The 72089-nt window shown below is 42.1% G+C and overlaps 2 protein-coding genes across 3 annotated transcripts; one reads left to right on the forward strand and one right to left on the reverse strand.

Annotated features, from left to right (window-relative positions):
- Positions 1–16384: 16384 nt before the first annotated feature.
- Positions 16385–26364, reverse strand: LOC306866389 (CD9 antigen-like). Of its 2 annotated transcripts, XM_079411575.1 has the most exons (9): positions 26274–26364; positions 25452–25529; positions 24324–24426; positions 24148–24245; positions 23853–23927; positions 23668–23769; positions 18555–18644; positions 18378–18461; positions 16385–16855 (listed from the first exon to the last, which is right to left on the reverse strand). In XM_079411575.1, exons 2-9 carry the CDS (start codon positions 25509–25511, stop codon positions 16778–16780), a joined length of 690 nt encoding a protein of 229 aa, XP_079267701.1. In that variant the 5' UTR covers positions 25512–25529; positions 26274–26364; the 3' UTR covers positions 16385–16777. The 2 variants fall into 2 exon arrangements, with proteins under 2 accessions (XP_079267701.1, XP_079267702.1); XM_079411576.1 differs by lacking the exons at positions 25452–25529; positions 26274–26364 and adding an exon at positions 25282–25394.
- A 10-nt stretch (positions 26365–26374) lies between these two features.
- On the forward strand, positions 26375–29411 carry LOC306866402 (uncharacterized protein). The gene is made up of 3 exons (XM_079411598.1): positions 26375–26477; positions 26911–27000; positions 28321–29411. Exon 3 carries the CDS (start codon positions 28422–28424, stop codon positions 29250–29252), a length of 831 nt encoding a protein of 276 aa, XP_079267724.1. The 5' UTR covers positions 26375–26477; positions 26911–27000; positions 28321–28421; the 3' UTR covers positions 29253–29411.
- The last annotated feature ends 42678 nt before the right edge of the window (positions 29412–72089 follow it).

Genomic DNA, 72089 nt, shown 5'->3' on the forward strand with positions numbered 1-72089 from the left:
GTCCAATTAATTGATTTTATATAAAAAAGTATTGTTTCCAGAAATACTGTACATTTACATTTTTCACCTAAATAAATTCTGGTAAATAATATTTCTGGTAAATACTCCTTTAAAAAGTGTTTTTTGATTATAATCTTATTATTATTAGACTAGAACACATTGTCACGAATCCTGGCCATGAACTTCCATTCGTTCACCACCAGAGGTCACCCGCTGACCACATGGACTTTCACACTACACAGCACACTGGACTGCATTTCCCATCATCCATTGCACTGACTACACACACACAGCTGATTACACTAATCACACTCACAGCTGAGAACTATCACCCAATCACACACACATTATAAGCCTTGGACTTCCTCTCTGTCACTGCCGAGTATTGTTTAGCATTTATCACAGTCTCTGCTGATAGCTACTTTACCAAGCCTTTCCCAGTTTGTCTTAGTCTAGCCTTGCCTGTTTACTTGTGTTTTGATACCTGCCCATGTTTCCTGGATTTACCCCTTCGGACTTTGTTTGCTCTTCTATTGGATTATTGCTCTCGTACCTGGATTACCCCTCTGTCTAGCCCCTTTGGATACTGTACGCCGATCGTCGACCCACGCCTGCCCTAGGGATACCCTTGTGTCTTGCCTGTGCCAATCCTGTCTGCTGTTGTCTGACCCAGCCTGTGAACTGACCATGTTTACCAATAAAAGCTTGCAAATGGATCCCCATGACTCATGCCTCGTAACACACATGGATATGTTGTCATTCTCACACTATAATACTGAACTTTGATTTCAGTGATTTGGACTCTGAGATAGACGCTTGCTTCTTGCACTCTATGTTGCACTTTACTTTTGCTTTAAAAAAGGATTTCATAGAAATTTGGATTTCATTTGGTTTAAAATATTTTAAAGTAAAATTGTTGGGTTTTTTTGGTGGGAAATTAATCGTTTAGATTAATTGAAAAATTTGTCGATAGATTAATCGAAATAAAAATAGTCGTTAGTGGCAGCCCTACTGTAAACAGAAACTCGCAGAGTACCACTCCTTTAAATAAATCTCTGAACCCAGCATCTTGAGCAACAGCTGGAGAAACGCCCCTTGCTTGGATGGCCAGTCCATCACAAGGCTTTACCAAGTTGTTTTTTATTACATTTCCCTTCTTTCGATATAGCATGAGGTGAAAATGTTCTATTTTCTAATGTTCTAATGTTTTATTTCAGCGTAATCACAGTTTAACTCTGTGTGGCTCAATGTACCCCTCACTGGGGGTAAGTTGAGCCAAGAGACCACTTTTTTTTTTTGGAAAGCCATATTTTGAAGAGACGGACGCCAGCTCGCGTAAGTGTTGGAATACTTGGTCGCAGTTCTATTGTTTAAATTATTTACTTGCTGCTTAGAAGGAATAGTTTGTTTCCTACCTATTTCTACTCTGCATTTTCGTTGAGGTTTTTATGTTTAATTACACTTACTGGTAATTAGAATAATTTGCACCTCAGCTGAGAACGAGCCTGTGTGATTCGTGCGAAGTGTTGATCAGAAGCAGGCCACAGCTGTTTTCACACTAGTTTCCTAGACTGTATTTATCTGATGTCCGAGCGCTGTCGTGCTCAGCCTCCTCGTGTGAAGACCAACGAGTGTAAAGACGACAACTTTTTCCTGCGCGACTTTAACCGAGCAACAACACCGAACACACACTAAAGTATCATTTCTATCTTCCCTCACACTTTCCTATCCTCTATCCTTCCACATCTATCATGTGTTTCCAAACCATTCCGGTTCGCTCTCAACCTCGCTCTAAAAACACACGCAGAAGGTCACGTAACCCTGCTAACCTGCGCATCTCTACATCCTCCACTGCACCTCTGTCTTTCTCTGTAGGTCTTTGGAATCGCCAGTCAGCTGTCAACAAAGCCGACTTCATTTCTGCTTTTTCCTTAAAATCCACACTCAGCATCCAAGATTCAAGATTTTTATGTGTCACATACACAATTATACAGAGTATAACCAGCAGTGAAATGTAGGTCAGGTCCGCTCCAAGGACAGTGCAATTATAAAGTATACAAATATTAAGAGAAGAAAAGTAGAAAAAAATAAAATAAAATAAAGATAAAAAATATAAATATAAATATAAATGTGCAGGTCAGTATGTTGTTGACTTAGATAATAATAAGAGGAATTATATTGGATTCCGGAACGCTGGATCCCTGGCAACCTTCAAGCAACAACTGAAAACTCATCTCTTTCGGCAGTACTTGACTTCATCCTAAACTCAAAAAACAAAACAAAAAAACCTTAATCTTTCCCTCTATCTTTCTCTCCCTCCCTTACTAGCTTGTACTTATTTGAACAATGCCTGAGACTTGGTGTTATGACCACTGCCTCTGTCTGATTGCCTCTTCAAGATTAATCACTTCTTGTATTCCCCAATTGTAAGTCGCTTTGGATAAAAGCATCTGCCAAATGACTAAATGTAAATGTAAATCTAATCTAAATGTTCAAACTTCAGGCTTTTACAACTGCTTTAAGCTTTCAGGCTTGACTTTCTCGAGCCAACCTAAAGTTTGTCTTGACAAATGTTTTATCTAGTTTAAATTTGATCTCTGACAGCATCACTGTGCATCTGCTGGATCAGATGCTGCGGCTGTTTCTGTGTGAATTGTTGGTTTGATTGAGTCATGGGTTTGCTGATTTAGTCCTGCTTTATCTTCCATTCACACACACATCGTATATATTTAACAAGGTTTTACATTTTGAAAACTGCACTTTTTAGATGCTTATTCATGCAAATGATGATCTTCTCAGAGCATCACATGTGTCGTAACGCCTGTAGATCACAGATGATTAGCAGATCAACCCTAACCTCTGAGCAGCTCTAATGAAACACTCTGCACTGTGACGGCTTTTTGTGTAAATAAAAACGGTAAAGAATTAGTGCCGCTCTGCCGAGCCTCAGGCCTGTACTTAATGGCAGGATCAGAGGGGACTCTTTAGGGAGGTTCAGGTGTTGTTCAGGTCTTGGAGCTAGTGTAGTGGACTATACCATCACTGACATGGACCCCTCCTCCTTCAGTGCATTCACTGTCAGACAACAAACTCCACTGTCTGACCATAACCAAACTAACATTTATATTAAAACACATCACTCACTAACACAAAACATACCCAGAACCTGTCAAATGTATCAAATCCAGCCAGGATACAGATGGGCTTCAGACAGCACAGACACATTTATTCAAGCCCTCAATTCTGAACAAATGAAAAACCTAATCACTACATTTATTAACAAAAATTTTGAAACAACTAAAGTGTTACGTCCAAGGACGTATTTTGTTTTGTTTTTCTCCCTGGCTGTGTTGGAAATGCCATACTATCATACTACTCTTACTATTTCTGCAGCATGCAGTATGTATTTGCTCATAGTATGCACATTTGCTGTATGCATGAAATGCCCGGATGACCCTATATTTGCCAGAATCTGCTAAATATAACTCAAGTATACTGAAATCAGTACAGAAGCTGTGTTCTGAATGGCATACTATCATACAACTCCTACTGTACTGCAGTATGCAGTGTGAATACTGTGAATAGTATGTGAATTTTCCTGCTACATTTGCTGAAATTTGATGTATGCATCTGAAGACGCTGCGTGGGGTACTGTTTCCCAGAATGCAATGCGCTCCATGTGACCTTTCATCTTCAAACGCGTGAGTGAACTGGAGGCGGGGAATAATAATTATAAATGTTTACACATATACATGTAATCTACAAACTATCGCTGTGCATTTAAAAACAATATCATTTGTAGGACATAAATTGAACTTTAATCTCTACGGCACTTTTCCGATCAAGTCAAATGACGTCACCTTTATCTCTATAGCGCTTTATACATGGTTTCAAAGATATTACATAATAATATTAATATTGCAGTAATATAATATATAAATAAATTATATATATAACTATAATTAATATTTCAATTAAGCAAACAGAATTAAATTCCGATGCAAACAGCTCTAATAAGAAACGGAGTGTATTTACTCTAAAGACCAGTCTGTTGTCAGAGGCTATTTCCGTTAACTCCGGCCACCAGTGCCTGGCTGTGATAGACAGCTCTGCTGAAGACACGTGTTCTGTAGCATCAGCGGCGGAGAGAGAAACAGATACCAGCTGCTGTTCATACGAGTTCGGTTTCAGCTTCTCAAACTCCTGCGACTCCTTTCCCATCACATACCAGATCAGAAAGACATTTATTTCCAATAAAAAATTCAGTAAATATTTGAAAAGTGGAGATTAAACACCTCATTAATAATACAGTGTGCTTAGCTGTTAGTAGGTTTTTGTCCAATAAAGTGGCGTTCATCAAATAAAATGTATGATAATTTACACTAAAATGTTGTCTAATATGTTATTGCATACTGTTTTATAATGTACTACAGTATAAATATCTGCCACCTAACTACTGTTTACACACCTGTTGATAAAGAAAATGCTGCTATTTTATTGTAAACATAATTTATCATTATTTGCACTTAGTGTGATTAGATTATATCACTTTTTCCACTTAGTGTAACTGCCAAACATACTGTTCAGTTAAAGACAGCTCATTCAGTTCAGTCCATAGCCTATGTAAAGTTATTCAGTTATGAAATGAGTTCAATTGGCCAATATTGTTTACTAGTATGAAGCCTTAATAACAAGCCTTTGTAAAAATAATAGTTAGCACATGTGTTTGTAAGGTAACAACCTTCATGAAAAAATTAATGTTTGTGTTTGTCATGTGACAATTAAGCATACTACTCTGAAATATTTGTTGCTTACTGTATACTGTTTCACACACTATTCTTTAAACAATAGTAGGCAGTATACACTGTGTACTGGGCAGTAAGCAGTATGCAGTAAGCAAGTATGCCATTTCGAACACAGCCCCAGTTTTCTCTCTCTCTCTCTCTCTCTCTATAAGCAGGAGGTAATGGCTGCCACCTGATTCCAATGATTGGTGATCTGATGTGATTGCAGGAGAGGGGAAACTGGGAGGATTTAAGCTGCACCATTGCTCTACGCAGGGTGAGTGTGGAGGCTTCTATTCTCAACCCAACAAGCTTTATTAGTTGTTTTGTTTAATACTTTGTTGATTGATTTCTTTGTAGTGTTATTGTGTTAACACTCTTGTGGTGACTGAGGCCTACAACAAGAAATTTGGTTTGGAAGTTATTATCTGTTTGTATGTTCTTTTGTTATTGTTAGTTATTTATGAAGATTGTTAATTTATGGGGAATATGTTAGTAGAGAGGTGGGTGCCATTTTTCTTTATATCTTGATTTTGTCCTGTTTATGCTAGTTAGGGAGTTAGTGTATTGTTATTGTATTTTTGTTTCCTCTTCTTTGTTTTAGCTTAGTTAGTTTCTCCCTAATAGTTAGAGGTTTTATGTTTGTTATTTTGGCCTTGCCCCCTCTTGAAGCTTCAACATCCTCCCATAACTTGAAAATAAAAGAACTTGTTTCTTGATATTGAGTTGATTGCTTTGCATTTGTTAAAGCACCGGGGTTGGGAATTGAACCTTTTTATTCTGTTACTTGTTCCCCTAGCCCTAGATTAACGGGGAACGTAACATAAAGATGGTGTTAATTTGGCTACAAATGAAATTACATATATAAACAAGCAGCTTGTAAAACTGAGTTGAAAAAGAACAGAAAAACAATTCAGTAAAAATACATCAAAAGATGAAAAATGGTTTGACTCAGACTGCAAATCATTAAGAAAACTTAGAAAATGATCAAATATGAAACATAAAGAACCAAACAACGCTGACATAAGAGCTGAATACTGTTCAAGATTAAAACAATACAAAGACACAATCAGAGCAAAAAAGAAACACCATCTGACCAAAAGTTTACAAGAAATAGAACATTCAATAAATCATAATCAGTTCTGGGATATGAGGAATAATCTGAGCACAACAAAACCACAAGACCTACCAATACAAGACAGAAACATTTGGACAAAACATTTTGAAAATTTATATAAAGAAATCCCTCCAAAACAACTCCTTAACAATTCTGATCAGATCAAACAAAGTCTACAAACTTATGAAAACATAATTAAAAATAATCAAAACCCTCTCGACTTCCCAATTACACATGAAGAACTGATGAAGAAACTCAAAAGCCAAAGATGTCAGAAATCTTGTGGCCCTGACAGCATTCTGGGTGAAATGCTGAAACACAGCACACCTGAGCTTCAGACAGCTGTGCTCAAATTATTCAATCTTGTACTTAGTTCAGGCTGTTCTCCTGACATCTGGAGCCAGGGACTTATTACCCCTATTCACAAGAGTGGAGACAAACTGGACCCTAATCATTTCAGAGGCATTTGTGTGAGCAGTAATCTGGGGACGTTATTTAGCAGTATTTTAAACAATAGAATAGTAAACTTCCTTAACGAACACAGTGTCCTGAGTCCTAGCCAGATTGGCTTTCTTCCTAATTATAGAACTACTGACCACATTTACACCTTACACACCCTAATCAATAAACACAGAAAACAGACTAAACACGGAAAAATATTTGCATGCTTTGTCGATTTAAAAAAAGCATTTGATTCAATTTGGCACGACGGATTATATTACAAACTTTTACAAAGTGGTGTAGGGGGTAAAGTTTATGACATTATTAAATCAATGTATTCAAGCAACAAATGTGCGATACGAACTGGCAACAAACATCCAGAACTCTTCTCCCAGAAGAGAGGAGTACGGCAGGGCTGTAGCCTGAGTCCAACACTGTTCAACATCTACATTAATGAATTAGCGGTGCAGCTGGAACAGTCTACAGCCCCTGGACTCACTCTACAAGACAAACATATCCAGCTTTTGCTGTACGCAGATGATCTAGTGCTGCTGTCATCCACCCCACAGGGACTACAGCAACACCTAGACCTGCTGGAGAACTACTGCCAGAACTGGGCCCTGGCAGTAAACCTCAAAAAGACCAGCATTATGGTCTTTCAGAAAAAGCCCAGATGTCAGGAACACAGATACCAGTTCAGTCTAGAACACACGATGCAGTACACTTACCTCGGCCTGATCATCACTGCATCGGGGAGGTTCAGTACGGCAGTGAATGCTCTCAAAGATAAAGCTCCAAGAGCTCTATATGCAATCAAGAAACAATCCCAAAATATTGAAATACCGCTTCCAATTTGGTGTAAAATCTTTGATGGTGTAATTCAGCCCATAGCGCTGTATGGAAGTGAGGTTTGGGGTCCACTCAGTGATCAGAGCTACACTAGATGGAACAGGCATCCAACAGAAGCCCTACACACAGCATTCTGCAAAATGATCCTAAAATTACAAAGAAGAACACCCAATAATGCATGTAGGGCAGAATTAGGCCGTTTCCCATTGATTATAAATATACAAAAAAGATCCCTCAAATTCTGGATGCATCTAAAATCAAGTCCCAGAGAATCGCTACATTTTAAAGCACTACAAACCCAAGAACTGAACCCTGAAAAGAGTCCACTCAGTCAGCTGGTTCTGAGACTTACTAACCTGTATAAAAGACACCTGTTCACACACTCAATCAATCAGACTCCAACCTCTCCACTATGGGCAAGACCAAAGAGCTGTCTAAGGACACATGGGACAAAACTGTAGACCTGCATAAGGCTGGGATGGGCTACAGGACAATAGGCAAACAGCTTGGTGAGAAGGCAAGAACTGTTGGCGCAATTATTAAAAAATGGAAGAAATTCAAGATGACTGTCAATCCCAACCGTGAAGCATGGGGGTGGAAACATCATCTTTGGGGGTGCTTTTCTGCAAAGGGGACAGGATGACTGCACCGTATTGAGGGGAGGATGATGGGGCCATGTATCGTGAGATTTTGGGCAACAACCTCTTTCCCTCAGTAAGAGCATTGAAGATGGGTCGTGGCTGGGTCTTCCAGCATGACAATGACCCCAAACACACAGCAAGGGCAACTAAGCAGTGGCTCCGTAAGAAGCATTTCAAGGTCCTGGAGTGGCCTAGCCAGTCTCCAGACCTGAACCCAATAGAAAATCTATGGAGGGAGCTGAGACTCTGTGTTGCCCAGCGACAGCCCCAAAACCTGAAAGATCTGGAGAAGACCTGTATGGAGGAGTGGGCCAGAATCCCTGCTGCAGCGTGTGCAAACCTGCTCAAGAACTACAGGACACCTCTGACCTCTGTCATTGTAAACAGGTTTCTGTACCAAATACTAAGTTCGATTTTTCTATTGTATCAAATACTTATTTCATGCAATAAAATGGAAGTTAATTATTTAAAAATCATACAATGTGATTTTCTGGATTTTTTTTACATATTCTGTCTCTCACAGTTGAGGTTGAAAATGACAGATCTCTCCATTCTTTGTAAGTGGAAAAACTTGAACATTCGGCAGCGTATCAAATACTTATTTGCGCCACTGTATGTATGTTTCTATGTAAGTTAAATACTGTGGTATCAAACGTTCACACATTCGAATTTGTTAGTTTAATACTTCTAAAATGTTATAATATTCCATTCTATTAATGTGACGTTCATTTAATTATTATTGTTATTATATTATTATTATTTTTAAAATCTTTTTGTACCTGTATACTAATCTTTGGCAATATTGTATCATTTACAGTCATGCCAATAAAGCAATCTTGAATTGAATTGAGAGACACAGAGAGAGAGGTTTATTTAGAATCAGAATCAGCTTTATTCGCCAAGTGTGCGCAAACACACAAGGAATTTGTTGTGGTTTTTAAGAAGCTCTTGGTACATACATACATATCTGACATGAGAACAGAAACATTTAAATAAGACTTAAGAATAAGAATCTGGAACAGAAGGTTTATGTACAGATTTGTGCCTCATTTACTCTATAAACATAGCTATTTAGAAAAATATGCATATATATTTACAAAGTACTAGGAAGAGAGTCAATAATTAGAGATGGGGAATGAATTACAGACCACAGGTAATAATTCCTGTGTTAGTTGTTTAGGCTGGAGATGGCATGGGGGAAAACTGTCTTTATGCCTAGATGTTCTAGTGCACAGAGATCTGTAGCGTCTGCCTGAGGGGAGAAGCACAAACAGGTCGTGTCCAGGGTGAGAAGGGTCTGTGATGATGTTACCTGCCCGTTTCTCCACTCTGGAGTAGTACAAGTCCTGAAGCTGGGCAGGTGGACAGCAATGATCCTTTCTGCTGACCTAACAGTCCGCTGCAGTCTTCTTATATCTGATTAGTTGGCTGGCCCAAACCATGCAGTTATAGAAGAGCACAGGACCGACTCAATAACAGCAGAGTAAAACGGAAACTTTTTCAGTTGACGAAGAAAGTACAATCTCTGCTGAGCCATTTTCACGATGGAGTCGATGTGGGTATCCCACTTCAGGTCCTGGGAGATGGTGGCGCCCAGGAACCTGAATGACTCCACTGCAGTCACAGTGCTGTTCATGATGGTGAGTCAGTTTATTCTGAAGGGTGTCCGAGATGATGGTGTTGAAAGCGGAGCTGAGGTCCACAAACAGGATCCTTGCATAAGTCCCTGTTTTATTCATTTATTGCTTTGGCAATACAACTGCATAGTTTTTGTCATGCCAATAAAGCACACTTGAATTATATCATCTTGCCGGCTGACAGCGGGTAGCCGAGGAGAATGTATGGAGGAGGAGACTTGTAAGACACTGAGACATATCTTAGGAGGACACCGCTCCACACCAGCACCAGCGTCTGAGGACCAACACACACAGACGGTCAGAACACACACATGATTGAGAGTGAACCACACAGAGCTCCAGACGCACTCACCATGATTCCTGCCGTGCCCAGAAACCCTCCCAGCACCAGCGGAGCTTTCGCGTTGAAGACTTCCCATGATCATGCTCTGCACACACACACACACACACACATGGATGAGCGCCTGCACTCCTCACACAACACACAGCCAGAAATCAGAGCAAGACAAACAGGACGTGACTCACAGAATTGGAGATCAGCTTCAGGAAGCTGCCTTCTGGACAGGTGTCACGCACAAACACCTCAATCGTTTCACTGACCCCACAGCAGTCGAACTAAAACACAAACACACACACCTGTCAGACCATGTGTGTATGTGGTGTGAGTGTGTGTGTGTGTGTGTGTGCATGTTTATGTGGTTTATGAGGACACAAATGTGTATAATGACATGGGTATGACAGAGGTATTACAATATGAAGGTGGTTTATGAGGACACTGCCTATGTCCCCGTAATTCAAAAGGCTTAAAAAACATACTAAATGGTGTTTTTTTGAAAATCTAAAAATGCACAAAGTCTCCTGTGAGGGCTAAGTTTAGGTGTAGGGTTGGTGTAGGGCAATAGCACACACAGTTTGTTCAGTATAAAAACCATTACGCCTATGAGAGTCCCCATAAACCACAAAAACCAACGTGTGTGTGTGTGTGTGTGTGTGTGTGTGAGTGAGTGTGTGCATTTTGTTCACTACTCACTGCTGTGTGTGTGCACTTGGATGGGTTAAACGCAGAGCACCAATTTCGAGTATGGGTCACCATACTTGACAATACGTCACGACTTATTTGCACATCCGCGCGCAGCAGTCCATCGCGAGCGAGTTCTTTCACTGCAACAAAACACCAGCGAATAATAATAGAAGCAATAGAAGCTCGCGCAGTACTGAAGCTCTTATGCGCTGCTCCTCTCGCGCTCTCATTGGTGCGCGGCCCGAGTGACGTCATCGGAGGGGCGAACTCGTTTCTAAACCATTTCCGTCCACTTTCCTGGAAAACACGCAGATCCAAGAAGAGAGTCAGAGAAAACACACACGAAATTACCTCGAAAACAAGTCACTGCCCATTCCATCCATGCACATTAAACTGATATATATGGCTTTTAATTCGATGTCATATGGTCATATCACCACATGCTTTATTATAAAGGAAAAGCATTCGAAGCGGAGGAAAAATAGGGAAATGAATCTCTGTGATGATCGGGATTTAAGCTGCTTGTGGAAAAACTACAACAACAAAAAAAGCGAGAAACGCGTTCAAATGCGAATTAAAAGCAGACTCAGATTATGTTTGTGTAAACACCTTTTTGTGTTTTTGTGGGTAAATTAGAAGAAAGCAGAGGTGTTTTTGAGAAAGCAAGGTTAACCCCTTTAATCCCAAATTTTTCCCAGACATGAAAATATCCAAATGATGTGTCAGTAACCCTTTGAAATAATCTACAATTATTATTAGGGTTCAAGCACGTAGTGTAATTGTTAGGATTTTTATTATTATTATTTTTCCGCCGTAAAACTGATCGTGCAGACCAAACAGTAAGGCCTAGAAACTTGAAACTTGGCCAAATGATAGACCTCAATTTGGGGAGAACCTATCAAAGACTCACCCCAATCGGCCCATAGGTGGCGCTACAGCGATCACAGACGCGAAACTACTCATAACTCCTAAACCGCTTGTTGTAGACTCAAGTGTCTTATATCATTGTAATCCTTGGCTCAATCAAAACAAAATGGCCATCGGAATGAGATATCTTCATCAAAGTCAGTGCACATGTGTATGAGCTTATCTTTGGTCAAATAAAAAAATGCTCAGCTCTGCCACTTGGTGGCGCTGTAAGAGGGAAAAAACTAAAAACAGCTATAACTACGCGAAAATTGAAAATTGGTATGCAGTGTCTTTATCCAATGTGCCATAAGGCTCTATGAGGATATTGGCGTATCTCAAAAAAACATGGCTGCCATTAGCCAATGAAGTTTGAGCACCTATTAGACGAGGTTAATGGAGGTCGATCAGAACGAAACTCGGTGGGCATGTTCGACTCATGGCCCTAAATGTCTGTAAGAATATTGAAAGAAATCGGCCACTAGTTGGCGCTAACGAGGTTTTTGGCTCTGTAATCGCGTAGTGTTTAACATATACCCACAACATGCATATCATTTGATAGATCTCCTCATAATGAGCAACTTTACCCCAGGAATTATTGCTGTCAATCAAATCGTTCATTAAATATTCTCTATTATATTAAAAATCTACTTTTGCAAACTAGGTTTTTCGCTCAATCTCGATCGAACCACTGCAGCGCAATTCTCTGGACTCTTTAGATCAATAATTATCAAAAAAATAATAATTTTGTCATTTCGTTAGCTATAACGAGGTCCTTTGGCAAAGGGGTGTGGCCAAAAATACCCAAAAGCCTATAAAACCTAAACGAAAACTCAAAACTTTACGAAACTTGGTGAACTCTTAACAAGCATATAAAGTTTCATGGAGATCGGACAATAGGTGGCGCTATAACAGTTAAAAAGGCCTGAAAAACGCAATATTCCTGTATAAAATGACCTCAAATTGTAGATAATGTTCAATATATTCACACAAACACATGGTCTTCATATCATATGTTAGATCTCCTCATTCTGAGCAACTTTGCCTCTGGAAGTAATGCTGTGCATTATATCATTCATTTAATATTCACAAATATGTTAAAAATCTCGATCAAACCACTGCAGTAATATTCTCTGGACTCTCTAGATGAATACTTAACAAAAAAATAATAATTTTGTCCCTTGGTTATCTATAACGGAGTAATTTATAAAAGGGGTGTGGCCACATGTACTCAAAAGCCTATAAAACCTAAAGGAAAACTCAAAAGCTAACAAAACTTGGTGAAAACATGGATCAAATGACACTTAACAGTCATGCAAAGATTCATGGAGATTGGACTATAGCTGGTGCTATAGCAGTTAAAAAGGCCTCACAAAAACAAGATTTATTTGGTAAATGGCCTCAAATTGCTAGAAAATGCTCATATATTCACACAAACACTAGATCTTCATATCATAAAATAGATATTCTCATTTTGATCAGCTTTGGGGTTATTAAACACTAAAACAGTACTGTTCATGGGTTTTCTTATGGAGATGTTATAAAATCACTGTTATACCATTTAAAATCACATTTAATTAAAGTTTACCATTTTGTTTATACAGATATGTCAGCTTTTACAATTTTGCCATATTATGATCACAGAGAAACCTGAAATGACTATATAAACTTAAAAAGAGAAGACTTGCAAAAAGTATTGTCACCTGTCATTTATTTGAAATATCTATATCTGTAACAAAATGTGTGCATGTATGTCCGTGAATGAGTGTGTGTGTGTGTGTGTAAGCAAGCTTAATGATTATTAATATGATAGTTTAACCATTTCATTTCTATTTGTATGTGTGTGTGTGTGTGTGTGTGTGTGTGTGTGTGTGTGTGTGTGTGTGTGTGTGTGTGTGTGTGTGTGTGTGTGTGTGTGTGTGTGTGTGTTTCGGTGTGTTTCACTGTCAGCTATACATCCAGGTTGACCTAGACCCTAAAAGCATACCACCTTAGGCCTTAAAATGCTTGAACCCCGGTTATAGCTGCTTGCAGCTATATTTATTATTATTATTCTTATTATGGAAAAGTGTGTGAAAAATTGTGTTTTATGGTCGGACCGGTGGGATAATGTGTGTACTAAATTACCATATTTCTGCAGCCATCAGAATTGTTATATATCTCAGCCCAGCTATTTTAAACTCTTTATCACATTCTAGGGTTACTATTATGCATAAAAATCCCTTATATAACACTGATAGGAAAACTGAGATAAAAGACAAAAAATACAACCATCAGCGGTTTCAAAATGGTTACTTTTTGTAAAATATATCATCAAATTGTTATATTAGTGCTACCAGTATTACAACATCAATATTAGTTTGATGCTTATTATATAATAAGTCATATATTTTTTTTGTATAGAAATACGTTATAGAAAATGCTGACCCATGATGTGTGAGATGATAATATAAAATTAAATCAGAATCAGAAAGTGCTTTATTGTCACAAGCTTCCAGTTCACAGAGACAACAAAACACACAGACAATAAAAAATAAGATGAGAATAATAAATACACACACGTAAATATAAATAGACAAAAACATAAATCCAAAAGTAAAATAAATTGTATGTACAGTTGTGCTATAGATAATATAATAGAATGAGATGTAGGGATGTGGTAGGATGGAGGTGGAAACAAATAAATATAGGGTTATTGCACATATCTTTATTGCACGATGGCAGAACATTTAACTGTTCATGACGTATAGATTGCCTGGAGGAAGAAACTGTTCTTGTACCTGACATATATTACAAAATAAGGCCTAACCCATCCAAAAAGCTGTGAAAATAAAAGTTCTAGATGTGTATATATATATGTATGTGTGTGTGTGTGTGTGTGTGTGTGTGTGTACATAAAAGATATGAATTATGCTGAGTTTAACAAAAGATAATATAGTAATATAGACAAGTGTTTTTTAAAGTTAAAATGACAGTTTATTATCCATTTGTTTTGTCATACGATTAACAATATTATTGAACACAAAGAAAAAAATGAAATAAAACAAAGTTTAAAAAAAAAATTTTTTTTTGGACCGTTTCATAACTGACCATTTTTTTCATAGAACAAATAAAACAATTTTACATCAGAATGAACAAAACAAAACAGAAAAATTATTTACATAGAACATTTATCCCCCTTAAAACCGCATTACACACTAGCTGTACCTGCTTCAAGTAAATAAATAAACACACAAAGCAGAAAATCCTCTTTATCTTTAAAGGCTGAGTAGTGTGGTGGCTTCTGCCAGTGCTGTGAGGAGTCACTCTCAAAGTCTCAAAGTCTTGGGGTTTTGATGCCAGAAGAGAGACTTTATTATCAGAGACAATGAAGCCGAGAGACCCTGCAGGGAATCTCCTGAATCTGTGTCTGCACACTCTTATACAGTTTTCCATACATTTCCTACATAATAGTCATTGTTTACCTTCTTTTGGCTGTGCCTCCATCTGCTTCCTGGAGCAGGCAATAGACCACAATTTATGTTACGTTAATGGAAGAGACCCTATTGTGTCAAAACATGCAGCTTTACCTTAAACCAGACGTCTTCTGCAGGCCTCTACACGCGCAGGCAGATACAGCTTTATAATAGTAGCATAACGTGATACATAAATGGCTATATTCACATTGATTAATAAAACTCTTCTACAGTAGGAAGAGGGATTTGTCCCTGTGCATATAAGCAAAACTCCAGTTGAGGTGAAAGTCGACACTGGGGCAAAGTGCAAACAGCATTCAAGCGCATTGCCACCAATGCTCAACCAGTGGAGCAAGAAAGCACACCTAACCTTGTGGCTTATGGTGGGCGTGGAATTGAAACAAAAGGCTTAGTTACACTGCTGTGTGGATTAAAAGGATAAAGTCACTCACTCCCATTTTAATAAACGCGAGAGGAAGCACTGTGCAATGAAGCCCGATTAATATGACACCCCTAAGACGGATGCGTTCCTCTCCTGAGTCTGAGAAACATTAAGAGCACCTTACAGAACACGTTCAGGTCGTATTTGCAAGCCTAACCCAAGATATGAACAGTGAGTTCTACTAATGGTAGATTTAGTGGCACTTTGGCTCTGATTTTGAATGCATGCTGAATGTGTTTATTATGGCTATTTCTATAGTGCTAATATCATTTTTGTTGATGTGTTTAATTAATGTATACTGAGACCATCTTGAGATTTGTTTCTGCAATGATTACATTGTTATAATGAAAGTTATTCATATTCTCAGTTGTTGACTAATGTCATGCCGCAAATCTGTTCATTGTTAAATATGTTTTCTTTCTTTCGGTAGGAGGTTTCAGCTAAAGGAAGGAGATGTAGATCATTGTGATAAATGATCTGTTCAGAAATACAATGTGATTTGTGTATTGTAATGTGTTGGGCTCTTTAAGAACAGGCTCTCCCTCATTGGATATATATACGAGGAACACACCAGTGGCCTGATATGTCGTGCTCACAGCTGTTCATTTTTGGGATATAGCCTACAACAAAAACTAAACTATCTTTAATTTGGCCAGAATTCTTAATATCCAAGAAGGTTTAGAGAAAATATTAAATAAATTTAATGTTATTATTGATTATAAAGGGTTTTATACTTAAATACTTCCAAAAGGTCATCTAAAATTACCATTACCCCCCCCCCCCCCTTTTTTTGTTTCATGTACACACTTCTGACCAGCAGGTGTCACCAGCGTGGCGTCTCGAGCGCTTCCAAACACTGAATCATTCTGAGAAGCAATCGGTTCAGTTGATTCGAAGCTTCGAAAAGATTCGTTTCTCCCATCACTAGCCACATCCCTATTAAATACATATCTATTTATCATGACATTCTCTTCTTCATTTCTCACATTTTATAGTCCATTTGTTTCTGCAACTTCATGTGTTGTAATGATTAGCAGTGCTTGTTTGATCACTCCTGACCTTTGACCTCTGATGAAACACACCGGACCGTGACAGGTTTATGGAAATTTCTTTAATGTGTCTCAGTAAAAAACAAACATGAAACATGCAGATTTTAATCGTACAGCAAGACAATGAAATATTCAGGAAGAGCTCGTAACAGACAGCGAGTTTAACTTTAATGCATAAAACAAGCCCATATGTTGAGATGTATCATGTTTATGAGTGGTTCGTGCTGATAAATGAAATGAAGCGTTACAAACTACAGCAGATCAGTTCTGATTTCTGTGAAACTCAGTCGACTTTAATTCGCCTCAGTTTAGATTGAAGAATTGAGCAGGAAGCGATTCGGTTCAGTTCTAGATGAGTGACACACACAGGTGTGATTCCCTTGACCTTTGACCGAAGAAAGCATTCATCCGTCCATCAGACAGACGAGTGGAGGCTCAGTAGATGTTTGTAGAAGAGTAGTAAGACGGCTTGAGGCTACTATAGAGCACAGAGCTGCAGACCAGCGCCAGTACCTGTCGAGCAGAGAGAGAGAGAGAAAAACGCTTTACCAAATACACTTAGTCAAATACGCTTAATGTCAAATACGATTTACGTCAAATACGATTTACGTCAAATACGATTTACGTCAAATACGATTTACGTCAATAACGCTTAATGTCAAAAACGTGTAACGTCAAATACGCTTAACGACAAATACACTTAAAGTCAAAAACGCTTAATGTCAAAAACATTTAACGTCAAAAACGCTTAACGTCAAAAATGCTTAACGTCAAATACGCTTAATGTCAAAAACACAACATCAAAAACATTTAACGTATAAAACGCTTAACGTCAAATACGCTTAATGTCAAAAACATTTAACGTCAAAAATGCTTAACGTCAAAAATTCTTAACGTCAAATACGCTTAATGTCAAAAACATTTAACGTCAAAAATGCTTAACGTCAAAAATGCTTAACGTCAAAAATGCTTAACGTCAAATACGCTTAATGTCAAAAACATTTAACGTCAAAAATGCTTAACGTCAAAAATGCTTAACGTCAAATACGCTTAATGTCAAAAACATTTAACGTCAAAAACGCTTAACGTCAAAAATGCTTAACGTCAAATACGCTTAATGTCAAAAACATTTAACGTCAAAAACGCTTAACGTCAAAAACATTTAACGTCAAAAATGCTTAACGTCAAATACGCTTAATGTCAAAAACGCAACGTCAAAAACATTTAACGTAAAAAACGCTTAACGTCAAAAACGCTTAATGTTAAAAAACACTCAGTGTCAAAAATGTTTAACGTCAAAAACGCTTAATGTCACATATACTTAACATCAATAACACTTGACATCAAAACACTTAACGTCAAAATGCTTAACGTGGCTTAATGCATTAAGACTGTGTTTTAAAAAGACCAAACTCAGTAAACACATTAATAAAGAATACTATGTACAGACAAGCAGATGAGTCCAGAATAAGAACACAATGCTTTTAATTACACGTTAAGCGTTTTCCTCCCATAGAAAATCGTTATAAGGAAAATGCTTAATGTGGCTTAATGCATTGAAACTGTGCTTTTAAAAACACAAAATTCAATAAACATTACTAATAAATCATTCTGTGTACAGACAAGCAGCCCTGTTATGGCCTAATAGTTAGAGAATTGGGCTTCTAATATGAAGACTGCGGGTTTGAGTCTCAGGAATCGTCGGTGTGTGTGTGTGTGTGTGTGTGTGTGCGCACATGAATGGCTTAAATACAGAGCACAAATTCTGAGTATGGGTCACCATACTTGGCCACGTTACTTCACTTTTCAGAATACGAACACTGTTATACAGATTATATGGAATACTGTTTTAATGCAATTAAATGGATTGTGTTCTTATTCTGGGCTCATCTGCATGTCTGCAAATAGTATACTTTATTAATAAAGTGTTTATTGAGTTTGGTCTTTTAAAAGCACTGTTTTAATGCATTAAGCCACGTTAAGTGTTTTTCACGTTAAGCGTTTTAGAATGTTGCTGTGTGAACGATGGACTCACCATGATTCCTGCCGTCCCCAGAAACCCTCCCAGCACCAGCGGAGCGTTTGCTTTGAAGATGTTCTTGATCAAGCTGGGACAGCTCTACACACACACACACACACACGGATGAGTGCCTGCACTCCTCTAACTTCAAACAGCCAGAAATCAGAGCAAGACAAACAGGAAGTGACTCACAGAATACATCAGTTTCTCCAGGAAGCTACCTTCTGGACAGGTGTCACGCACAAACGGCTCAATCGCTCCACCCATGCCACAACAGTCGAACTGAAACACAAACGCACACACCTGTCAGCTCACGTGTGTGTATGTGAGTGTGCGTGCGTGTAAGTGTGTGTATGTGAGTGTGCGTGCGTGTAAGCGTGTGTATTTGTGTGTGCGTGTATGAGGTGTGAAAGCTGCCACACCGAAGACTTGGCAGGAGAAGGAGCAGTCTACCCTTCCGTCGCCGTCAGTCCGTGTCGATTTTTGAATGGGGATTGATGGGGAGGGCAGACGACAGACCCGCGGCGACGTGACGGCGGTGTATGTAAGACATTTATCACAAATATACGTGTACTAAGTACGTCTGAACTAGGTACGTTGCCTTACAAGACGCCTGATATGTACGTCGTCTCCATGTTCGTCGCTTCAAATGAACTTTAAAGTTTGCAATAGTAGATATAATTATTATTCACTATTAACACTTGTTAGGAAATAAGTAAAAGCAATAGCCTATAACAAATACAAGTTTATTTCATTTTAGATAACTTAGGCTGTTACATTGGTGTAGTACCGCAAACAACGCTCTTACTATTAAAGGTGTTCTATTTGACTCGGACGCTGTAGTCAACATTAAATGACGTGGAGCGCACATTATTCAAAGGAAATATATTTAGTTTCATGATGTTCAAAATGTTATACAGCCTATAAAATTTTGTAATAAAAAAAGAAAGGTTCCTTACAACAGTCTCAGATGTTATATATTATTGAAGCCTTTGAGTTCAGAGGCTTTGCCATTCTTAAAGGAAGTAAATAGGAACTTTATATTGCTGGAAAACATTCTAAAATTGGGATTCCTGTGAATGGTTCTGGCACTGTGAAGATGACATTTACTCAGAATACAGGGTAACAATAAAGTAAAATCAAGATTAACATAATTGAGATGAAAATCTGACAAACTAAATTATAGTTCCTCTAATTGGTTAGAATACATGAATACTAACATCATAACTTCTGATCAAAAAGACACAGAGAAGAAAATACTGAAATACTTATAAAATGTTTGACAACATTGCCTTTTTTAGTGTTTTTATAAGTCTTCAAATTAAATGTTGGATAACAATCAAAATGCACTATTTTTAGCTAGTATTGTGATAACCCAAAACTTCAAATAAGTTGTTTAGTGAAGTGAAGTGACATTCAGCCAAGTATAGTGACCCATACTCGGAATTCGTGCTCTGCATTTAACCCATCCAATGTACACACACACACACACACACACACACACACACACACACACACACACACAGACACACACACACACACAGCAGTGAACACACACACACACACACAGCAGTGAACACACACACACACACACACACAGCAGTGAACACACACACACACAGCAGTGAACACACAGATTTTTAATATTATACATTTAAGTGTAAATGTAATTCTGGGCCTAGTAAATCAATGTATTGTTATTATATTATAAAAACCTAACTTTTACTAATTTCTTCCAGATGCAGTGATCCAGAAATTTCTTCACCGGGGGCCTCTTCGGGATGGCAATAAACCAAAAACTACCCAAGCTGTGGGAATCCACACCTGTAGACCTTTAGCTGAACCACTACAATTGGTTGATGTTCTGTTTCTTATGCCTGTTCAGTGTTTTGATCAGTTATATATGTAAATGTTTCTCTTTTTTTTTTCTTTTTGATTGTGCCGCTCAATAAGATTGTTTAATTTGTTAAAGATTGTTCTAAATAAAGACTTGAATTTAAATAAAGACTTGAAATAGATGTTATTTTTTGTATCTTATTGCACCATTCAACATTTTAGTCTTAAGGCATGAAATGTGCAATGCACTGCAACTTTGTAGATGCATACAACCTGTATTAAAATATAATTTTAAAGATCAAAGATCACATATTAAAAGATCAAATATATGAAACCATATATTTCATAATTAAAAGATTGTCATATATAAGTGACACGTCACATATGTAAATAATTTGTATGCATATATGTCCAATTTGTATATAACGCATAATTACAAAAGACATATATCTCACATATATTAATAATGATATACATTCCATATATGGCAATAAATGTATTATACATACATAAACATATATTTTTGTATGGGGTAGACTTATATGTCAATATATGAAATTGTCCCAATTTCTAATATGATTCATATATGAATAGGGCATATATAAAACATGTATTGCTTATAAGGGAATTTTGTATATGCACATATATTACATTTCCGTATGGGACTCCATTCCCATCTTACTACTAATAATATTTATGAGAACTTTCAATCCGGTTTTCGCCCCCTTCACAGCACTGAAACAGCTCTCCTTAAAATAACAAATGATCTACTTGTAGCTTGTGATTCGGGTTTGCTCTCCATCCTTATTCTCCTTGATCTTACAACAGCGTTTGATACTATCTCTCATTCCATCCTTCTTGACAGACTCTCCTATATTGGTTTAACTAACACCCCCCTCGCCTGGTTTACTTCATATTTATCTGGTCGCACACAGTTTATTCAACTCAAATCCCATAGGTCTGACTCTTTTTCTGTATCTGCCGGTGTCCCTCAGGGCTCTGTCCTGGGACCCCTCCTTTTTATCATTTACATTCTTCCACTCGGTTATATATTCCGTAAATACAACATTCACTTTCACTGCTATGCCGATGACACCCAGCTCTACCTCTCCACTAAACCACTCGAGTTTTTCCCTCCATCCTCCCTTGCCCTCTGTTTACAAGAAATTCATTCCTGGTTTTCCGCTAATTTTCTTAAACTTAACAATTCCAAAACAGAAGTCCTTCTCATAGGTACCCCATCCATTCTCTCCAAATACAAATGCTCTTCAATAGTCATTAATAACTTATCTGTTTTTCCTTCCCCTCAAGTTAAGAGCCTGGGCGTCATCCTCGATAGTACATTATCTTTTCAGTCACATATCAATACTATCACTCGATCTGCATATTTTCACTTACGTAATATCTCTCGTCTTCGTCCTTCACTCACCCCCCACACCACTGCTATCCTCGTGCACTGCCTCGTCACCTCCCGGATTGATTATTGCAATTCGCTTCTCTATGGTCTTCCTAATAAATCCCTCCAGAAACTGCAGCTCCTTCAAAACTCTGCAGCACGGATCATAACTCAGACTCCGAACTTTTTCCATATCACTTCTACTTTGCAACAACTCCACTGGCTCCCCATAAAATAAAGAATTAACTTTAAAATACTTCTCATTACATTTAAAGCACTTCATAGCCTGGCCCCTTCTTATATCTCGGATCTTCTTCATGTTGCTATTCCAGCTCGCACTCTTCGTTCTTCCTCTACTCTTCAGCTTTCTGTTCCACCCGTTAAACTTGTGACCATGGGCCGCAGAGCATTTGGTTGTGCTGCTCCCCAGCTCTGGAATTCCCTCCCCCCAGATCTCCGTGCCATAGACTCTCTTCCGTTGTTCAAATCTAGACTCCAGACTTATCTGTTTCGTTTGTCTTACATCGATTAGTCATGTACTTACCTTGTCATGTTGCACCTTGTTTTAACTGTTACCTGCTCTGATGTTTTAAGTGTATTTTGTTCGTTGATTTGTACAGTGTCCTTGGGTGTCCTGAAAGGCGCTTTCAAATAAAATGTATTATTATTATTATTATTATTAAAATGGTTATTTGTGTTGATGCTGATTAAAAACCTCCTTTTCGTTTACTCCTCGTCGGGCTCTTATCTTACTACAACGCAAACCGTGACAACGAGATCTTGTGCCTCGCAAAATTACAACATGTGGATATTTCTTGTCGAGGTGAAAATGTGTCTGGGATATCAGCATAGTTTGTAGCTAAACATTTGACAAAGCTTGCGTTATTTCATTCTGAATAGCGTTATCTGTTTGTTTCCAGTAACGTGCATGTGTTTCACGGTCACCTGAGCATCTCTCTGCAACTCAGTCAACAAACTCGACTCTGCATGTGCTAAGAGTTATATGATACGTTTGGGATAATTACAAAGTTAATCTGTGGTTGAAAGGGGTGCTGTTGAAAACATTTAGAACAAATATTGTTACGCCAACACAAAATATTACATCAATATATTTCTAAATATGCAACCTGTGGCAATCACTGGGCCGCTGGTGCCCTCTGTAGGCATTTTAATAATACATATTGTACTTAGGTTTGTATAGATGTATATTTCTTTATGTATTTTAACAGTGTTGTTCAATGAAAATAGGATTACTCACTTTTGATGTTTTATTTAAACCAATTATTATTTCCTCATCATTACAGGTATTTAAGTCTATCTCTATTACATAATACAAAAACATATCATCAGTAGATTGCTCATTTAACAAAATAATCGTTAGAGACAGCCCAATTTAATATGTTTCAAAATGCACTTAACAATTCTATTAGAATACCGTTTCACCACCTTCTCTTGCCTCAGAATGGCACATATGTTAAATAATTAATGAATTTATGTGCAAATTTGTGTCTGTAAGATGTTATTGTGAAAATACAATTAATTTTCAGCTGTGTTGGTGTATAATTTCTTGTAAAATAATAATGTAAAATCGAAAATAATGAAATTGAACACTATTTGAGGTATTTGGCATCACGAGTCTGTGGAGGCGAACGTACATATCACGCATCTTCTGAGTGCGTGTGTGTGTGTGCATGTGTGAGAGTGTGTGAGTGTGTGTGTGTGTGTGTGCGTGTGTGTGAGTGTGCGTGTGAGTGTGTGCATGTTTATGTGGTTTATGAGGACACAAATGTGTATAATGACATGGGTATGACAGAGGTATTACAATATGAAGGTGGTTTATGAGGACACTGCCTATGTCCCCGTAATTCAAAAGGCTTAAAAACATACTAAATGGTGTTTTTTTGAAAATCTAAAAATGCACAAAGTGTCCTGTGAGGGCTAAGTTTAGGTGTAGGGTTGGTGTAGGGCAATAGCACACACAGTTTGTTCAGAATAACAACCATTACGCCTATGGAGAGTCCCCATAAACCACAAAAACCAACATGTGTGTGTGTGTGTGTGTGTGTCTCTTACAGCGTTGTGGAATAATTTGAGGGTGACGGCTTGACCTGGGCTCCTAGTGTTGACATACTGAGCGTAGATTGTGGCATAGAAGTTCACCAACTCATCTGACACCTACAACACAACACACACACATTAAAACCAGCACTATTACACAGACACCTGTGAATGTGTGTGTGTGTGTGTGTGTGTTTTACCCGGTCGCTCCACATGAAGGCCATCACACCAGCTGTGATTTCAATGATGATCAGAAAGGTCAGCAGGCCAGAAAACTAAATATCAGAAACACAGAAATGTTTATTCAGTACATACCCCTAGTTTATCTCATTCAGAAATAACTCTATTCTAGAAGAAGAGAAGGGTCATGACTTCTCCAGACAGGTGTGTGTGGATTTGACCAGTGAAACCTGACGAGGTTTGTGTATTACTGCTTTGGGAACAAACGTTGTTTTGATTCTTCACACATGCTGTTGTGTCTGCAGTGATGCTCACCACACCGAGAGCTGTTTTACTGTTATTACAGGCGCCGCAGTCACCGATCACAGCCACCAGCAGCATCAGGACCCCGGTGACCACCAGCACGGTCACTCCTGCGGACACACACACACACACGCTCAAACACCAGCTATATTTCACACCAGTCCCAGAGAAACAGCAGCAGAACTCACCGATGTTGAACTGAGCTGTGTTCAGATCGATGTCGAAGAACCCTTGGGTCTCTGCACCGAACCGGAGCCACATTCCCAGAGCCACCAGACCGAAGCCCAGCAGCTGAAACACATTCAGCACAGCCTTCATCAGAAACACCAGCACACTGAACACTGAAATAACTGCTGTGCCTTTACTGCACTGGAACACAAACAGCTCTGCCTTCGCTGCGCTTCATGCCAATGAGCTGAAGTGAGCAAACGGGCTGGTAGTGAGCTCCAGAGTGAGCAAAAGGGCTGGTAAAATCACTCTGGACCCCTCACATCCAGCACACTCCCTCTTTGAACTGTTACCGTCTGGTCGACGCTACAGAGCTCTGAGCACCAGAACGACCAGACACAGGAACAGTTTCTTCCCTCAGGCAATACATCTCATGAACACTCAACAATAAACGTGGAACACACAACTAATTCATTATCCGTGAAGTGAAGTGACATACAGCCAAGTATGGTGACCCATACTCAGAATTCGTGCTCTGCATTTATCCCATCCAACATGCACACACACAGCAGTGAACACACACACACCGTGAACACACACACGGAGCAGTGGGCAGCCATGCTGCAGCGCCCGGGGAGCAGGTGGGGGTTCGGTGTCTTGCTCAAGGGCATCTCAGTCGTGGTATTGAGGGTGGAGAGAGCGCTGGACATTCACTCCCCCCACCTACAATTCCTGCCGGCCTGAGACTCGAACCCACAACCTTCGGATTACGAGTCCGACTCTAACCATTAGGCCACGACTTCCCCTGTCGTGACCTCCCCCCATCCATTCACCACACTCACTTATTTTACTTTTATTTTCTCATTTCTAATTTGCACATACTTGACCTGTACATACATAGTTGTCTATATTATATATTGTGTTTTTGCTGCTTTGTACATTGCCTACATGTATATTTGTATATTATTCTTTCATTACCTGTGTCCTGTCCTGTTACTGTCTTTCTGTTGCACTGTGGAGCTTCTGTCACTACAACACATTCCCTGTATGTGTAAACATACCTGACCAATAAAGCTGATTCTGATTCTGATTCTGAAAGTGAAACTAGCGCTTCATTTCCATTTGCAGTGAATATGACTCAAACTCACAGCGAACAGGATGTTGAAGAGGATCAGGAAACACTTGCAGATCTGCGCGCAGCCGTCCATCACGAGCGACTGATTTCACTGCAACAAAACACCACTTTTAACAATATAATGACCAAACTATGTCAACTTTATTATGTTTAAATCACTTAAAGAATAGAATTTGAGAAGCATAACACATATATCCCACATGAAAAAATACTAGAGTAATTTATAGTAAATACTAGTGTTTTGGAATCATATTTTACTATAGTATGTCTCAAAAACACTATAGTATTTACTATAAATTACTGCAGTATTTTTTAGGTAAATTACCCAACTGTGTCTGCACTGCAAACAATGCTTTTCATACTTAGATGTTTTTGCCTTGTTTCAAGCCAAAATATCAAAAAATTCTTAAATCAAGAAGGATTTTCTAGACAATTAAAACTTGTCTTGTTTTCAGAAAAAAAATTAAATAAATAGGTGAGTTTTTACTTGAAACAAGCGAAATAATCTGGCAATGGGGTAAGAAAAATAATCTTGTTTTCTGTTTGACATAAGATTATTTTTCTTATTATTCTGCAATTATTTTGACTACATCTAAGTAAGAAAAGCATGTTTTGCAGTGAGGGTTATATTATACTACAATACAGTACAGTTTACTGTAGTAAAAACTAAAGTATACTGCAGTATTTAATCCAGTTTATCAGTTCACTATAGTTAATACAGCAGTATGCTGCAGCATTCATTAACAATGTGTTGACAACACCATAATATATACAGTGCACTAGTATTTGTTATAAATGACTACAGAGTTGATGTGATAAAGATAAATAAACTTGCCTTGTTCAGTAATGATGAGGAGATGAGAAGCGCTCGCGTGCTGCTGCTCTCTCTGCTGTGCGCGTGCTTGCTCCTGCGGCGCGGCGTGCGCGCTCATTGGTGCGCCGCTCGAGTGACGTCAGGCGTTTCAGTAGAGCAGAATCGAAACCATCGCCTGCAGGATTCCTCTGAAACCCCGAGCAAACACGCACGAGCATGCGACGGGTGCGTCAGTGAGCAAATTACAGCGGATTTAGCTGACTCCTATTACAAAGTGCACGGTTATAAAGGAAGGCATTTGAAGCGGACATGAAGAAATCATGTCAAAAGAAAGAATGAACTTCATGTTGGCTTTATGTTGAAAGCGGAGTAACGCGTTTGACGCATGCGCGTTATAAATGGAAGTTCAAACAAAAACAGATTTAAATTCCCTGATAGCACGCATACATCACAGAGACGTGTTATCAGAGCGTTTGCTCATCTGCAATTCATATATCCTATCTTTGAGATGTTTATGATTTAGAAAGGGTGTAAATCTGAATCTTACAGACGTCTGTCAGATGTTTGTACACCGCAGATGCTCTCAAGACCTTTATCAGACGTCTGTGTGCTATCTGGGGTACCCTTGTGGAAACTTCTGTGTGTGTTTAATACGCAGATGGTGTGGGCTTCTGTGACAGGATGGAAGTGAAGTGAATCCAGATCAGGCGTGGCGAGTGTGAACGGGCCGCAGAGACGAGGACTGCAGGTACTGTGCTGATCTGATGCCATGATTCTGAAACACCTTTAAATCATGTTTGACACGCACTTCACTGGATTCCAGAGATTGGTGAAGCAGAAATCTCCACAGATCTCGTCCTTCAGCAGCCATGTTTGATTCGGTCTGGCGTTCTTTTTGTAATTCAGTGTGGTAAAGTATACTAAAACGTATTGTAATAAAGGAAAGAAAGCATATTTGACAACTATAACCCCCCCCCCCCGTAAAACAACAGAATAAGTAATGATAATAAGTATTAAATTATGTATTAAATATGCTCTGTGAATAATTTACTGTGGTGTATTTTCTCATATTCTGTGTCTCAGTCAGTGATTCTGTTTACTTTCATTTCCCCAAAGTAGCTTTCATAATGTGGTTTAGTCTGAAATAGGTTTGTTCAGCAGGACTGAAACTGATGTTTGTGAGCTTTACGGTGGATCAGGATGTGTAGAGAGTGAATATATGTGATTAACAGAGACCTGCCTAACTCATGAAAGTGTTCATCTGTAAACTCTGTCCTGTCTGTCTGATATTATGGAGCCACAGATAATATCCAGTGATCGGTGTTTTCTGTAAATGAGTGAGGTCTGGCTTTTACCTCTGTAACGTAATAACAACATAATATTAATATGTAATTTAAAGAAATAGTTTAATTTAGCTCAAAGGGAATAATTTATGATTTTATAGGGATTTGAACAGAATCAGTGTTACGGCGATTCACTGAACGAGCCGTATAACAAGCTCTGCACTGGATATTAAAATCCCAAATATAGTGAAAACACTATTAAATAGCACAGTAACTAGATCAGATTAAGGTATTAACTTGTGAGCAGAAAACACAAGATACTTCTCTTTTCAATATAAATCAGATTTTATTTATCTAAACCTAAGACATAAACTAATCTAACACATGAACACAAGCATTAACACGTTGCAGAAAGAGAGAAAGTGAGGAAAGGATGAGTATAAGAGAATGAAAATGTGAAATCCCAAGTTTACACCAATATGTTCAATTGCATAGACCTGAACAACCATCAATCACTTATTTAACCCTCGCTTTGAGTTTCTGTCATGGTTTAGTCTGTCTAGTTTCCCTTTTGCCCATATTTGGTTTTTCCTGTCATTAGTTAAGTATCAATCATTCTCATCACCTGTGATGAATTAATTATCTTGTTTGTTCCTTTGTCCTGTTCCCTTTAAAGGTCCTCAGTTCTCCTCATGTCGCTGTCGTGTCTTAATGTTATGTAAAGTTAGGTTAACGTTTGTTCTGAGATTGTTTTCTTGTATCCTGAAACTCTTTTGTTATTAAAGATTCTGTTTTAGACTCACCCGCGAGTTCCTGCATTCCTTTGTGGAGCCAACCATTACAGATTAGAAGACACGACCGAACAGAAGATGAGGAGAGGCGGTTGATGTTAGTTCTCCGCAAGGGAGGTTCGGGGATGTTCCGCGAGCTTCCTCCGCTCACGGCGAAGATGATGCCGCCGCCCACGATGTTTCCGCCGTCCGAGGCGATGTTGATTCAGCCCGTGCCGATAATGGTTCTGCCGTCCAGGACGATGATGATTCCGCCTGCGGCGAAGATGGTGCCGCCGTACGAGGCGATGATTGTGCTGCTGTACGAGGCGATGATGATTCCGCCCGCGGCGAAGATGGTTCCGCCGTCTACGGCGATGATTGTGCCGCCGTCCGAGGCGATGATGGTTCCGCCCGCGGCGAAGACAGTTCCGCCGACACAAAACGCGGGGCTATTGGATGAGGCTCTGCCCCCGGAGTTCTCGGCTCCCGTACTCTCTCCAGTGCCTGCTCCTCGCCAGTGCCCTCCAGTGCCTGCTCCTCGCCAGTACCCTCCAGTGCCTGCTCCTCGCCAGTACCCTCCAGTGCCTGCTCCTCGCAAGTGCCCTCCAGTGCCTGCGCCTCGCAAGCGCCCTCCAGTGCCTGCTCCTCGCAAGCTCCCTCCAGTGCCTTCTCCTCGCCAGTTCCCTCAAGTGCCTGCTCCTCGCAAGTACCCTCCTGCGTCTCCGCTGGTTCCGCCCAGCACTCCTTCTCTCCGAGAAGTCACATTTCCAGAGCACCCCCGAGAATTTGCGCTGTCAGAGCGCCGCCGAGAGTCCGCGCTGCAAGAGCGCCCTCCTGCGTCTCTGCTGGTCCCGTCCAGCTCTCCTGCGTCTCCGCTGTTACGACTTACTAGGGATCAATCGCAGCAGAAAGGGAAAGAAGAGCCTCGATACCAGAAAGAATAAAGATTAACAAGCTTTTATTTCAAATAATGTAAGGGTGTAACATCAGGGGTTGACAAGGCCAAAATAACAACCAAAAATAACTCTTTATTAACCTCTATCTTTCCTCAATCAAAATTAAAGAAAACAAAATACAATCACCCTCACCTAACTCCCTTTTCCAAAAACAATATAAAAAAAGATATTCCAAAAATAAAACGGCGTCAAACCCCCTACGTCCCTTATCACAATTATTTACAAATTAATTACATAAACTATATACCAGTTATAGGTTAACATTTCACAATCAGAATTCATAGTCATGGTCAATTAGGTGTGAATCAAATACAATCAGATCTGTTATCTAGAAAAAAGAACACACAACAACTAATACCGACAGAGTAGAATAATTTTCGGAGGAATACACAAATGTACAGCACGAAGTGAATGACGAGAAGTACAATGGCACAAAAGGCCTTGGTCAGCGTATAGGGCAGTCCTTTATCCAAGTCAGGCAAGGATAAGAACCAATCGCCACCTCCATCAGATTAACTCCAGGAACCGCCTTCCTGAAAATAAACGTAAACATACACAGAGAGAACACAAGAGGGCAGCATAGAAACAGACAAATGACTGAAGGTCATAACACCCCCACACTAAAAATAAAACATCAATGTTTTACTGATTAACACGGGATAGAGTGTCCGCAATAACATTATCAATACCTTTCTTATGACAGATCACTAAATTGTAACTTTGACAGATCAGAGACCAATGCATAAGACGATGATTTGCATTAGACATCCGCTGCAAAAACAAAAGAGGGTTGTGGTCCGTGTACACTGTAACACATTGTGAGCTGGACCCAACATAGACCTCAAAATGTTGCAAAGCGAGAATTAAAGCAAGAGCTTCTTTCTCTATTGTACTGTAATTGACTTGATGTTTATTAAATTTCTTCGAAAATAAGCTAATTGGGTGATTCAAACCATCAGCACCCATCTGAAGAAGAACGGCACCTGCACCGGAACCACTAGCATCAACTTCCAGTAAGAACGGTTTTTCAAAACAAGGTGCAGCAAGTACAGGGGCACTACAAAGTAAAGTTTTCAACGCTTCATAGGCAGACTGACATACTGGAGACCACTTAAATGAAACGGCTTTACTTAGTAATTTAGTGAGGGGAATGGCGACAACTGAAAAATGTTTACAAAAGCATCGGTAATAACCAGTCATGCCAAGAAATCGACGAAGTTCCTTCTTGGTGGTAGGAACAGGAAAATCAAGAATGGCTTGTACTTTTGAATTAAGAGGACGAACTTGACCATTTCCCACCTCTTTTCCCAAATATGTAACTGTGGCACAACCAAATTCACACTTAGACAAATTCAAAGTCAAATTTGCATTTCTCAAACACTTAAAAACATCATCCAAGGTTTTGAGATGATCTTCCCACGTATCAGTATAACACACTACATCTTCCAAATAAGCATCACAATTGGACACATTGGACAGCACTATGGACATTAATCGCTGAAACGTAGCTCCAGCATTTCGAAGTCCAAAGGCCATAACACAATACTGCATGAATACATCGGGAGTGGCGAAAGCAGAGATTTCTGATGCTCGATCTGTAAGTGGTACCTGCCAATATCCTTTTAGCAGATCTAATTTAGTTACAAACTTAGCATTTCCTACTCGATCGACACAATCTTCCATACGAGGAAGTGGAAAAGAATCAGCTCTTGTTAAAGCGTTAACCTTACGATAATCAGTACAGAATCTAGAGGATCCATCTGGCTTAGGGACGAGTAGACATGGGGAACACCACGGACTAGTACTAGGAACGGCTAAATTGTGCTCTAACAAATGCTGCATTTCTTGCTTCATTAACTGTCTTTTGAATGGGTTTACACGATAAGCACTCTGCTTAACTGGGGCATGTGAACCGATATCTATGTTGTGGTTTACCACATGGGTAACCGAAGGAAAGTCATTAAACAAAGTTGGATACTTCTCAATAAGATTAGAAATATCTACCTGAGCTGATACAGACAAGTGTAACAATTTTTCTGACAAATGCAACAAAGTTTCAGAATTTGGTAAACGAGCCGACAAAAATTATGCACTATTCATTCTCAAAGCGTCACTCTCGGGTGAGTATTCTGACAGTGACACAGTAACTGGTGCTATAGTAACGACAGATTTGTTAACGTCAGAATCAGAACGTGACACATATGCCTTAACCATATTAATGTGACAGACACATGATTTTCTCTTACGATCGGGGGTTTCAACTATATAATCCGTATCTCCAAGTTTCTCTTTGATCTCATAAGGACCAGCGAATTTAGCTTGAAGCGCTGAACCTGGCGTTGGAATTAAAACGAGAACTTTATCTCCAGCCTGAAATGATCGGGTGACAGTTTTTTTTATCGTAGTAGGTTTTCATTTGGTTTTGTACAGATTGTTTTTTTGCTAATTTCCACACTGAATGCAAGCGTTCACGAAATACACTAACATAATCTAAAACACTGATGGTTGGTGACATACGACTGGACGACAGAATTTGTTCTTGCAGAATTTTCAACGGACCACGAACAGTGTGTCCAAAAACCAACTCGGAAGAACTGAATCCAAGAGAAACTTGGGTAGTATTCCGAACTGCGAATAACAAGAGTGGGATGTGCTCATCCCATTCCTTCTCATGTACCACACAAAAGGTTCTGAGCATTGACTTTAAAGTTTGATGAAATCGTTCGATAGCACCTTGCGATTGAGGATGGTACACACTGGATACTTGATGTTTGATAGCTAACTGTTTCATTACCTTTGTGAACACGTTAGACATCAAATTAGTACCTTGGTCAGATTGAATGTGCTTCGGCATTCCAAAAGTAGTGCAAAACTTAACCACTGCTTTGACAATTGTGCAAGCTTTAATAGATCGCAATGGTATTGCTTCAGGAAATCTGGTAGATGCACACATTAATGTCAAAAGATAAGAATTTCCAGACTTCGTTTTAGGTAATGGCCCCACACAATCAATCAGGATTCAAATCAAATAAATTTCAAATTCAAATTTTATTTGTCACATACATATACATACGTAGTACGACATGTAGTGAAATGTATTGTACGACTGTCCAACAAATTGTCCAACAAAATTAAGAAAAACCTCAAGTTTACAAAAATACAGATAGAAAAAGTACAGTAAACATATATACAGAAATAAACTAGCAATAAAATAAAATAACAAATAGATATGAGAATAAAAATAGATATGAAGAATAAAAATAGAATATGATTCTATATAGATTCTATAAAAAGTAAAGTGTATGTCAGTGATAAAGTGTCTGTGTGCTGTGCAGTGCAGTAAATTGTATAAGTGAGTAAAAGGAATACTAAAGACAAAGACAAATGGTATGTAAGTCCCACTCATTTATCCCTACGTAACCTTCTACAAATTAGTGCAGATTGTATTTGAAAATGTGAAAAGGCCTTGATCAGCGTATAGGGCAGTCCTTTATCCAAGTCAGGCAAGGATAAGAACCAATCGCCACCTCCATCAGATTAACTCCAGGAACCGCCTTCCTGAAAATAAACGTAAACATATACAGAGTATCCGTGCTGCAAGAGCGCCCCCAAATGTCCGCGCAGCAAGAGCGCCCTCAAGTATCCGCGCTGCAAGAGCGCCCCCAAATGTCCGTGCTGCAAGAGCGCCCTCAAGTATCCGCGCTGCAAGAGCGCCCCCATATGTCCGCGCTGCAAGAGCGCCCTCAAGTATCCGCGCTGCAAGAGCGCCCCCAAATGTCCGCGCTGCAAGAGCGCCCTCAAGTATCCGCGCTGCAAGAGCGCCCCCAAATGACCGCTCCTCCCGAGCGTCCTCAAGAGCCCGCTCCTCCAGAGTGCCCTCCAGTGTCCGCTCCTCCTGAGCGCTCCACAGAGCCCTCTTCTCCTCCATTGTTCCCTGGAGGGAACTTCCCCAAGAAAATTTGGGGGGAAGGGGGCTATATACCCCTGGCCTGCGTGGACGGGCCGAAGGCAAAGGCCACGAAACTCCCTGTTCCATTCTCGGCCAACCCAAAAAATAGTCCCTCCATGGCCTCCCGTGTCTCCTGATCCGCCATGGCCTCCCGTGTCTTCTGATCCGACATGGCCTCCCGTGTCTCCTGATCCGCCATGGCCTCCCATGTCTCCTGATCCGCCATGGTCTCCCGTGTCTCCTGATCCGCCATGGCCTCCCAAGGCCCCTGATCCGCCCTGGAGGCTTCCCTGGTCTCCTTCCTGTCCTAGCCCGGCTCCAGCCTCCAGAGCGCCCGCCCCCCGCCCGTTATGTTTATGTTACGGTGCGGGACGCACCTTCCGGGAGGGGGGAGATATCTGTCACGGTTTAGTTTCTGTCTAGTTTCCCTTTTGCCCATATTTGGTTGCCATGGTGGATCAGTAGACACGGGAGGCCATGGTGGATCAGATCTAATACACCTACTCACCAAGCCTGCATTTATTTGATCCAAAATAAAACAACTAAAGCAGTAATATTGTGAGATATTTGTACTATTTAAAACAGCTGTTTTCTCTGTGAATATGTGTTAAACTGTAATCTATTTCTGTGATGCGCAGCTGTATTTCCAGCATCATTACTCCAGTCTTCGGTGTCACATGATCTTCAGAAATCATTCTAATATACTGATTTACTGCTAAGAAACATTTCTGATTATTACTATTATTATTAATATCAATATTTAAATCAGTGGAGTACATTTTATTTCAGGATTCTTTGATGAATAGAAATCCAAAAATCAGCATTTATATGAAATAAAATGCTTTTGTAACATTATAGTCTGTATCATTTTTTTTTTACCTTTATTTTTTTACAAGAACTATAGAAATTAATACTTTTATTTGATCAAAAGTGATGATAAAGACATTTCTAATGTTACAAAATATTTCTATTTCAGATAAATGCTGTTCTTCTGAACTTTCTATTCATCAAAGAAACCTGAAAAAATAAAACTCTGCTGTTTTCAACATTGATAATATTAATGTTCTTGAACTGCAAATCAGCATATTAGAATGATTTCTGAAGGATCATGTGACACTGAATCATCACAGAAAGAAATTATAAATGATAAATATCTTACTGTTCAAACACGTTTGTCTGGTAGTGTAAATTTTTAGAGTTCTGCATCAAACTAATTCATAAGGGAAACAAATCTAAACAATAAACCAGCTCTATAGCAGATTCTAAGTTAAGCAGGGCTGGGGACGCTCCATTTCTGCCTGATGCAAGGGTTCTGCTAATCAATGTCACACATCTGAGTAAACGAGACGGAGGGAAGTTAGTGACTGAAGGGCATAAAACATGAACTGGAACTCAGCCCACGGCTGTCATGAATCCAGATCAATCACTTCATTACAGCTGACTGAACTCTTTGTTTTAATATTTCCGTTAATAAACCACCAGATCCAGGTTTTTGGTTTAACCCTCTGGGCCCTGAGGGTGTTTTGGGGGACTGGAGAACTTTCGACATGCCCTGACATTTGTGCTTTTTTCAGTTGCTTATAAAAATATAAATGGCTAAAGTCTAATAACACTGTAAACAGCACAAACTGGGCTATAATATTATATTAGCTGCATTTATGTACATGATTGTGTTTTTGAGAAAGCAACGTTTATGCGTGGTTAGTGAAAAATTACAATTTTGAAGTCACTGAAATAAGGCCATAAAACACATACAGAACATTTGTTCACAAGACTTTTGAAAACTGGGTCTTGTAGCCTAGAATTTCTTCTTCAAAATGATCTGAAAAACATCTTACTCACTTATTCAGAGAAACCAATATATTGATTTAAAATTTCTAAGTCAGTTTTTGAGTAGAAAGGGTCTATGCGAGAGGGCGTGAACTATCATTATCAATGCAGTGATTATCATTATCACACCTGAGAAGACAAAGGCCCGCATAATGAGCTGCATAATGAGCCATTCAGTCAGGTGTGTGACAGAGGGAATTGCTACATGTGAATGTGAGGAAAAAATAAATGTATATATTTTTTGTTTGTAGTTTATTTAGAATATAAAGACATATATATATCATATAAAATAACTTGAGATTCACTTGTGAGTGCAGAAAAACAGTTTATTAGGAACAAACAAAAATCAACAACAGAAGAGTCAAGACATCGTGGGGCAGGAACAGGGGCAGGAAACTTTAACACAGGAAAGCGGGAGACTGCAGAAACTGCATGAGAAAACAATGGATGTGATTACCGCAATGATCTGACAAAGAAAGAGCAAACATGATGACTATAATATATATATATATATATATATATAAATATATATATATAAAAGGTTGAAATATATAAATGAACATCACATACCTGGCATTTCCAAAGTGTTTTTTTTATGTGCTCCCAAGACAAAAAAAAAAAAAAAACCTTACCTGCTTCCAGTCAGTCAGCACACTGTATATAACTCTGTAATCTATATAAAGCTACACTTAGCAAAATAGCAAACCTGCTGAAAAAGTTGTCTGTTACATATAACTGAAGACATATACTTGAATTTACACATGAAACATAGTAGTAGAGAATAAACATAAAAAAAAATAAAGTGTAAACAGGAAGAGTGCAAGATAAAAAAGGGTGTAAGGTTTTTAGAAGCCCACTCTTACACCCTATGTATAACCTACTCCCTCACGTTGTACACATAATTGAACAGCTATACATCTTTGTGCCACTCTAGGAAACAGTTCCTTTTCAGCTGAACACACAAGTGAACATCACATGCCTGGCATTTCCAAGGAGTGTCCTGTCTCTTACCATGCTTTGCCTTGCAAAGCACACAGGTCCGGCGACCAGCGCTGTTATCTGAGGCGTGCTCAGCTCCTGGAAATGGCACATGGTGAACACTGGTCTGTTTTGGTGCTATTTTCTGTGACACACCACAGAGCTCTGCCGTTAGTTCTTCCATAAACTGCTTGTGACTCATGGTGCCATAAAGCTCTTTGTGTACAATAAAAGCATTGGTGGCAGCAATGTCCAAGAAGTGTAGAAAGATCTTTCTGTACCACTTTATTGTTTTGTGCTGTGTACTGTAGTACTGTAACAGCTGATCAGACAGGTCAACGCCCCCCATGTGCTGGTTGTAGGCAGTCACAGGTGCAGGACTTGGAAAACTCTTTGTCCTCCATCCATTTTCTGTTTTCACCCTCCTCTGCACAGTGTCTCCTGTATAAGCAGCATGGATGGTGGAGCAGACAGACACCTCTCGTGTGTCCATCCACTTCACAAACACAAGATGTTTGTCTCAAATCCACCTGATGGAGCCCCTCACTGATTTTTTTGGTGAGTGAGTTAGCTGCATTCCGAGGGCAATCCTTCCTGTTGTCTCTGTAAGTCCCACATGCACCAAACTTCAAAGCAAACAGGTCTGTTAGGAGCTTGGGACTAGTGTAAAAATTATCCATGTAAACATGGTACCCAGAGCCCAAAACTGTACGGTCTAACAGAGATGTCACAGCATCATATGACAGTCCATGGCCTGTTGGAAAGTGGTTCTTTCCTGTGTACACGGCAAAATCTACAGTATATCCATTTGATGAGTCCGCAAGAACAAACAACTTGAAGCCCCACCTGGTTGGCTTGGCTTTCATGTACTGAGTCATTCCTGTGTTTGCTTTGCATGCCACCATTCTTTCATCCACTGCTAAATTTTTTCTTGGATGATAGATGGCCTTACATGCAAGCCGGATAGTGTCCATGAGGGGTCTGACCCTGAAAAGCCGGTCGTGTTCAGCTGTGCCCCTCTTTCTGTCATTGTCCTGGTCTGCATCTGGGTGACTCATGTGGAGATTCCATGAAATGGTGCGGTATCTGTCCCTTGACATGATTGTGGCAGGAAAAGGAACAGAGAAAAGACTGTCCTGCCGCCAGTAGTCGCTGATGGATCTCAGCTTCACCAAGGCCATGTAGAAGAGTAGCCCAATGTAGCAGTACAGCTCACCCATTGTTGCTGTCCACACTTGGACAGCAACAATGGGAATTATGTAAGGCTGCTATTCATTGACTATAGCTCAGCTTTCAACACTATAGTCCCCATCAAGCTGGCATCTAAACTCACAGACCTCGGCCTAAACTCCTCACTCTGTGACTGGATTCAAGACTTCCTCACCGGCAGACCTCAAGTGGTGAAAGTTGGCCAGTTCACCTCAAACTCCATCACTCTGAACATAGGAGCCCCACAGGGCTGTGTCCTGAGTCCCCTGCTCTACTCTCTCTACACGCATGACTGCGTGTCCTCTCACAGCTCCACATCTATTGTCAAATTCGCTGATGACACTGTGGTTCTGGGCCTCATCTCCAACAACGATGAGACCGCATACTTGGACGAGGTAGAGAGACTCACATCATGGTGCCAGGACAACTGTCTCTCTCTGAATGTGAGCAAAACTAAAGAGCTGATCATGGACTTCAGGAAGAGACAGCAGCGGCCCTACACTCCTCTTATGATCAGTGGGACCCCTGTGGAGAGGGTGAGTAGCTTCAAGTACCTCGGCGTAAACATCTCCGAGAACCTGACTTGGACTACTCACATCCAAACACAGGTTAAGAAAGCCAGGCAAAGACTGTACCATCTGCGTCAGCTGAGGAAATTCAGGGTCTCACCAGCAATCCTGAAAACTTTCTATTCAGGGACCATAGAAAGTGTAGTGCATCTCAGTGTGGTATGGAAACAGCTCCAATCAGGACTGCAAAGCACTACAGAGAGTTGTGTGCTTAGCTGAGCGCATCTCAGGGTCTGCTCTCCCCTCTCTGCAGGACATCTACCTCAAACGCTGCAAAAATAGAGCTGTCAAAATCTTCAAGGACTCAAATCACCCTGGTAACCGACTATTCACTTTGCTTCCATCTGGTAAGCGCTTCCGTAGCCTGATGGCAAAAACTGAGAGACTTAGGAGGAGCTTCTTCCCCCAGGCCATCAGGCTCCTAAACTCTAACTCTGTGTCATAACATCACTTGACTCCATGTAATATCACCATATCAATAAGTTATTCATAATTTTTCTCCATGTAAATATCATATATCAATAAGCTATTCATAATTTTTCTCTGCCTCATATTGCTGCTATTTAAATACCCTGTACAACTTTTTGCACTTTTTTTTTTTGCACATTCCTCTCATTACTATTTGTCAACAACATACTGACCAGCACATTTATATTTTTTATCTTATCTTATCTTTTATTTTATGTTTGTACTTCTTAATATTTGTATTCTTTATAATTGCACTGTCCTTGGAGCGGACCTGACCTACATTTCACTGCTGGTTATACTCTGTATAATTGTGTATGTGACAAATAAAACTCTTGAATCTTGAATCACTGATACTGACGTCTGTCCATTTATATTTATGGCCCTTTGCACGTGCCCTGGGCATTGGTGTTTTGACATAGAGTGGACATAGCAGTTTCAGAAAAAAAACTGTTTGAATAGACTCATGGGAGTGTGTGCATCATGTGGTCTTAGCTGTGGTCCAAGTTCCTGTGCGGGCAGAAATCTCAGAGCCTGTGGAGCCATGTCAACATCAGTCTCTGTTTTCCATGACCAAGTGGGCTGCTTATTTGATTTAGCTCTCTTTGCACGGTTATTCTCACATCTGAGAAAAAAAAAAAAAGAACAAAAGCATGTTGTTTACACTAATAAACTACATTATTACCATTATTGTGTTACAATATAATGTACAATTACACAATTATTGAATGGAATTGAAAACGGAACAATACCATGGGAATGCCAGCTTCTCGCACCGACGTCAGTGGTGGGTCCATCACACTGGATATCAGAACTCGAAGGACTGACCTTGTTGTCTGTGCTTCATTCGCTCTTCTCATTCCTGCTCTGATTCTTTGGATGATACATAAAAAAAGAGCTGGTGAGTTTGGAGAGTTTCTCATATTCAGACAAAAAAATCCAAAACAGTTGACTAAGCATTTACAGATGTGTGTTTGCTCATAACTATTTGTTACATGTATGATCTGTTTTAGGCCCTGTCCACACGAAGACGGGTTTCTCTGTATACGCATACATTTTTTACCGTATAGGCGTTTCGTCCACACGAAACCGGCATTTTCGAAGAGTGAAACCGATCATTTTTGAAACCGGGTCCCAGGGTGGATAAATTTGAAAATGCCGTTTTCGTGTTTTCGTGTAGACGGCGAATCTGTATATTTTCTGAAACGATGATGTCATCAGCCCACATCTCGCCCCTAATCAGACACCGCTACGTCACATAACAGCGACAACAACAACAACAATGTCAGACTACGTGCCTGGGTTCGTGCTGCAGAACCTACTGAGCTCATTAGTTTTATTAAAGCAAAACCTTCTGCTTTGTGTGTTAGTTTATATTCAGCGCGTAAGGTTTACGCACATGGTCCAAGTCTTCTTCTCTGTTTTTTTGTGTATCTCTGTGGCAGAATTACAGCGCCACATATTGGTCTGGCATGTGTACTACATCGTTTTCAGTCGGTTTCAGTGATTCCGTGTGGACGCAGATATTTCCTGAGACGACTCCGTGTTTACGGAATTTGAGGCAAAAAAAAAGATCGGATACAGAGAAACCCGTCTTCGTGTGGACGTAGCCTTAGTTTCTATGTCTTCCTGCCTCGTTTGTTTCCATGGTTTTTGATTAGTTAGTTACACACCTGTTTTCTGTTCCTCCCTGATTACATTTAGTATTTAAAGCCTGTGTTCTCCCATGTTCCTTTTTCTGCTATTATTTTGGATTTATGTTTGGTTGTGCCCTTCACCAGACCCATAACAAAATAGCAGACCCTCAAAGTTGAGTAATTATTAAGCTGCATTTTTCTTTTGATTGTTTTTGTCCCTCACCCATTATGGACCTGCCCACAGTCCAGCTGCTTTGCCTGGACCACACCAGGGACTTTTTCGATCTGGCATGCCTTACTCGCTTCCTGGACCGCTCGCTCTGTGTTTTCTACATCACCAGCCTGAGCGAGTGGTGTAAGGCATGCCTGCCAGCGGACAGTCCAAAGGAGAATTTCGCCGCTTGTGTGGAGTGGGTGCTGGAGAATAATGAACTGTCTTTCTCCGTCTGCCCTGCCGAGGAAGACATCTCCCACTCATGTACCAGAGACCAGCCAGCCGTCATCCCGCTGCACGGAGTCACTGCCTGAGCCCACTGTAGACGGAGAGCCTGAGCCCGCCGCGACTGAGCCTATCATCGCCACAGAGCCTGAGCCTCATGTATCGTCTGACCAAGTGTGTGAGCCGGCAAAATCGTACATCCCGAGGGAGTTTTGGTGGTGATCGAGGGCTTGGAGGGAAGCCCCGCCCACACTCCCGCGACTGAGGGTGAGCTGCAACTGGTTTCTGGGAACCATACTGAGGAACTTTTGAACATCTTTGAAGTGGATTTGTTAGACTGGTTTGGAGAAGTACTACTCTATGCTCCTGAAGTTCCATCCAGCCCTGAATCTCCTGCTTCTCCGCTGGTTCTGCCCAGCTCAAATCCTCCTGTGTTCCCTCCCAGCCTCCCTCTCTCCCTCTCCCTCTCAAACCAGTCAGTTCCTCAGCCCAAGTCCTGCTGGTGCCTGTCAGCCCCTCAGCTCACCCTCAGTCTGTGCCAGCTGGGTGCTCTGATCCATCGCCTCGGGACTTCCAGCCTCCAGCTCTGCTAAGGTGTGAGGATCCCCTGTCTCCACCTCCAGCCTCCGAGCCCTGGACTCCATCTCGGTCCTCCGAACCATCGGCTCCACCTTGGCTCATAGCTCCCTTGTCTCCACCGTGGCCCGTCCTCCCACCAGCTCCACCGGGCTCCCTCGTCCTTCCTGCTCCGGGCTCCGCCCTGGCTTCTCCCACCCTCCACTCCCCCATGGACTTATTTCTTGGACTTTTTCTGCCCCTTTTCTGTTGCCTGCCCCTCGTCTGCTCCACGCCCGCCTCCTGAACCCCCAACCTCCCTCCTCTAGTTCAAGTTCAAGCTTATTTGTATAGCGCTTTTTACGATACAAATCATTGCAAAGCAGCTCTACAGGAAATTAAGTTTCCACAATATATTTATATATTGCAGAACCTTAATATATTTAACTTATGGCAAAATTGTGTAATTCTGTATGTTGTCTGAGCATTGGCATCCACTAAGGTCCTCTGAGGGGTTGGCATTATCTTTTCTGAGGTGTCCGGTCATCTCAGATCATTTAAGGGTTGGATCCAGACTGAAGCTTCTGTAATTCCTAGTTACCATGGGATGTTAATCCTGTGGCAGAAACAGAGAAACAAATAGAGACATAATTTGCGTAGCTGCTGTTCCATCTACGCAAATATGATTTGTTCAACCCAAACTAAAGAATAATAATAATGTACATTTGATCAGATATAACTGCAGTACAAGAGTATAAGATGCATTATGTGAATGCTTGGCTAAACAGATGTATCTTTTAATCTAGATTTAAACCGAGAGAGTGTGTCTGAACCCCGAACGTTATCAGGAAGGCTATTCCAGAGTTTGGGAGCCAAATGTGAAAAAGCTCTACCTCCTTTAGTGGACTTTGCTATCCTAGGTACTACCAAAAGTCCAGAGTTGTGCGACCTTAGAGAGCGGGTTGGATTATAGCGTGGTAGAAGACGAGTTAGATACGCAGGAGCTAAACAACTTAGGGCCTTATAGGCAAGTAATAATATTTTGTAAATGATACGGAACTTAATAGGTAGCCAGTGCAGAGACTGTAAAATTGGGGTAATATGATCATATTTTCTTGACCTGGTAAGAACTCTAGCCGTTGCATTTTGAACTATCTGTAGCTTGTTTATTGAAGATGCAGGACAACAACCTAGCAGTGCATTACAATAGTCCAGTCTAGAGGTCATGAATGCATGAACTAGCTTTTCTCCATCAGAAGCGGTTCCGGGTGGAGATCTCAAAGACCGGAGGCGGCTGAGGGGGAGAGGTCGTCGCCCGGGGCCTGGCTTTTAGTTCAGTTTCTATGTCTCCGTCTTCCTGCCTCGTTTGTTTCCATGTTTTTTGATTAGTTAGTTACACACCTGTTTTCTGTTCCTCCCTGATTATGTTTCGTATTTAAAGCCTGCGTTCTCCCATGTTCCTTTTTCTGCTATTATTTTGGATTTATGTTTGGTTGTGCCCTTCTCAGTCATTGGATTATTAAAATAAACTCTTTGATTTTTACTCCTTCATCGTGCGCTTTGTTTTATACACACCAGACCCATATCATTATTCCCATGCCATTATGTTTCAGGTGTCAGAAGAGCGACTGATGACTCTGTGATGAGTTTTGTAGGTTGATCCATGAGTTATTAATAACCATAAGCTCCACAGAGGACTGACTCTGAAATATCACACTCATATTAGTCACATTAGATCAGGACAAGTTACTATATTTCTACTGTTTCTGCTCTAATGCTCACAGTGTCACGATCCGCTGGAGCAGAGAATGAGGAGACAAGGAATACTTCAACAAATAGTCTTTTAATGAGTCAATAGCTGGAACACAGAGAATGTTAGAGACACGGATCACACAAAAGACAATTAACAGCTGACACCAGACTAGGGGAAACACAGGGCTTTTAAACAGAGGAGTAATAGGATAAATAATAACACACGGCTGGGGACTAATAAACTAGCAACCAAAACGGGAACAGGAACTAACCAAATATGGGCACAAGAGGGAGGGAAACACAAGACATGGGGAACCAGGACTGACACACATATAGAAATAAATATAATGGAATCAATGACACAATCAACATTTCCATTCATCCTCTTCACAGTCAACAATATGATTCATCTTCCATAGTGTGCGTATATTTCATATCTGTGTATTTGACAGTTATTGTGGTCATTTTCTCTCATTGGTCTGTCATCCTAACCTCATGTCTGCATAATAGATGTTCACTAAACCTGAAGGTTTTACACATATTTGAGCTAAACATTAGCAGCTCCTGTGTAAAATAATGAGTCTGCTTCACACAGTAGTGATGGATGGGCCTTTAACAGCTTTATTTGCTGTATTTTCATTGATGTTTAGGAGCAGACGGATGATGTGACTTAAGCCCGGTACACACCAAGCCAACGACGACGAACTAGTGGGGACGAAAGCAGACTGCGGGGTCGGCCGACGTCTGCCGACTTCGGCAGCGTCTGGGTCCAAAGTTGCCCCGACACACCAAGCCGACGCTCGACACCCGATGGCCAGGTAGCACGTCCTTCTGCGCCTGCGTAAAGAATAAATTCCTTTCCGTACCAGCAGGTGGCAGTAGTCTGTGTTTGTTACTCAAAGCCGGAAACCTGGAAGAGTTAAAGGGATACAAAACATAAACAAAGGTGCCTGAAATCAGATCAGAATCTCGCTCACCACAGATGGAATCTTGATATTTCGAAAATGTCTGACACGTTGCAAATGGCACTGGCGTTGTCAGCCCTTGGTCTTTTGTTTGTTGAAGAGGAATAGAAGAAGCGACCGCGAAAAGTACGAAGAAAGCGCATTAAATGGGTGAAACCATGGATACTCCAGAGACAGGCTCAAGGGGCTTTCCCGAACCTGTGTTGAGAGCTCGAGTTAGGTGAAACCTGATTTAAAAAATTTCGCTCGGCTTTTTCCTGTTCAGTTTAACAGGTTAAAAGAACTTATCAGTCCAATCGTACAGAGGAGAAACACGAACTACCGGGATTGTATCTCTGTAGGGGAACGTCTGATGATTACACTACGGTTCTTGGCAACAAGTAAGCAAGCTAAAGGTTATTCGTTATTTGAATATTACATTACAATGCTGTTTCAGTTGTGTTTATGTCGGTGTATCATTAAGCATTATAAAAAAGAAAATAATTTGATTATTTCGGATGGCAGTTGGAGCTTACTTAAAAAGAGACAACTTAAAACATAATTGTGTTTTTTTTATAGCACAATGCATTTAATAATTGATAACAATAATCAGATTTAATGTAATGTAATGAAAATGCATTAAAAGTGTTTGATTTGACTCTGTAAAAGGTGTGGAACATCGATAATAGAGTTATGTGATTGTAATCTTTGCAGGAGAAAGCTTCAAGAGCCTTTCTTACCAGTTCCGAGTGGGAATGACTACAATTCGGCAATTCGTTCCTGAAACCTGTGCAGCAATCTACCAGGTCTTAAAAGAGAAATACCTGAAGGTATACATGCATCGGTTTTATTTTTTTCTTCTTCAACATTTATAGGGCAGTTTGTACACATTCAGACAGTGAAATATGCCAAAATGACTACAAGTTATCGAGGGTCGACAATTAAAACTACTTTTTGTTTTAATTCTGTTGTTTTTCAGTGCCCAGACACAGTGGAAGAGTGGCAGCAAATAGCCATTGGATTCCAGGCTCAGTGGAACTTCCCAAACTGCCTGGGTGCTCTGGAAGGGAAGCACATCAACATTCGTCCCCCACCAGGAACTGGATCAACATTTTACAATTACAAGCATTCATTTTCCATAGTTCTAATGGCACTTGTTGACAGCAATTACAGATTCCTGTATGTTGATGTGGGCTGCAATGGGCGTATTTCAGATGGTGGAGTATTTGGTGGATGCTCATTGCAGGATGCCTTGGAGAAAAAAAACATCAAACATACCTGCCCCTGCACCACTTCCTGAATCTGACCAGCTGGCCCCTTACTGCATTGTGACAGATGGGGCATTTCCCTTGAAGGACTACCTAATGAAGCCATATCTGAACCGCAGGCTATCTGTAGAGCAACGTATATTCAATTACAGGCTTTCGCGAGCTCGGAGGGTGGTTGAAAATGCATTTGGCATCCTGGTAAATAGATTTTGAGTCCTTCTAACCACCATAAATATCCAAAACACCACCAAAGTGGAGGACATTGTTTTGGCTTGCTGTGCCTTGCACAACTTTCTGCGTACAGAGTGCCTACAGCAGGCCTCTCTGCCACACACAACCAACAGTACAACACACGCCAAACAGCTCAGGGATAAACCGTGCCAGTATTTTAATTTAGACATTGGTGCAGTGCCCTTTCAGTGGGGCAAAATATAAGCATGTGACAAACTTGTTTGTTTCCAGTCTTTGATAAAAACCTTGGTTTCTGTTTTATGAAGATGGTGTGACATTGCTAAATAAAGGTTAGGTTTTTACATCATTGAGTTTTGTGATCCTTTTTTACATAAATAATTGTGAATGCAAGTACCTTTTACCCAAAGTCAAAAGTGTTTTATTTTCCAATGTGCAAAAAATTTGCTAGAAGGCAATGATATAAAATGAACACAAACAGTAGATACTTTAAAGTCTACACAGATTTCTGCAAGAACTATAATATAAATTACAACTGTGCATGCCATATTTGCAATACAGCTTACAATATGATAAAAAAAAATCTGTTTAGATACTAAAATCAGTAAAAAAAAATCCAAGATTTTCAACATTTAAGAATAAAAAAAAAAAAATCAATAGATACTTTAAAGTCTACATAGAATTCTGCAAGAACTATAATGTAAATTACAACTGTGCATAACATTAACAATGCAGCTTACAATATGCTAAAAAAAAATCTGTTTACACTTTTACTATATAGTGTATTACAGGTGTGTATACTGATTGGCAGATGCATCCAGTGCTTGGTTGTGGCCCACTGAGTATCTGAAAATGCAATTGTCAACCTCATGCTGGAAATGTGGCAGTACATGTGGTGGCAAATTCCACATTCTGTGTTCTAAATTTCTGCAGTAAGCTGAGATGGCATCATTGGTGTTTTCCTGTGATGCCAACTTTTCCAGAGTTTTGCCGATGGTGCATATCAAGTATGTGGACTCCTCGCTGAAAGATTCGTCCTGCATCTTCCTGCGCTTCCCATTAGGCCTTGGAGTATTTGGCTTTATGTATGTGCTTTGCAAAGGCTCCTTTCTCATGGCTGTGGACTCAGCTCCACAGATGGTGGACTCAGCCAAGGGTGTACTGGGACGTAGCTCAGCCTCAATGAAACTGGGCTCTTCATGGGTGACAGTCCAGGTGTCACTGTTGGTACCATCAAATGGTGAACAGGAGTCACTATCAGTCGAAGGGTCCTCAAAAAACATAAAAAGATAAAATCATAATGTGAACGATGTTGTCACAGAAGCAGCCGGACACAAGGGTAAATGATAACAGTGACTTTATTTCAAGGTTTAGGTGCAGGATATCGTGATGAGAGGTGAGCAGTCTTTCTTGAGGCTTGATATGAGAGTCGGGTAGCTGAACTGATAGTGTCCTTCTGCTTCACAGGTTGACGGAGCGAGACTGATGAAGAAAGCCAGAGTCAGATTAGGTAATTCCCAACAGAGACAAGTCTACAGACAGGGGAGACAACGGGACGGAGAACAGAAGGTAAATCAAGGAGGTAAGTAGTCAGAAGGTATACTCATCGGCTTGTGGTGCGTTGTAGAGGGGTCCACGTTGAAGCAACGAGATCGGACAACTGGGAAGGCTGTGGTGTGAGCTTTTATCTGTGACTTGATGATGGTGACGAGGTGCAGGTGCGCTTGATTAGACTGCAGGTGATCAGAGTGCAGGTGAAAGTGATTGAGACGACGCTGGAGACAGGCCGACGCTGGAGACAGGCCATTCTGTGACAGATGTAATACCATAGATTCTTACAACTGTTCACCTATCACCCATAACAATAACAGGACATAGCTAAAACAATACCCTGCAAATTGGCAAAATGGCTCTATTCAGATACAGTTTATGACACATTGCAGAAGATAATGTGACATTAATTTATCGGCAATGCCGTAAAGGCTGATGACGCGCGTTATCATGCGACTCTTTTACCGGGTGTTTTGAAGGCAGATCAAAGTTCACACAACGAAAAATGTGTAAACTGGAATGAAGCAGCGATCGGAACTCCTCACTATCCGCGCTGAAGCTGAAATCCATCGCCAGTTTAGTGAAATGGTGTGCGGCACGTTATACACGTCACATGTAATGTCACGTGTCTTTATGGGATCTTTACGGGTTGTGTGTGAACGCACGCACAGATTCCGGAAAATCACTGGCAGTGTGAATGAACCAAAATCTAACGATCCGGGAACAATGGCCGGAACACATTGCCCGTGTATTTTCCGAAATCTCTGTGTGAAAGGGGCTTATGTTGATTTACTTGAGTTACCTTTAAAGACACCCATCTGAACAATCAATTGCCACTTTACAAAAAGCAAAATGTTTCTTTTTATTCTGAAATTTAAAAAAAAAAAGAGAGAGATTTATTTACCCTGATCGTTAGATTTGAAGTGTTCTCCTTCCTTTTTGTGTGAGGCTCTAGAACAGTGCTTCTCAAAGTCCGGACTCCGGTCCGGATCCGGACCCGGAGGGAACTCAATCCGGACCCGCTTCTATTTCATATTTCAAGAACACTAATTATATTTCCTACTTTGATAAACGCACGTTAAACTTGTAAATCATTTGTTTATTTATTCTTATTTTTTTATGTCTTTTTGGAGAAGGTCCGAAATTGCAGGCGAGATATTGAAACTTTTCCTTCATGACATTTGTTGTCATCATGACATCCAGTGAGCGTATGACGTTTGACGTAATCGGGCGACATTTCACCGCTAATATTTTAATTTTTTTGTTTTGTTTTGCTATCACTTATATTATGGCAATTTGTCTTATAGCAGTGCCCAGTGTATACATTTATTTGTGGCGGCTTCTCACAATATCAAAACTGACCGCTACAAATAGATTTTACAAAAGGCTTATACTTCGTTGAATAAAATGCTGCGCGGGTGTTTTTATATGAATGTATCTTTTAAAAGAACCGTCCGTTTTCTTCAGAAAAGCTTTGATGTCAATTTTCATTTGGTCTTTCCTGTAATGGCTGATAAAGTAGCGCTTATTTGATTACAGTCGTTACCGGGGAAACAGCTATATATCACGCTCCAACAGCGCCTCCTGCTGGCAGAGAATCAACTTGCATTTGCTAGTCTGCGGGAAACACTGGTATCTGTCAGCAAACATAAACAAAAAAGCATGCTTCAGAACTGTTTTGAGAAGGTGCTTAAGTTTTGAGCCATGTATTATTACTATGAATTAGGCTACTACTACTACTCTTACTATCTTGTGCCCTGCAATAACCATTTACGCAAACTCTCTTTTGATATTTCAGGAAAAAAAGAGAAAATCGGCCCAAAAAATCAGCATCATATATCGGCCATAGGCTGCCCTGATTTCCAAATATCGGCATTGGCCAGAGAAAAATCATTATAGGTCGACTTCTACTGCTGACACTTAAATTAATTGTTTTGCCACTTTTGCACTTGTTATTAAAGTATTTTGAATGCAAAGGGAACCTTTTTTTTTAAAAGATGAGTGTTTATTTGTTATATGTTATGTATGTTTATTAAAAACACGTTTTGTAATAACCAATTGTTCCGGAGCTTTGACACTGATGAAAATTCAGATTTGGACCTTTGAATGTAGACTTTGAGAACCCCTGCTCTAGAAACTGCAGGCGGTTCAGTATCCATTGCTGCCTGCCAGTCTTCTGAGCTCCAAAACTTCCTGAGGGTCCATGTTTCTTGTAACGCATGTACTGGGTTCGCAATGAATCCCACCGCTTCTTGAGGTCTTTCTCTGGGGGGCAAATTCAATTTTTTTAAGCATTATGTGTAGTTATTAGGTCAATTTCATGACTATTTGTAATACCAACAAATGTTACTTTTTGCTCTACAAGATTCATGGACTAATGAAAAAGAAACAAGTTTCTAAAGACCTCAACTGACAAAAAGGAGATCTTACCTCATATAACAAGTTTATTTTCGATCTCACGCCACAGCTCAGCTTTTGCCACACGGTTGACATAACAATTTTCCTTAATGTCATACAAAGCTGGCCTTTCCTGGATCATGCTAATTAATTCATCTTCACTTGCCTCGTTCCAGACAGCCATATCTTTTTTAAATATTCACGTATCGAAATGAGAAATGCAAACAAATAATGAGCGTTCTGTGTATTCCCTCTTGACTTCGTCGTTTACTTCGTCACTTCCGGGGGGGGTTTTCTCGCGCATTGGTTCGCCAGCTGAACAGCCAATCAGAATGATCAGATGGCCCGACTGACCGACGAGCCCCGACGCCGATTCAACATGTCGAATCGGCCGAAAACAAGCCGACGAGGATCAACTTCAGCCGACGCCGCGGAACACACTGAGAAGACTTCGTCGGCCGACGAACAAAAACTGCCCAACGGCCGACCGTCGGCTTGGTGTGTTCCGGGCTTTATACTGAAGTTACTGCGTACAGTAAAAACAGAGCCAAACAGAACAAGGTGAGCAAACACTTTTTGATCTTCCATCAATGTCTTCTCTCAGCATGACCTATATCAGTTTTATTACATGCAGTTCTTCTAAATCTGTGTCTTGAATTGAGCTCAGACTACATGCTGTGATAATTGTGAGTTGAAACTGTCAGGGATCTGCAAGAAATGGGACCCAGATGCAAATGAGCGGACAATGGTAATTTATTGACAAGACGTTGACTAGAAACAGCAGGGGGAGTGAGAAGTGAATCAGTCCAAACAGAGGGGCAGGGCAGACAACAATACAGGCAGGAGGGATGACCACTGAGCCTGTCCAAGGTGGCAGCGGACTCAAGCACAGAGGCAGCAGCTCCAGAGGAAGGCAGGAAGACAGGGACCCCGTAGCTTGAAGTGAATCTCAGAAGTCGCACCAGTCTAGCCGCCGGGTAGTGACTCACAGAACCAGAGACCTGACTCGTGAGAGTGGAGAGCTGCTTCCAGGTGGTAGGGGTCAGAGGCCAGGGAATCTGGGTAAGGACAGGACAAAACACAATAACACACAAGACAAGACTCGAGACAACACAACGACACAAGACAGACAAAATAAAATCTAATCAAGAGAAATCACTAGATAAGAATACACAATCAAAAAACAAGAACTAGACAGAACTAGAGAAAACAAAAAAGGAACCGAGGATATAAAATAAGACAAGAGATCAAAAATCACTTGAGCTAGATCAAAGGATATCTTTAGGACCAAGAAACTGGTAGACACCAAAACGAACCAGCAAGGACACAAGGGAAAGGAACGCAATATAAAGCAGCAGAGCACACGAGGATCAGGTGAACACAATCAAGCAAACGAGGACTAGACAAGGATTAAACAAGGGGGCGTGACCATGGGAAACAGGGAGGTTGGACAAGAGGAGCATGTGGCAAACACAAACAGAGACAGAGCCATGTGCTCAGACACAAAACAAACAAAGAAACATTGAACAGGGACAAGACAGACAAGACTGTCAGGGTAGGATCCTGACAGAAACAGTGACTGTGATGTTGATTCAGGTTCGCTGTGATGATAAAGTGATTTATGCTTCCATCGGAGGATCAAAACTTGGAGATCAGGAAAACTGCAGTCAACTTTAAGCCTCTGTGAACATGAACCATCACAAATCAGACAAATAGTTATACAGAAACCACATGAGCAGAGGAATATGAACCTTATATAACTGACTCCTAATGTTTTGATTCGGTGCCATTGTAAATACTTGCAGTGTCTTTTACATGTTAAGTAGTTTTTGGTTATTCTGCTCAGTTTGGCATGTTTTTGTACAGTGTGTCTTTATTATTAATTCAGGATCTGCAGAGTAAAGCAACAAACGGAGGACAGTTTTACTCTCTTAGATCATTCTGGATATTTGTATATTATTCTTTTATTACCTGTGTCCTGTCCTGTTGCTGTCTCTCTGTCGCACTGTGGAGCTTCTGTCACTACAGCAAATTCCTCGTATGTGTAAACATACCTGACCAATAAAGCTCATTCTGATTCTGATCACCTAGAGCTGGTTGTTCAGAAGTAATCTGGTCAGATTTCAGCTGTTGGATTGGATCAAATCTTGAAAATGTATTGTTCAAAAGAAGAAAAAAAAAAGGATTCTGAAATTAGATTAGATCACAAAATCCAGTCTTGGTTTTGATCAGGATCAGATTGTCAGTTTGTTCAAAAGATTTTAGTAAGATTGCGATACCTTTGATCCAAAAAGAACAGGATTACACTGATCCCAGCAGAAGGGTGGATTTCAGGAACAAAAATTAAGTAAAACTGGTCCAAAATACAACATTTGTTACAATACTTGATAGCAAAAAATGATTTCTAAATTCAGATTAAAAGCTGATCCAGATTCAGCTTTTTTGAGCAACTGGCCCCTATTATCTAAAGCAGATAATTAACTCCCAGCTTGCACTAATTATGAGAACAGGCAAAGCTACATGATGAAGAAAGTGTTTATTACGATATGACAGCAATGATAATCTGGTGCTTGAACCATTTGAGAAGATATTTGTCATATATTTTATTTGTCAAAAATAAAAAGCCTTTATCAAACATGTATATGTATGGGGATATTTTCCATCATTATTATATAAGCTAGGTCAAGATAAACCTTTTCATTTCTGCTGGATCTGCCAGTTTTTCTAAGTGTCAGTTGATTATTACAGTTATTCTCGATTGCTAACACACTGTAACTGATTCATTTTACCCACTTTTCCAAGCCATTCATACAGTTCTCAAAACAAAGACACGTTTCTCAAGACTTTTAACACATTTCACCTGTTTTCACACACGTTCCAATTTGCTCAGTGTTTTCTGCAAAACTCTACCCAAGAACAGCATCATTTTGCACAGGTTTAACCATGTTCTCATTCAGAAAACACAATATAACAACCTCAAAAATCACAAAATGAACTCAAACAGCACACATTTATCCATGTGTGAAGATTCAGTAGCAAAACTGATGACACACAGGTTCAGAATCTCAGGATGATATGAACAGGAGCACAGCTGATTATGTGTTTTGAAAAATGAATCCTGGTAATGGGAGACAAAGAGGAATAGGAGGAGAAAAGAAAAATGAAGGGGATGAGGTCAAGGGTCATTTGTTGCTGATGAAATATAAAGCATTACAATTGATCATGTTCTTGTGCGTGTAATGATCATAAGGAAAGCTGACCTGCAGGCTCATCTACAGGGTTTTACACTACTTACACTTTACACTTGCAGTATTTCAGATGAGAGGACTTTGACTATTCTTTGTACTGTAAATACTGTACCACACAGCCTCAAACTCATAACTGTTGAACTGATTTGTAGCCAAGTACTTCTTACATGTATTTGTGCTTCTTACATGTATTTGACTGTCTAGGGGAGGAAGCATCTTTTGTCAGAAGACTAAGAAACTGCTATAGTATAACAAATAAGGATATTACCAATACTGTAATAAACTTAGCAGAGGATGCAGAATTTATTTATTGCTGTACAGTAACTGACAGTATATTCCAGTGTGTGTTTACTGTATATTGTGTTTGTTTGGTTTTTGTACTTTTCTCTTCTAGTGCTTTTCATCTACTGTAAGCTAACTTTACAGTAGTGTAATGAAAGTAAACATTTCTTAAATTTTATTGCTGAATTTTACTGTATCTGCAGCGTTCTATTTATGCTGCAGATTGTAACAGTCATTGAATAGCAAGATCTCACATCTATCCACAGCTATATCACCCTGCAGCCCAAGACCGGTTGCCCACTGAAACTAAGCAGGGTTGAGCCTGGTCAGTACCTGGATGGGAGGTTGCTGTTGGAAGAGGTGTTAGTGAGGCCAGCAGGGGGTACTCACCCTGTGGTCTGTGTGGGTCCTAACACCCCAGTATAGTGACGGGGACACTATACTGTCAAAAAAGCACTGTCTTTCGGATGAGACATTAAACCGAGGTCCTGACTCTCTGTGGTCATTAAAAAATCCCATGGCACTTCTCGTAAAGAGTAGGGGTGTAACCCCGGTGTTCTGGCCAAATTCCCTCCACTGGCCCTTGTCTATCATGGCCTCCTAATAATCCTCATACACTTGATTGGCTCAATGACTCTCTCTCCTCTCCACCTGTAGCTGGTGTGTGGTGAGCGCACTGGCGCCGTTGTGCTGTGGCTGCCGTCGCACCATCCAAGTGGATGCTGCACACTGGTGGTGGTTGAGGAGAGAGACCCCCCACATGATTGTAAAGTGCTTTGGGTGTACAGCAATACACAAAGCGCTATATAAATGCACGGTTTTTGTAACAGTGTTTTGAGTTAATCTCGCTAGTGTTCTCTATTCGGGAATATAGTCTGTGTATTTGACAGGTTTGTGTGTCATCTGAGGCCAAAAATTAGATTCTGACAAGAGAACATGTTTTTGACTAAAATGTTTCACTTTGACCTGGAAGTTTGAAGCTTGCACAAGTTAGTGTGTAGTTTTGAGATTGTGTTTGTAGTTGTGAGAAAATGGTGAATTGTTTCATGAATTGTGTGTTAGCAATCGAGAAAACTGTAAGCAGCAAACACAAACTATGTAAGCACAGCAGCATTTACAGCTCAGAGTCTGAATTCACTCACTCGAGTCCAGTGGACTGTATTAGTGGACTAATGTAGGGAATATGAATGAGGGTATAGGGTATGATTTCACATACAGCCGGAGTATTTTACTATAGGGAGACCCCAGCTGTGTGTATATATCAATGATGACAACAAATATAACACATTTTTCATCATCTGCATCTGTCATGTAATAATTTTCATGAAGCCTTAACTTCAACTGCACACACATATAAAGATTCTTTAAAATATGCCAATGAAAGTACTTCTGGCATTCTTCGTGTGTGTGTTTTGACAAATCAGGACATAAATTTGTATAATGACACGGATATGACAGGTATTACAAGGAGAAGAAGATTTATGAGGACATTGCCCCATGTCCCCACTTTTCAAAACGCTTATAAATCATACAGAGTGAGGTTTTTTGGGGGGAAGTAGAGGGCTCTCCTGTGAGGGCTAAGTTTAGGTGTAGGGCAAAAGCACATACAGTTTGTACAGTATAAAAACCATTACGCCTATGGGATGAACCCACTTTTCACAAAAACAAATGTGTGTGTGTGAGTGTGTGTGGTCACTCCTCATATGTGATGTTGGTGGTGTGTGTGTGTGTGTGTGTGTGTGTGGTCACTCCTCATATGTGATGTTGGTGGTGGAGGGTCGAGGGATGCTGTAGTCTCTCTCTGCACTGATCTCCTGAAACATGAAACACGCCACGGGTTAATCACATGACAGTGACATCATCAGCCGCTCAGGATCTGATTGGACGATGAGTATGGGGCGAATTTTGTCCCAATATTCATCAAACAAATCCAGTGTTTTGCAGATAAACACAATCTGCTTCGCAAAGAAAAACTCAACTTTCAAACAAACGCAAAGTGATTTGCAAATACAAAACTCTACTTGAGAGAAAATGCAGAGGTATGGACAAATATACAGGTCCTTCTCAAAAAATTAGCATATTGTGATAAAGTTCATTATTTTCTGTAATGTACTGATAAACATTAGACTTTCATATATTTTAGATTCGTTACACACAACTGAAGTAGTTCAAGCCTTTTATTGTTTTAATATTGATGATTTTGGCATACAGCTCATGAAAACCCTAAATTTCTATCTCAAAAAATTAGCATATCATGAAAAGGTTCTCTAAACGAGCTATTAACCTAATCATCTGAATCAACTAATTAACTCTAAACACCTGCAAAAGATTCCTGAGGCTTTTAAAAACTCCCAGCCTGGTTCATTACTCAAAACCGCAATCATGGGTAAGACTGCCGACCTGACTGCTGTCCAGAAGGCCATCATTGACACCCTCAAGCAAGAGGGTAAGACACAGAAAGAAATTTCTGAACGAATAGGCTGTTCCCAGAGTGCTGTATCAAGGCACCTCAGTGGGAAGTCTGTGGGAAGGAAAAAGTGTGGCAGAAAATGCAGCACAACAAGAAGAGGTGACCGGACCCTGAGGAAGATTGTGGAGAAGGACCGATTCCAGACCTTGGGGGACCTGGAATCGATCTGTACAATTGGCTGATTCGCTCCCGGCCACCAGAGAACGCTTCCACTTCCGGCACACACCCAGACTGAGATCACACACACACACACACAGGGCCTTGCCCTTTTCGTTTTGTTTTTTTCCTCCGTGATCCCGTTTGCCACTGAACCTGCTTTAACGACGACAGTGGGGCTTTGACAGCCTTAGTCAAACGGGTTGGCACGTTTGGTCGGGTTGTTAGTTAGTGCGTTATATTGAACCGTTTGCCACTGAACCTGCTTTAACGACGACAGTGGGGCTTCGACTGCCTTATTCAAACGGCTTTTCTATAACGTGTGAATATATCCACTATAGCGTTCTATAACAAATCCGATCAGAGCGCCTGTTTATCACTAGTTTTATCACTAGTTTTATTCTGATTCTCGAGTCTGCTATTAGCTTATAGCCCGTTAGCATCTGCAGCGTGGCAGCCGCTAATCTCGCTTACATTGCAAATCCTCTATTCACACACATTACTATCGTTTCACTGTTACTTGCTTAAATGGCGGATTTGTGTCTACCTCTGAGTGCAGTTGAGGACACGTTCGAGCTGCATTCGGTGCAGCTGGAGCTGGAGGCCGTGGAGAAACAGATCCGCGACCTGCTGGAGAAAAAGGCCCAGCTGAAGGAACGAAGAGCTGCGCTGGAAACATCCCGGGCTGTCGCTCACAAGTCCGGGGTAAGTATACAGCACGCTGTTAACACTCCCACCACCTCTACTCCATGTGTTTCTCTGCACAGACCCTGTGCACCCAGGACTCGATCTTCCCAGATGTCCTTCACTTCGGCGCCGGGACACCACAGACCCTGGGTGCTGCAGCAGCGGAGGACGCGAGCCAGGCCTCGGGTGACGACTTCTCCCCCCCCCGTCTTCGAGATCTCCACAAGGAACAAATTCGCCCCCCTCCGCGAGACAGAACGCGACGTTGTGATAGTTGGAGACTCCATTGTCCGGCACGTCCGTGCTACGCTAGCTGAAGGTAAAGTACACGCTTCTAACATCCCCACCACCTCTACTCCGTGTGTTTCTTTGCACAGACCCTGTGCACCCAGAACGCGATCTTCCCAGATGTCCTTCATCTCCACCCGGAACCGCTTCGCCCCCCTCCGCGAGACGGAACGCGATTCTGTGGTCGTGGGAAGCTCCATCGTCCGGCACGTCCGTGCTACGTCAGCTGAAGGTAAAGTACACAGTCACGGTTTCCCCGGTGCACGTGTTCTCGATGTTTCTGCGCAGATACCTGCGATCCTGAAGGGCAACGAGAACATCGGTGCTGCACGCGGGGGCAAACGACATCAAGCTGCGGCAGACGGAGACACTGAAGAGGGACTACAGGAGCCTGATCGAGACGGTACGCAGCACATCGCCCGCGGCGACGATCATCGTGTCAGGACCGCTTCCCACGTATCGACAAGGAAACGAAAGGTTCAGTAGACTTTTTGCTTTAAACGAATGGTTATCGTCATGGTGTAAAGAACAGAAACTGCTCTTTGTTGATAATTGGAATCTTTTCTGAGAGCGTCCTAGGCTTTTCCGTGCTGATGGCCTGCACCCCAGCAGAGTCGGAGCGGAACTCCTGTCGGACAACATCTCCAGGACGCTACGCTCCATCTGACTAGTAAGCCAATTCTCAAATAACTGCTATGACGACTTTTGTTCTACCCACTTAAAAAATAGAAGTAATTGCGTTGTCCAATCTATACAGACTGTGTCTGTTCCCCGAATAGCGAGATCAAAATATAAATTCAATGCAGGATCTAGAAAAAATCTGACGTGATAAAACCAGAAAAACGCAAAATAAATGAACAAAAACAATTTTTAAAGCTTGGGCTCCTAAACATTAGATCACTCGCACCCAAAGCAGTTATTGTAAATGAAATGATCACAGATAATCATTTTGATGTACTCTGCCTGACTGAAACCTGGCTTAAACCAAATGAATATTTTGGTCTAAATGAGTCTACTCCACCAAGCTACTGTTATAAACATGAGCCCCGTCAGACTGGTCGTGGCGGCGGTGTTGCAACAATATATAGTGATATTCTCAATGTTACTCAGAAAACAGGATACAGGAGGTTTAAATCATTCGAAATACTTCTGCTTAATGTTACACTGTTAGATATGCAAAAGAAATCTCTCCTATCTCTTGCTCTGGCTACTGTGTATAGACCGCCAGGGCCATATACAGATTTCCTAAAAGAATTTGCAGATTTCCTCTCAGATCTACTAATTAATGTTGATAAACTGCTAATTGTCGGAGATTTTAACATTCACGTTGATGATACAAATGATGCGTTAGGACTTCCGTTTACTGACCTAATAAACTCTTTTGGAGTCAAGCAAAACGTCACCGGGCCCACTCATCGTTTTAATCATACGCTAGATTTAATTATATCGCATGGACTTGATCTTACTGATATAGATATAGTACCTCAAAGTGACGGTTACTGATCATTTCCTTGTATCGTGCATGCTGCCTATTACTGATATTAGTTATATGGCTCCGCGTTATCGTCTGGGCAGAACTATTGTTCCAGCCACCAAAGACAGATTCACAAATAACCTGCCTGATTTATCTCAACTGCTCTGTGTACCCATAAATACGCATGAACTAGACGAAATGACTAGCAACATGGGCACTATCTTCTCTAATACATTAGAAGCTGTTGCCCCCCTCAAATTGAAAAAGGTTAGAGAAAAACGTACTGCGCCATGGTACAACAGTTATACCCATTCTCTCAAGAAGGAAACTCGTATTCTTGAGCGCAAATGGAGAAAAACTAAATTAGAAGTTTTTAGAATTGCGTGGAAAAACAATATGTCCAGCTATAGACAGGCTCTAAAAGCTGCAGGGTAGAGCATATCCGCAAACTCATAGATAATAACCAAAACAATCCAAGGTTCTTATTTAGCACAGTGGCTAGATTAACAAATAAACAGACACCACCCGATCTAAACATTCCCTCACAGTTTAATAGTAATGACTTTATGAATTTCTTTACTGATAAAATAGATAACATCTGTCACGAATCCTGGCCATGCACTTCCACTCATTCACCACCAGAGGTCACCCGTTCACCACATGGACTTTTCACACTACACAACACATTGGACTCCATTTCCCACTATGCATTGCACAGATCAGCTGTCACCATTCACTCATCACACACACCTGATCACCATTTCACAATCACCATCACTCTATTTAAGCCTGGGATTGCTCTTGCTCAGGGCCGAGTATTTTTAGCGTATATCACTCATCTAGAGATAGCAACTTTACAGAGCCATTCCTATAGTCTTAGTCTTGCCTTGTTTTCCTGCCGTGTTTGACCCTGCTCTTGTTTCCTGGATTTACCCTTTGCCTCTGCCGTTTGGACTCTGTTCGCTCCCTGTTTGGATTATTGCTCTCGTCTCTGGATTATCTCTCTGCCTTGCCCCTTTGGATATTGTTCGCTGATCGTTGACCCACGCTTGCTCCACGGATTGCTCTGTCTTGCCTCCACCATACCTGTTTGCTGATCTCTGACCCTGCCTGTTTTCTGACCATGTTTTTTAATAAAGCTTTGCATATGGATCCGCACGTCTCACGTTTCGCCAGCCCCGTAACAGAATACTCGGCCACACAAGGATCCAGCGGCTTTTCAAGAGGACATTGGCCAGGTATGGACTGTGCACGACTGTTATTAACCCTCGAGCAGGGCTCGCGACCGCTCGAGGATTATATTCAGGAGTACTTAGACCTCGCCTATTTTTCAGATCTGCCGGACTATGCACTTATAGATTTTTTTTGCGAGGGCATTAATCAGCCGCTCCGGTCAAGGTTAATCCGCGAGGGTCCCCGCTCATCTCTCAGTCAATTTATGGACTATGCTTTACTGTGTGTGGGCTCCTCTTTTACTGTGGGTGTCGCGAAGGAACGCGACACCTCACTCACTCACAAAATGGCGGCAGCAACAGCACCCCTTCACGTCGTCGCCGCCAAGCCAGAGTCTGCTCACGTCATGCCTGCCAAGCCAGAGTCTGCTCACGTCATGCCTGCCAAGCCAGAGTCTGCTCACGTCATGCCTGCCAAGCCAGAGTCTGCTCACGTCATGCCTGCCAAGCCAGAGTCTGCTCACGTCATGCCTGCCAAGCCAGAGTCTGCTCACGTCATGCCTGCCAAGCCAGAGTCTGCTCACGTCATGCCTGCCAAGCCAGAGTCTGCTCACGTCATGCCTGCCAAGCCAGAGTCTGCTCACGTCATGCCTGCCAAGCCAGAGTCTGCTCACGTCATGCCTGCCAAGCCAGAGTCTGCTCACGTCATGCCTGCCAAGCCAGAGTCTGCTCACGTCATGCCTGCCAAGCCAGAGTCTGCTCACGTCATGCCTGCCAAGCCAGAGTCTGCTCACGTCATGCCTGCCAAGCCAGAGTCTGCTCACGTCATGCCTGCCAAGCCAGAGTCTGCTCACGTCATGCCTGCCAAGCCAGAGTCTGCTCACGTCATGCCTGCCAAGCCAGAGTCTGCTCACGTCATGCCTGCCAAGCCAGCGTCTGCTCACGTCTCCGCTGTCAAGCCAGCGTCTGCTCACGTCTCCGCTGTCAAGCCAGCGTCTGCTCACGTCTCCGCTGTCAAGCCAGCGTCTGCTCACGTCTCCGCTGTCAAGCCAGCGTCTGCTCACGTCTCCGCTGTCAAGCCAGCGTCTGCTCACGTCTCCGCTGTCAAGCCAGCGTCTGCTCACGTCTCCGCTGTCAAGCCAGAGTCTGCTCACGTCTCCGCTGTCAAGCCAGAGTCTGCTCACGTCTCCGCTGTCAAGCCAGAGTCACACCACGTCTCAGTGCTCCAGCCAGAGTCTGTCACACCCAAGGATTCAAGGTCAGTCCTTCGAGTTCTGATATCCAGTATGATGGACCCACCACTGATGTCAGTGCGAGTAGCTGGCATTCCCAGGGCCTCAACCCTGTCTGTTACAGAGACTGTTCCCCTGACCTCAGTACTTCCCGTTATGGCGGTTGCCATTTTGAGTGTGTGGGCTGCACACTGTGCTCCTGAGGCCTCTCCTGTCCACGAGTCTGCTCCAGTGCCTCCAGAGGTGGCGGCTTCCGCTGCAGAACCTCCCGAAGTGGTGGCACCCGTCCCTGAACTCGCTATCTGCCCTGTCACGGCCACGGAGGCCGTTCCTGATCTCATGGTCTGCCCTGTCACGGCCATGGAGGCCGTTCCTGACGTCACTGTCTACCCTGTCACGGCCACGGAGGCTGTTCCTGAACTCACGGTCTGCCTTGTCACGGCCACGGAGGCCGTTCCTGACCTCATGGTCTGCCCTGTCATGGCCATGGAGGCCGTTCCTGACCTCATGGTCTGCCCTGTCACGGCCATGGAGGCCGTTCCTGAACTCACTGTCTGCCCTGTCACGGCCATGGAGGCCGTTCCTGAACTCACTGTCTGCCCTGTCACGGTCATGAAGGCCGCCCCTGAACTCACTGTCTGTCCTGTCACGGCCGAAGAGGCCGTCTGTGAGCTCTCGCCCTGTCCTGTCACGGCTAAAGAGGCCGTCTGTGAGCTCTCGCCCTGTCCTGTCACGGCTAAAGATGCCGTCTGTGAGCTCACGCCTTGTCCTGTCACGGCTATAAACGCAGTCTATGAATCCTCGTCCTGCCCTGCCACGCCCCCTGAGATCATGAATGCTCTCCCTGTGTTGTCTGTCTCTGTTTCCCCCAGATCTCAGACTCTGCCATGGTTTCCTGCCCAGTCTGCTTCCTGGCGAGGGTCTTCTGCTCAGGTCTGGTGGTCCTCTGCCCCGCCATGGTGGTCTTCTGCTCGGGTCTGGTGGTCGTCTGCTCCACCGTGGTGGTCTTCTACTCCGGTCTGGTGGGCTCCTGGTCCGTCTACTCCGCCCTGGTGGGCTCTAGCTCGGGTCTGGTGGTCATCTGCTCCGCCGTGGTGGTCCTCTGCTCTGGTCTGGTGGTCGTCTGCCCCGCCGTGGGGGTCTTCTGCTCGGGTCTGGTGGTCGTCTGCTCCGCCCTGGTGGGCCTCTGCGCTGTCGGTCCTGACCTGGCCTCTGGCTCCGCCCTGGTTTCCTGCTCTGCCGGTTCTTCCTCAGGGACCTGGCCCTCCGTCCCTCCCCCTGCTCCGCCTCCGCACCACCGCCCTCCTGGATTGTTTAGGAGCGTCTGGAAGCCGCTCCTTGGGGGGGGGGGGCTATGTCACGAATCCTGGCCATGCACTTCCACTCATTCACCACCAGAGGTCACCCGTTCACCACATGGACTTTTCACACTACACAACACATTGGACTCCATTTCCCACTATGCATTGCACAGATCAGCTGTCACCATTCACTCATCACACACACCTGATCACCATTTCACAATCACCATCACTCTATTTAAGCCTGGGATTGCTCTTGCTCAGGGCCGAGTATTGTTAGCGTATATCACTCATCTAGAGATAGCAACTTTACAGAGCCATTCCTATAGTCTTAGTCTTGCCTTGTTTTCCTGCCGTGTTTGACCCTGCTCTTGTTTCCTGGATTTACCCTTTGCCTCTGCCGTTTGGACTCTGTTCGCTCCCTGTTTGGATTATTGCTCTCGTCTCTGGATTATCTCTCTGCCTTGCCCCTTTGGATATTGTTCGCTGATCGTTGACCCACGCTTGCTCCACGGATTGCTCTGTCTTGCCTCCACCATACCTGTTTGCTGATCTCTGACCCTGCCTGTTTTCTGACCATGTTTTTTAATAAAGCTTTGCATATGGATCCGCACGTCTCACGTTTCGCCAGCCCCGTAACAACATCAGAAATACAATAACAAATGTAGATTCTACTGCGTCTAGTATTTCAGCTTCATTCATCGCACCTAAAGAAAAACTGCAATGCTTTACAACTATAGGACAGGAAGAGCTAAATAAACTTATCAGTGCATCTAAACCAACAACGTGTTTATTAGATCCTGTACCCACTAAACTACTGAAAGAGTTGTTACCCGTAGCAGAAAAACCGCTTCTCAATATTATTAACTCATCGTTATCTTTAGGTCACGTCCCAAAACCATTCAAGCTGGCGGTTATTAAGCCTCTTATTAAGAAACCACAACTAGATTCTAATGAACTGGCAAATTACAGACCCATTTCAAATCTTCCGTTTATGTCAAATTTTAGAAAAAGTTGTGTCTACTCAATTATGCTCCTTTTTGCAAAAAAAAAAGATCTCTATGAAGAATTTCAATCAGGTTTCAGGCCCAATCATAGTACAGAAACTGCACTTGTTAAAATTACGAATGACTTACTACTTGCTTCAGATCAAGGCTGCACCTCATTGCTAGTATTACTTGATCTTAGTGCTGCGTTTGACACTATAGACCATAATATACTCATAGATCGATTACAAAACTATATTGGTATTCAAGGACAGGCTTTAAGATGGTTTAGATCCTACCTGTCCGATCGCTACCACTTTGTTCATTTAAATGGGGAGTCATCTCAATTATCACCAGTAAAGTATGGAGTACCACAAGGATCTGTCCTAGGTCCTCTGCTATTTTCAATTTACATGTTGCCCCTTGGAAATATTATTAGAAAACACGGGATAAGTTTTCATTGCTATGCTGATGATACTCAATTATATATCTCAACAAGACCAGATGAAACTTCTCAACTATCTAAGCTAATAGATTGTGTAAAAAATATAAAAGATTGGATGACCAATAATTTCCTCCTACTAAATTCAGATAAGACAGAGATATTACTTATTGGACCAAAAAACCGTACACAGAATCTCGTGGATTATAATTTGCAACTAGACGGATGTACTGTTACGTCCTCTAAAGTCAAAAATCTGGGTGTTATTTTAGACAGCAACTTGTCCTTTGAAAATCATATTTCCCATGTTACAAAAACAGCATTCTTCCATCTTAGAAACATTGCCAAGCTTCGAAGCATGCTACCTGTTTCTGATGCAGAAAAGCTAGTTCATGCATTCATGACCTCTAGACTGGACTATTGTAATGCACTGTTAGCTGGTTGTCCTGCATCTTCAATAAACAAGCTACAGATAGTCCAAAATGCAGCGGCTAGAGTTCTTACCAGATCAAGAAAATATGATCATATTACTCCAATTTTACAGTCTCTGCATTGGCTACCTATTAAGTTCCGTATCATTTACAAATTATTATTACTTGCCTATAAGGCCCTAAATGGTTTAGCACCTGCGTATCTAACTTGTCTTCTACCACGCTATAATCCAACCCGCTCTCTAAGGTCGCAAAACTCTGGACTTTTGGTAGTACCTAGGATAGCAAAGTCCACTAAAGGAGGTAGAGCTTTTTCACATTTGGCTCCCAAACTCTGGAATAGCCTTCCTGATAACATTCGGGGTTCAGACACACTCTCTCTGTTTAAATCTAGATTAAAGACACATCTCTTTAGCCAAGCATACACATAATGCATTTTATAATCTTGTACTGCAGTTATATCTGATCAAATGTACATTATTATTATTCTTTAGCTTGGGTTGAACAATTTATTTTTGCTTAGATGGAACAGCAGCTACGCTAATCATGTCTCTGCTTGTCTCTACGTTTCTGCCACGGGATTAACATCCCGTGGTAGCTAGGAATTACAGAACTTCAGTCTGGATCTAGCCATTACATGATCTGAGATGACCGAACACCTGAGATGGAGGATCAGCGCCGGGAGATGACGTATGTGTCCCTGATCGTAGGCAGAGGCCAAACACCTGGATGAACGCCAGAGACAGATCCCCATTGAGGACCCCGCCACTTAGACAGCCATCGGAAAAGACCACTGGAACCAGCTGAGCCCATTCAACCTGACTTGCTGCAGTTTGGAACTGAACTGCTGGTTTGTTTGGCCAGAGGAGAATTGGCCCCCCGACTGAGCCTGGTTTCTCCCAAGGTTTTTTTCTCTATTCTGTCACCGATGGAGTTTTGGTTCCTTGCCGCTGTCGCCTCTGGCTTGCTTAGTTGGGGACGCTTCATTTCCAGCGATATCGCCGACCTTATTGCAAAGACACTATTCAAACTTATTGACACTTTATTTTCCTTTTTTTGATATTGTGCAGTGCTTTGACACAATTTGCATTGTAAAAAGCGCTATATAAGTAAGGTGACTTGACTTGACAATGGCGGCGCGCACAATCGCAGCGGCTTCTATCTCTCCCGACAGAATGGTGTTTTCGTGTTTTTTTGTCTTGTAAGTCGCAATGTTTTTACACATCTTCGTCTCGTCTACCTGTCTGTAAGCGCGCATACAGTCATGAGTTTCTGCTCGATGTCGGCAGAATCACATTTTTTGAGTTAAACTCAGCACACGCCGAAGAGCTGCGGGACCTCGGTCTGTTCCGAAAGCCTACTACATCACCGACCCCCACTACTGCATCTCGCCCACAGCGGAGGCGCTACAAGCGGCGTGAGAGGAAGCAGAAGAGGGGTAAGCGCGGAGGTATCCGAGCTAGGCTAGCGGCCAACCCACACAAGCCAGCTATCCCCACCATCGTACTGGCGAACGTACGCTCTTTGGACAATAAACTGGACTACATCCGACTACTCCGCTCTACTCAGAGGACTGTAAGGAGACTGTTGTGTTTTTGTGTTTACGGAAACATGGCTTAACAACAGCGTACCGGACTGCGCCATACAGCTCGACCAGCTAACATGCTATCGAGCTGACAGAGCTCTCGTCGAGGGAGGTAAGATCCGCGGAGGCTGGCTTTGTGTTTACATCAATGATGCATGGTGTCGCGACGCTGTTGTGGTCTGCAAACACTGCTCACCCCTGGTGGAGTTTATGATTATTAAGTGCCGGCCGTTCTATCTACCGAGGGAATATTCAGCCATACTGCTAGTTGCTGTATACATCCCTCCAAGCTCCAACAACAACATCAGGAGTGAGGCGCTAAATGAACTGTACCAGCACACCAGTGAGCAGCAGACAGCCCACCCAGATGCTTTTCTTATCTTGGCCGGGGATTTCAACCACGCAGACTTAAAGAGTGTGTTCCCAAAAATACATCAACAAATAGACTTTCCAACAAGGGGAAAAAATACCCTGGACTTTGTTTACACCACCCAGAGAGGAGCTTACAAGGCCCTCCCCCTCCCCCACCTTGGAGCCTCAGACCACATCACTGTCATGCTAATGCCTGCATACAGACCGCTCGTCAAAGTCATCAAACCAATACACAAACAGATTCAAGTGTGGCCGGAAGGGTCGTCAGAGGCACTTCAGGACTGTTTTGACACCACTGACTGGAATATGTTTAAACAGGCTGCCACATACAACAACACTACAGACCTCCAAGAGTACTCGGCGACTGTCACTGCCTACATCTCCAAGTGCATTGATGATGTAACAGTCACAAAGTCCATCACTGTCCGGGCCAACCAGAAGCCGTGGATGACTGGGGAAGTCTACAGACTGCTGAAGGCTCGGAACGCTGGAGATGAGGAGGGCCTGAAGACAGCTAGGGCCAACCTATCCCGCGGCATCAGAGAGGCCAAGAGACAGTACTCCAGGAGGATAGCCCATCGTTTCAGCAACAGCAGAGACACTCGGAGCCTGTGGCAGGGGATACAGACCATTACGGACTACAAGCCCCCACCACAGACCTGTGACAGCACCATCCCCCTGCTGAACGAGCTGAATGCCTTCTTTGCTCGCTTTGAGGCACAAAACAGCACCACTGCACAGAAGACTCCACCTCCTCCCGGCGACCAGGTGATGACGCTGTCCCCGGACAGCGTGAGGAGGTCCCTCAGCAGGATCAATGCACGCAAAGCTCCGGGTCCTGACAACATTCCTGGGCGTGTACTGAGAGACTGTGCAGTGGAACTCACTGATGTCTTCACAGACATCTTCAACATCTCGCTAAATCAGGCCGTTGTCCCCACATGCTTCAAAGCTACCACCATCATTCCAGTCCCGAAGAAGTCATCTCCATCCTGTTTCAATGACTACCGTCCAATAGCACTCACTCCTATTCTCATGAAGTGCTTTGAACGGCTAGCCATGCACCACATCAAGTCTGTCCTCCCCCCCTCACTTGACCCCTTCCAGTTTGCATATAGGTCCAACCGCTCGACCGATGATGCCATCGCCACTGCCCTCCACCCAGCCCTCACACATCTGGACAAAAAAGACTCATATGTCAGGATGCTGTTCATAGACTTCAGTTCAGCATTCAACACAATCATCCCTCAACAGCTCACACACAAACTGGTCCAGCTGGGGCTCAACACCTCTCTGTGCAACTGGCTGTTGGACTTCCTGACCGGGAGACCTCAAGCAGTATGGGTTGGCAGTAACACATCCAGCACCATCACACTGAACACTGGGGCCCCCCAAGGATGTGTGCTGAGCCCCCTCCTCTTCACTCTGCTGACCCACGACTGCACACCGTCACACAACTCTAACCAGATCATTAAGTTTGCGGATGACACAACTGTGGTGGGTCTCATCAGCAACAGAGATGAGACAAACTACAGGAGCGAGGTGAGCCGGGTGGTGCAGTGACAACAATCTCTCTCTGAATGTGGAGAAGACGAAGGAGATTGTTGTTGACTTCAGGAGAGTACACACTCAGCATGCCCCTCTGACCATCAACGGTGCGACTGTGGAGAGAGTGAGCAGCACCAAGTTCCTGGGTGTGCACATCACAGAGGACCTCTCCTGGACTAACAACACTGTAGCACTGGCCAAGAATGCACAGCAGCGTCTCTACTTCCTCCGCAAACTCAGAAGAGCCAGAGCCCCGACCCCCATCATGTGCACCTTCTACAGAGGCACCATCGAGAGCATCCTAACCAGCTGCATCACTGTGTGGTATGGCGCTTGCAACGCATCCTGCCGCAAGTCACTTCAGCGAATAGTGAGAGCAGCTGAGAAGATCATTGGTGTCTGTCTCCTCTCCCTCCAGGACATCTACAGCACCCGTCTCACCCGCAAAGCCCTCCGCATTGCAGGTGATCCCACCCACCCGACACACAGCTTCTTCAGTCTGCTGCCACCAGGGAGGAGACTGCGGAGTCTCCAGGCGAGGACCAGCAGACTGAAGGACAGCTTCATACATCAGGCTGTCAGGAAGCTGAACTCCCTCCCGTCCCTGCCCCCCCTCCCCTCTTCTTACCCCATACAACACTGAACTCTGACACTATGAGAACCCCCCCCCACGGCTCCCCACACCCCCAGGACCAGCCACCCCCACCTACTTACAAACTGTGACCAGCACCTCTCACTTGTGCAGCATTGGACTGATCACTACCTCATCCAGCATTGACTGCAAACTACCTCCTCGGATAGTCTCATAAAAAGACTGTTCTCCTGTCAATTTAACAGACTGACAAGCTCTTTTTGCACTACACACATATCTGCTCAGTTTTTGTTTTATTTAACTGGTTTGCACTCTATCTATTCTGCCATGTGCCTTATGTCACTTTATCTATCTTTTTTAATTTTTCTACAATGTCCTCAGACTGACAAGCTCTTTTTGCACTACACATATATCTGCACAGTTTTGGTTTATTTAACTGGTTTGCACTCCATCTATTCTGCCATGTGCCTTATGTCACTTTATCTATCTTTTTTTTTCTACAATGTCCTCAGACTGACAAGCTCTTTTTGCACTACAAATATATCTGCACAGTTTTGTTTTTATTTAACTGGTTTGCACTATCTGCCATGCGCCTTATGCCACTTTATCTATTTCTTTATTTTTTTTCTACAATGTCCTTACTTGTATAGCTATAGAGTTGTATGTACATATGTTTAAACCGTATTATCTGTATTTGAACGTGTTTAATGTTAACTGTTTACACCAAGGGTCTGAGGGTAACGCAATTTCAATTCTCTGTATGTATGTGCTGTACATGTGGAAGAATTGACAATAAAGCAGACTTGACTTGACTTGACTTGACTTGCGGAAGCAGTGGACTGAGTCTGGAGTAGAAACATCCAGAGCCATCGTGTACAGGCGTGTGCAGGAAATGGGCTACAGGTGCCGCATTCCCCAGGTCAAGCCACTTTTGAACCAGAAACAGCGGCAGAAGTGCCTGACCTGGGCTACAGAGAAGCAGCACTGGACTGTTGCTCAGTGGTCCAAAGTACTTTTTTCGGATGAAAGCAAATTTTGCATGTCATTCGGAAATCAAGGTGCCAGAGTCTGTAGGAAAACGTGGGAGAGGGAAATGCCAAAATGCCTGAAGTTCAGTGTCAAGTACCCACAGTCAGTGATGGTCTGGGGTGCCATGTCAGCTGCTGGTGTTGGTCCACTGTGTTTTATCAAGGGCAGGGTCAATGCAGCTAGCTATCAGGAGATTTTGGAGCACTTCATGCTTCCATCTGCTGAAAAGCTTTATGGAGATGAAGATTTCATTTTTCAGCACGACCTGGCACCTGCTCACAGTGCCAAAACCACTGGTAAATGGTTTACTGACCATGGTATTACTGTGCTCAATTGGCCTGCCAACTCTCCTGACCTGAACCCCATAGAGAATCTGTGGGATATTGTGAAGAGAAAGTTGAGAGACGCAAGACCCAACACTCTGGATGAGCTTAAGGCCGCTATCGAAGCATCCTGGGCCTCCATAACACCTCAGCAGTGCCACAGGCTGATTGCCTCCATGCCACGCCGCATTGAAGCAGTCATTTCTGCAAAAGGATTCCTGACCAAGTATTGAGTGCATAACTGAACATAATTATTTGAAGGTTGACTTTTTTTGTATTAAAAACACTTTTCTTTTATTGGTCGGATGAAATATGCTAATTTTTTGACATAGGAATTTTGGGTTTTCATGAGCTGAATGCCAAAATCATCAATATTAAAACAATAAAAGGCTTGAACTACTTCAGTTGTGTGTAATGAATCTAAAATATATGAAAGTCTAATGTTTATCAATACATTACAGAAAATAATGAACTTTATCACAATATGCTAATTTTTTGAGAAGGACCTGTATGTATTGTGTGTTACAACTGTGAGACTCAATTGCCTTTTTATGAGGAAACCTGGCTTGATTTTCTCACACGCATGTGGGCATATTTTCTCACAAATGCAATTGAGCAACTTTCTTTTCCAAAAACAGCAGATGGCGCTGTCGGTCAATTTATGCTAGTCTCCCGAGACCCGAAACACCTCTCTACCTTTCAGACCAATATGAGTGGGGAACAGGTGAGTTTCTGTCTTACTATCTCGATAATTAACCATTTAGATGTTGTCACAAAGCAGCCCTACTACAGTGTCAGTGAAATTTACATTTACATTTAGTCATTTGGCAGACGCTTTTATCCAAAGCGACTTACAATTGGGGAATACAAAAAGAGATTAATCTTGAAGAGGCAATCAGACAGAGGAAGTGCTCGTAACACCAAGTCTCAGTCATTGTTCAAATAAGTACAAGCTAGTAAGGGAGGGAGAGAAAGATAGAGGGAAAGAGTAAGTTTTTTTGTTTGTTTGTTTTTTGAGTTTAGGATGAAGTCAAGTACTGCCGAAAGAGATGAGTTTTCAGTTGTTGCTTGAAGATTGACAGGGATCCAGCATTCCGGATAGGGGCGGGAGGTTATTCCACCAGCCAGGAATGGTGAACGAGAATGTTCTGGAGAGTGATTTTGAGCCTCTCTGTGATGGTACCACAAGGCGTTGCTCACTAGAAGATCTCAGACCTCTGGAGGGGATGAGGGTTCGTAATAGTGAGTAGAAGTAGGAGGGTGCTGAGCCTGTGGTAGTTCTGTATGCAAGCATCAGTGTCTTGAACTTGATGCGAGCTGCCACTGGTAGCCAGTGCAAGGAGATGAAGAGAGGTGTAACGTATTCTTTTGGGCTCGTTGAAGATCAGTCATGCCGCTGCATTCTGAATCATTTGTAGAGGTTTGATTGTGTTTGATGGCAGACCAGCCAGAAGAGCATCGCAGTAGTCCAGTCTAGAAATGACAAGGGCCTGGACAAGAAGTTGTGCAGCATGCTTTGTCAGAAAGGGCCTGATCTTTCTGATGTTGTGTAGTGCAAACCTGCAGGATCGAGCAATCTTTGCAATGTGCTCTTTGAAGGTCAGCTGGTCATCAAAGATTACATCAAGATTTCTGACCGAAGTTGATGGGGTAATCATTGATGAGCCTAACTGAATCGTGAAATCATGCTGTAGAGTCGGAGTGGCAGGGAAGACAAGAAGTTCCGTCTTTACCAGGTTGAGCTGTAGGTGATGTTCTTTCATCCATGCCGAGATGTCTGCCAGGCAGCCTGAGATCCGTGCAGCTACCGTTGGGTCATCTGGTTGAAAAGAGAGTAGAGCTGTGTGTCATCGGTGTAGCAGTGATAGGAAAAGCCATGTGCATGTATGATGGGACCCAGTGATGTAGTGTATGTGGAGAAGAGGAGGCTTCCAAGAACCGATCCCTGAGGAAGTCCAGTGACCAGTTGATGTGGTTTGGATACCTCCCCTCCCCAGGCCACCCTGAAAGATCTACCGGTGAGATAGGATTCAAACCAGTGAAGTGGAATCCCAGTGATGCCCAGTTATGAGAGGGTAGACAGGAGAATCTGATGATTCACAGTGTCAAAAGCAGCAGAAAGATCCAGCAGAATGAGGACTGATGATTTGGAATCGGCCTTTGCAATTCGCAGGGCTTCAGTGACTGAGAGTAGCGCAGTCTCTGTTGAATGGCCACTCCTGAAACCTGACTGTTTAGCATCCAGTTTGTTGTACTGTGAAAGAAACCGTGAGAGCTGGTTGAAGACAACTCGTTCGAGTGTTTTCCCTACGAATGGAAGGAGAGAGACAGGTCTGTAGTTTTCTAAAAGAGAAGTGTTTAATGTAGGTTTTTTGAGCAGTGGTGTTACCCGAGCCTGCTTGAATGCTGTGGGGAAGATGCCGGTGAGGAGAGATGTGTTGATAATGTGTGTGAGTGCCGGTTGGAGAAGGTGTGAGGGGATTGGGTCGAGAGGACCTGTTGTAGGATGGCTGGAGAGGAGAAGTGTGGATATTTCTGCCTCGGTGAGGGGACAGAAGGAGAAGATGGGAGTTAGAGCAGTGGATGTGGTTGATTGGAGGTCCTGTGGAGTTGAGAACTGGTTACTGATTGTTCTATTGTTCTAGTTTTGTCAGTGAAAAAAGAGGCAAAGTCGTCAACAGTTATCACATACTTATACTTCCGGCTTTGCTACTGTTCGGACGCTCTTGCTTATTGCTCTGCGCTTTGTTCCCTATTTTTGCATTTTTCTCATATCTCTCCAAGATTTTAACTTCAGCAGATCAGCACAGTGCTCAGATTTTTTCACATTTTTTCAGGGAAAATTAAGACTTTCTCCCAGCAGTTTACATTCCAGAGACGGAAAAACACAGCTGTCTACATTCAAACAGACGAGAGAAAATGCCTCTCATGGAATCTACTTGCTGCATGAATTGCCACAAACTTCTACAAAGGATTGCGGTTCTTGAAACAAAGTTACTTGCTGGACTTCCAAAACAGGCGGAACACACAGCAGACGGTCATCACGGACCCCCTCAGCATACAGCTGGTGAGTCCTCTGAATCTCAAAAGTTTATACAAAGTGTAGAGGAAAAAGCCAAAACAGATCGACAAACAAATCGATGGCACAAACAGGGAGCGAGACCTAAAGGCAATCGAGACATCAGATTATCACGAGTATCTCGTATTGCTGCCGTAGCATCCTCTACCCCAGATACGGCTATGACAAGACTTGTAAACACTGATATATTACCACCCCCTATACATCTTGAGAACAGATTTGAAGCATTAATGAATGTGGGTGAGGAATCCGCAAATGTGACTAAACACGGATCGAATCAGCCAGCAGCTAACATCGCTACTAACAGGCGCTCAAGGTCGAGCAGACAGCGGCTTTCAGCTCAGAGCACAGCCGAGCCCAGGACTCTGATAGTGGGCGACTCTATTATCAGAAACA

The sequence above is a fragment of the Barbus barbus genome, assembly GCF_936440315.1.
Source record: "Barbus barbus genome assembly, chromosome: 4".
Taxonomy (NCBI): Eukaryota; Metazoa; Chordata; class Actinopteri; order Cypriniformes; family Cyprinidae; genus Barbus; species Barbus barbus.

Excerpts from the sequence above, each read along its gene's own strand:
- LOC306866389 (XM_079411575.1), bottom strand. The coding sequence starts at position 25,511 with ATGGACGGCTGCGCGCAGATCTGCAAGTGTTTCCTGATCCTCTTCAAC. Across the intron at positions 24,246-24,323 it reads CACAGCTCAGTTCAACATCG|GAGTGACCGTGCTGGTGGTC; the intron begins GTGAGTTCTGCT and ends GTGTGTCCGCAG. Across the intron at positions 23,928-24,147 it reads GTAAAACAGCTCTCGGTGTG|TTTTCTGGCCTGCTGACCTT; the intron begins GTGAGCATCACT and ends TCTGATATTTAG.
- LOC306866402 (XM_079411598.1), top strand. The coding sequence starts at position 28,422 with ATGTTAGTTCTCCGCAAGGGAGGTTCGGGGATGTTCCGCGAGCTTCCT.